At 44.6% G+C, this 67148-nt stretch overlaps 1 protein-coding gene across 3 annotated transcripts; it reads left to right on the forward strand.

Annotated features, from left to right (window-relative positions):
- The first annotated feature begins 12597 nt into the window (after positions 1-12597).
- On the forward strand, positions 12598-56980 carry GCM1 (glial cells missing transcription factor 1). 3 transcript variants are annotated; one of them, XM_079781513.1, is made up of 7 exons: positions 12598-12717; positions 12813-13129; positions 38712-38913; positions 49246-49498; positions 50678-50790; positions 51803-51931; positions 54132-56980. In XM_079781513.1, exons 3-7 carry the CDS (start codon positions 38839-38841, stop codon positions 54864-54866), a joined length of 1305 nt encoding a protein of 434 aa, XP_079637639.1. In that variant the 5' UTR covers positions 12598-12717; positions 12813-13129; positions 38712-38838; the 3' UTR covers positions 54867-56980. The 3 variants fall into 3 exon arrangements, with proteins under 3 accessions (XP_079637639.1, XP_079637638.1, XP_079637640.1); XM_079781512.1 differs by lacking the exons at positions 12598-12717; positions 12813-13129 and adding an exon at positions 36159-36242; XM_079781514.1 differs by lacking the exons at positions 12598-12717; positions 12813-13129 and adding an exon at positions 36749-36787.
- Positions 56981-67148: the final 10168 nt, after the last annotated feature.

The following is a 67148-nucleotide window of genomic DNA, read 5'->3' on the forward strand; positions in this document are numbered from 1 at the left end:
CTTTCCCTCCCTTTTCTTCCCTTTCCTTCATGTTTTTATTGATTTTCAGAGAGAGAGAAAAGGAGAGGGTTAGTGAGATAGGAACATGTATGAAAGAAACTCGCTTATCAGCTGCCTGATGCACACCCCCCACTGGGGATCGAGCCCACAACCCGGGCACGTGCCCTGACCAGAAATTGAACCAGTGACCTCTTGGTTCATGGGTCAGTGCTCAACCACTGAGCCAAGTCAGGCGGCCCATCTGACTTTTCTATCTCTTTTCCTCTTGTTACAACTCCCTACATCACCCTCTTCCCCTCCTCCCATTTTCCAATACTGACACTGGGCAGTCACCTCTAATTCAGTAATCCCCGCTTAGCCTATCAGATACGACTGCCATGTCTCTCATATCGCGGGATCCTACTCCCAGAGACCCTTCCCAGTAAAACTCAAGTGAGAATAGGATTGTAGATATTTGTGAGTGGAAGATTTATACCTTTCATTTTCTTCTTTTTCTATTTCCCCAACTTTTTCTGAATTGGTTACATTATTTTATAATTTAAATTAATTTTTTAAAGTTAAACTAAGTTATTACTGGGTCAGAGATGACATAGTTCTATGCTCAGTCATTTGCACATAGCCTTCCCAATTTTGCCATTATTGAGTACCACCTCTGCTGTTATTTACTTAATTGCCTTTATTAGATTTATTCACTTTTTAAAAAGTTAAATATTCTAAAAGAAAATTTCATGTGACAGCATAAAACGAAAATCACATTTGCCACAAATATAAAGTAACTGTAAAAATAAAAACAACAGCCATGCCCTGCCAACTTGGCTCGGTGGTTGAGTGCCGATCTATGAACCAGGGGGTCACAGTTTAATTCCCGGTCCAGGCAAGTGCCTGGGTTATGGGCTTGATCTCAGTGTGGGGCATGCGGGAGGCAGCCATTCAAAGATTCTCTCTCATCATTAATGTTTCTATCTCTCTCTCCCTCTCCCTTCCTCTCTGAAATAAATGAAAATATATTTTTAAAAATAAAAACAACAACAGCCCTGGCTAGTTTAATTCAGTGGATAGAGCATCGGCCTGCAGACAGAAAGGTCTCCAGTTCGATTCAGATCAAGGTCAGGCCCAATAGGGTGGGGGAGCCAGAGGCAATAAATTAGTGTTTCTCTCTGTGTCTCTTCCCCTCCCTTCCACTCTCTCTAAAAACCAATGGTAAAAAATATCCTCAGGTGATATAAAACAATATTCTCAAACCTAATCCAATACCATTATCTGATAAAAGCTGGGAACCTTTGTTAAAAGGATGATTAACAAGTGTTAGCGATCTTCTCCTGGACTTAATCAGAACCATTGGAGTAGCATTGAGTCATTGTTAATTAGGACAATTGGTCTCATATCTCTTTGATGGTCCATTTGCACTTTAATAAAGTAATCTCAGAGACAACACCTTGGCCAAAGGGAAAGAATTCTCTTTGAGTTGTATTTCAAGGGTATTTGATGGCTGGGAGAGCTATGTGTGTGCCCACCTTGTTGGTTAGGTTTGGGTGAGCAGGTGGCCTTTGAACATGGCCCCCACAGGCAGGATTCAGAGACTTCTGTCCAGGCCCAGGTCACTAGAGTCATCTACCAGGGCTCTATAGGTACAGATGCAGATATTCAGGGAGGGGAAAGCATGCTTTTTTCTCCTTTCCACTGGAAACCTCTATCACAGACAGGAAGGAGGAAGAAAAAAAATGCAGCCAAACCCAGAGCGAAGTACTAGAGAAGCAGACTTCCTGCAGAGGTGGCCTTGCAGCTTTCCCCTCTCCATCCACTGGTCCAGCTGCTGTCACTAACTGCAACCGAAACCCTGAGAGCACACGAAGCTATTGACATTATGAGGTTCCAGAAAGAGCCCTAGGGTTGGAGGCAGGAAACCTGAAATCTGATCCTCTTTCTGACCCTTTGCTGTTGGATTATAATGAACAATTTATCCCATAGCCTGCCATTTCTCACTTTCCATTAAATCTTCAATTCTCTCCCTGTTATTTGAATGGCTTAGCATCTGAGGACTTCAATGAACTCTTCTGTAAAATGAGCACAACGATATCTCACCCCCTTGTGGAAGGCCAAGGACTGGACTAGATAATCTCTTGTATCCACCAGTTTGAATTAGAGAAAACCAGCTGTTCACTGGTACCTCATTCCTGAGCATGAAGCAATTATGAGATACAGCAATGTTGGAGCAAGTGGCAGCCAACAGGACAAACAGTTATTCATAGACAGGCAACTATCACAAGAAGGATGACGAAGGCAAGTACATTTTATTGAGTATTTACGCCTCACAACAGCCCCATTAATTCGTTTCTATTACCATCCCAACTTTAAAAGTGTAGGAACCGAGGCATGGAGAACCCAAGTCATCTGTCCACGGCGCAGTCAGTAAGCAGTGGAGGTGGTTTGGAACAGAGGCAGCCTGACTCAGGAGCTGTGGTCTCAGCACTGACATCATACCACTTAGGGAAACAGGAATGAGAAGATACTTAAGCCACCGCCCTGCCCTCGAAACCTTGCACCCTAAAGGGAGTGGACTCAAACACAAAGCCAGGTAGAATGCAGTCAGAGCCAAATAACGCTGCTAGGAGAAAAGTTCCTCTGGGTGGTGATGTGTGGGTGGGAGCAAACAGCAGGGAGCCCAGGCCGGCACATTTGTAACAGTGACTCCCTGGGAGAGAGCGAGTGAGGCTCATGAGGGTCGATGAAGTAGAGTAGCATTAGAAAGCCTTTTTCAAAGATGGCTGGTGGTCTCTTACATGCCTGAGCTGCTTGGTATGTTCTGACATGATCAAGCATCACGAATAGGGGACAGCAGACGCGGGGCTCCTGGTGTGATGAAACATGAACCCCATTGTCCTACCTATAAAGGAGTCTTGCTCCTGTTACATTAATTAAACGAGGAGGCCATTAGACTGAGGTGGCTCTGATGCTGTGGCAGTCTTCATAAGCAAACCAAAATCTAAGCCTATCAATGCCTCAAGGTTATAAATCTAAGCCTATCAAACCAACCAATCACAAACAGCCAACTAGGCTTTAAGCTGTAGCCAATTAATAATTTCCTTGCCTCACTTCTACCCTTTCTGTATAAAAATCTCGCCCCACTCCTGTTGGTGAAGTGCTCCTAGCCACTTCCAGTTTGGCACTGCCCGATTTGGAATGGATTTTGGCTTAAATAAAGTCTTAAAATTTTTAATATTTCTGTTTACTTTTTAATACCTCAACAATCTAAGTATGTCCTCAGAGTTAACATGCATGAAATGCAGGATATAGAGAAAAAAGTTAAGGAAAACAGACCTGTTTTCTGTAGTCAATGATATGGAGGTCAAAGGAGAGGAGACTATTAGATAAAAACACTAAAGAGACAAAACAACCTCATGAAATGCAGATCTTAATTCAAAGAAACCAGCTGTAGCCCTAGCTTATTGGTTAGAGTATCGTCCGGCTATGGAAAGGTTGCAGGTTCGATCTGTAGTCAGGGCACATATAAGAATTAACCAATGAATGTATTCATTTGTTGTTCCAATAAATGTGGAACAACAAATCATGTTTCTCTCTCTAAAAATCAATCAATAAGATTAAAAAATAAACCAATTATAAAAATATTTTTTGAGATAATCAGGAAAGTCTGGATATGAGCGATGTAGTGGATAACACCACACACACAAAAAAAGTGATTTAGTTAGGATTGATAGTGGCATTGTGGTTGGATAAGAAAATATTGTGGTTTTTGAGAGTTGACATGATTTCAAGCATCATCTTTAAAATATTTTAGCAAAAAAGAAAAAATGGATAGATAAGGAAGACATGGCCCAATTTTGATATTGTAAATTTCAACAACAGGTGTGTATGGGGTCGCTCTGCACTTTTATGTATGCTTGCATATTTATAACAAACTAAGGAGTGTATGGAAACCTTTATTTCTAACAGCCTTATTCATAATCACCCCAAACTGGAAACAACCCAAATGTAACACATGGATGAATTATGAAAGTATTATGCTTGATGAAAGAAGCCAGGTTCAAAAGGTCATATACTCTATGGCTCCATTTATATGTCATGCTGAAAAAGACAGAAAATTGATCAGTGGTTGACAGGGCCTAGAATGGGAGGAGGGGATTGATTACAAAGAAGCAAGGGGAGCCCAGCCGGCATGGCTCAGTGGCTCAACCAGGAGGTCACAGTTCAATTTCCCGTCAGGGCATATGCCCAGATTGTGGGCTCAATCCCCAATGGGGAGTGTGCAGGAGACAGCCAATCAATGATTCTCTCTCATCATTGATGCTTCTTTCTTTCTCTCTCTCTCTCCCTCTCTCTCTCTCTCTCCCTCTCTCTCTTTCTCTCTTCCTCTCTGAAATCAATAAAAATACATATTAAAGCAAGGGGAATTTTGGAGGGGGGGTGATGGAAAAGTTCTCTATCTTTCTGGGAACATTCTATAGCTCATTAACTGTACACATTTGTCAAAATGCATAGACCTATACACCAAAAAAGGTGAATTTTACTCCATGTAAAGTATCCTATCTAATAAAAGAGTAATATGCAAATTGACCATCACTCCAACACACAAGATGGCTGCCCCCATGTGGTCAAAGATGGCTGCCCCCATGTGGACACAAGATGGCCACCACAAGATGGCCAGCAGGGGAGGGCAGTTGGGAGGCACCAGGCCTTCAAGGGAAGGCAGTTGGGGCGATCAAGCCTGCAGGAGAGGGTAGTTAGGAGTGACCAGGCCTGCAGGGGAGGGTAGTTAGGGGTGACGAGGGGTGCAGGGAAGGGCAGTTAGGGGCAAACAGGCTGGCTGGGGAGCAGTTAGGCATCAATCAGGCTGGAAGGAGAGTGGTTAGGGGGTGATCAGGCTGGCAGGCAGAAGTGGTTAGGGGCAATCAGGAAGGCAGGCAGGTGAGCAGTTGGGAGCCAGCAGTCCTGGATTGTGAGAGGGATGTCCGATTGCCCGTTTAGGCCCGATCCTACAGAGATCGGGCCTGAACGGGCGGTCGGACATCTCTTGAGGGGTCCCAGATTGGAGAGGGTGCAGGCTGGGCTGAGGGACACCCCCCTCCTTGTGCATGAATTTCATGCACCGGGCCTCTAGTACATTAATAAACCCGATTTAAAAAAACAAAAACAAAGCCCAGAATGAAACCAAGGGCTAAGAAAGAGGGGGTTGGGGGTGGAAGGAAAAGAGAGAGAAGGAGGGAGGGTGCTCTGCAGAGCAGGCTTGGAGCCTAGAGACCAAGAAAAACTTGCAAACACTGATTAGTGCAAGACCATAAGTAATCTTGAGAAATAAGGTCACAATCTTGGGAACCATGGCCTTCCTGAGTCTGATTCCACAGCCTCAGGGGAAAAAACAACAAAGAGATACATTCTGCTCCTCTTTTTCTTTCCTGTTTTCGCTGCTGTGCTTCTCAGAGCCAGCAGCTTTCTCTGCTGCAGCCCCTGCTCTTCTCCTCTCTCGTGTTCGCTTATGAAGGCAGTCTCATCTCTTCTTGTGGACTCAGTGCTGGCTGCCGGAAGCAGGGCTGAAACATTTGATATCACCTTGATTAAACTAGAACAGCCTGTTCTGGGGACAGAACAAGCAGTGACCCAGAGAATTTGTTAAAGAACCTGACTGTATTGATCCAAGTTAAATGAAAGAATAGACAAGTTACTTTTATTGCCAGCAGTCTGACTAAGAATTGATGGGGCAAAAAAACAAGATGGCGACATAGGTAAACACCTGAACTTGCTGCCTCGCACAACCACTTCAAAACTTCAACTAAAAGACAAAACGAATATCATCCAGAACCACAGGAAATCTGGCAGAGTGGAATTTATACAACTAGAAGGAAAGAGAAAAACACACTGAGACTCAGAAGAGGTGTGGAGGTGAGGAAGTGAAGTGTGGGGGTACGGAGGCACATGCGGAAAGGGGCTGGCATCTGAGTACACTTTTGTCTTTTTCAATTGGTAGGGAGACACAAGCTCCTGACTGCTCTGAACTCCAGTTCCAGGTGAGACTCTGGGGACCCAGACTCATACGGGGAGAAACTGGACTGTCTAGCATCAGGCTGGAACACAAGGGCGGCTTCCTCTCAGAGGTACTTGCAGTGATCATTGTTCCTGCACGGCGCCGCGGGACACAGAGACCCGGAACCTCTTTGGGGTAGGGCTGATGGTCAGCCATTGCTGTTTGCTCCACCCTGGTGATTCCCTGAGACCCCACCCCACCCAATTTACAACCTCACCCAAGCTGTGCGAGGAGGCTTTTGCATATGAATGGCCTGGCCCTTTGCAATCTGAAACCTAACATACTGCAGCTGGGTCAGAGAGCCCCAGAGCCTCAAAAAGAAGGTCCAAGGCTCAACAGCAGCTTGCATTGCTTCACAGCTGGGCCTCATCTGGGCACCTCCAAACCCCAAACAAAGAGAAGGAATCTGCATATTCTGTAGCTCCTGCTGGGTGGCCTCAGGCAGTGGCTGACTTTGCACCTCCTTGGAGATCCAAGAGCCAGTGTACCCAGTGGTCAGAGTGAGACCATCCAGATTACAGCTCTTCAGATCCATAAGAGACACATTCAGGGGGCTGACTCAGTGAGTGCCAAAGCCCCACTGAAGCAAGTCTTGCCCCATAAGGGTGTCTCCAGCACAGAAGTTCTCCCATCGTGACACACTGATCCTCACAGCCAGTTGGCCTGGAGATCAATTCCTCCCAGTGATAACAACAACAATCAAGCCTTAACTACAATAAGACTGTGCACACAGCCCTAGCCGCCTTGGCTCATTGGATAGAGCTTCAGCCTGCAGACTGAAGGGTCCCAGGTTCGATTCCTGCCAAGGACACATGCCTGGGTTATGGGCTCAATCCCCAGTAGGGGGCATGCAGGAGGAAGCTGATCAATAATTCTCTCTCATCATTGATGTTTCTATCTCTCTCTCCTTCTCCCTTCCTCTTTGAAATCAATAAAAGAATATATTTTTTAAAAAAAGACTGTGCACACAGCCCACAAAGGGGTGCACCAAGAGTGTCCACCACAGGTAATTAGGGAGGCTGAGCCACTGGGCCCTATAGGACACCTAGCACATAAAGCCACTCTATCAACACAGGGAAGCAGCCAAAATGTGGAGACAAAGAAACAGGTCACAAATTAAAGAAATGGAGGAAAGCAAACTACTGAATATAGAGTTCAAAAGCACGGTTATAAGGTTACTCAAGAATCTTCTAGAAACCTCCGAGAAATATAGTGAGACCCTCAAGGATATGAAAAAGGACCAATTAGAAATTAAGTATACACTGAATGAAATAAAGAATAATATACAGAGATCCAACAGCAGACTAGAGGATCCCAAGAATCAAGTCAAAGATTTGAAATACGAAGAAGCAAAAAAACACCCAACCTGAAAAGCAAAAAGAAAAAAGAATCCAAAAATATGAAGATAATGCAAGCCCTGACTGGTTTGGCTCAGTGGATAGAGCGTCGGCCTGTGGGGGAGGTCCCGGGTTTGATTCCAGTCAGGGACGTGTGCCTTGGTTTCGGGCATATCCCCAGTGGGAGGTGTGCAGAAGGTGGCTGATTGGTGTTTCTCTTTCATTGATGTTTCTGGCTCTCTCTCCCTCTCCCTTCCTCTCTGTGGAAAATCAATAAAAAATATTTTAAAAAAAGATAATGCAAGGAGCCTCTGGGACAACTTCAAGCGTACCAACATCAGAATTATGGGGGTGCCAGAAGAAGAGAGAGAACAAGATATTGAAAACCTATTTGAAGAAATAATGACGGAAAACTTCCCCCACCTGGTGAAAGAAATAGACTTACAAGTCCAGGAAGCACAGAGAACCCCAAACAAAAGGAATCCAAAGAGGACCACACCAAGACACATCATAATTAAAATGCCAAGGGTAAAAGACAAAGAGAGAATATTAAAAGTGTTGCAGAAGACCAAAGAAATACCAAGCATGCTTCCTAGAGAAAGGGAGGGACCCCGTTTATTAATACCAGTGGACTCCGGGAATAATTTCCCAATCAGAGTGAAGAAACACGCAGAGGGCTTCACTTTTTATAACCTTCTGAGGTCTTAGTCTTGCATATATGGTTCCACCCCCTTTTGTGGGCTTACAGGAAGGCCCCCAGGTGTTGGGGGTCCCCAGGCCATATCCGATGATCTGTCCTGGGGCCAGCAATAAGGACCCTTCCCCCCACCAGGGCAGTGCATTGTTCACAGTTTTTATGGCCTGACATGCCTTGCAAGACCAGTTTCCTCCTCAAATGGAATACTACTCAGCTATAAAAAAGAAGAAAATCTTATCTTTTATTATTAGGGGCAGGAATAGAATATTGGGGACTAGCTATAGTTGTAAGAAATATTAATCATGCTCTATTAACCGTGATTGGCTTGATATGATTAAAGAAAGGCCATTTTAACCTGGCTGGGAGTTGTGTGCACTCTCAGAGTCAACCTTGGACCTGGGAGTCAACCTTGGAATGTGGTCCATTATCAGAAAGATTAACAACCTTGTTGCCCAAACAATGGAGTCCTGCTGCATTACCGATAACCTGTAACCATTATACCCATTCTTATTCCTTTTGCCTACTTCCCCATGTAATCTTTGTCCTACCCAATATAAGCAGCTGGCTTATGGGGCAGTGCAGAGCAGATTTTCATGGATGACCTGCTACTTTCCCATACTGTTAGCATTATTGAAATAAACACTCATCCATGATTCAACCCCTTCTCTGCTTACTTGGCTCAGGTAGCGACAGGCAGCCTGGACCCATTGGTTGTCCAGTTTCATTATGAAAGCATGGATGGACCTGGAGAATAGTATGCTAAGTGAAATAAGCCTGTCAGAGAAACATAAGTACCCTAGGGTTTTATTTATATGTGGAATTTATTGAACAAAATAAACTATGAACAAAATGAAAACAGACTCATTAGATACAGAGAACAGACTGACGACTGTCAGGAGATTGGGGTCTGGGTGAAAAAGTTTAAGGGATTAAGCAAATAAAAACAACAACTCGTAGACACAGACAATAGAATGGTGATTATCATAGGGAAAGGGGGGGTAGGGAAGGTAGAAGAGGATAAAGGGGAGATAAAAGGTGAAGGGAGGAGACTCGAGTTGGGGTGGTGGACACACAACAATATACAGATGATGTATTCTAGAATTGTTAACACCTGAAACCTATATATTTTTTATTATTTTTGTTAATCCTCACCCGAGGATATTTTTCCATTAATTTTTAGGGAGAGTGGAAGATAGAGGGCAAGACAAAGTGAAACTTCTATATGAGAGACACACATTGATTGGTTGTCTCCTGCAAGAGCCCCGACCAGGGCCTGGACGGGGAGAAGCCTGCAACCTAGGTGCATGCCCTTAACCGGAATCAAACATGGGACCGTTTGGTCTGCAGGCTGACGCGCTATCCACTGAGGCAAACCAACTAGGGCTGAAACCTATATAATTTTATTAACCAATATTATCTAAATAAATTTAAAAAAATTTTTAAAGAATTAGGAGCAGATTGTCCTCCCACACCCCCACCCACACCCCCCCCTTTTTTTTTTTTTTTTTTTGTAAATCCTCAAAATCAATATTTTTCCATTGATTCTTCGAGAGCATGGAAGGAAGGGGGAGACACAAAGAGAGAAACATTGTTGTGAGAGCAACACATTGATTGGTTGACTCCCACATGTGTCCCGACTCAGGCAGGGGACTGAGCCTGCAGCTGAGGTATATGCCCTTGACTGGAATCAAACCCAGGACCCTTCAGTCTGAGGGCCAATGCTCTATCCACTGAGTCAAACCGGCTAGGGCACACTACCCCTTTTTAAAAAATCTAAATAGTGATATATCACACGTAGAAGTCTGCATCTTGCTTTTTTCATTTAACACATTGGAGATTGTTATGTCACTATTCCTAAAGAGCTTCCTTTCCTGTTTAAGGTGTTTTTTTTTTTTAATATGAAGCATGTTTCTTTAAAAAATATATATTTTTATTGATTTTTAGACAGGAAGGGAGAGTGATAGAAACATTGATGAGAGGAACATCATTGATAAGCTGCTTCCTGCACACCCCCTCCTGGGGATTGAGCCCACAACCACAGCATGTGCCCTGACCAGGAATCAAACCGGTGACCTCTTGGTTCCTGAGTAGACACTCAACCACTGAGCCACACCGGCTAGACCCTATTTTATTTTTTGAAATCTGAATAGTATTCTATAAGATGGAGAAGCCATAACTTATTTTACCAGCCTCTTTATGGGAAATTAGGTTTATTCTAATCATTTGCTCTTATTCATGTCTCCAATGAAGATAGTAAGACTTAACATAAATTGTTTCCTTTGAAAGTCATAAATGGAAGTTGAAATACATTAGTCAATTTTTCCTATTGTCCATCTCCTAGAAATATATAAAATATAACAGTGCAGAATGTTATAAAATTTTTTGAGGTATATGGTTTTTGGCCAATGTTGGCCATTTGGGCAATTATAGTAGTTAATGTGAAAATTAGTTAACATAAGTACAGAGCTTAGAGTCAATAAAGTTATTCCACCTACATTAGTCTCACCAATGAGGTCAGGATTATTATCATTTCCATTTTACAGATGATATGCAAAAAGGTTAACTGCCTTGTCCATGAATTATAGGTAGTAAATGGGGTGCCAGAATTTGAATTCTAGTTGAGTGTCTGACTTGATGTTTAGCATCAAGGCAGCTGAGCGGCTATGTTTCTTAGTGAACATATATAACCCATTAGTGCTCACTCCACCCTGCAAGCTCCAGGCTATCACCTTTTAGATTAATTGCTCAAAACTAAAGCTGGGCTTTCCAGTGGCAATGGCTTAATTTGCTAAATAGAATCATGACTCAGGAAAGTTATATTTTAGATCTAACTCTCTTCCTAACTTGAGTTAGATTAGCACACTTTGAATGAAATGTTTTACAAAAATATTCTACTCATCTACTGTGGATTGATGTAAAGATATTTGCTAAGGATCTGATTCAATTAATATCTTCCACATCAGGTATAGGGTGGCCAGAACCTAGTTCTTAGGTTACTACTTATTTATTTCACTAAATGAATACTTAATTATACTCAGTGCATATGTTACTTACTGTGTTCACTAGGTGCAGAAGTAGGAGCTGTGGCTCTAGCCTTTAGTAACTTACATTTTTAAAAAAACAGACCGGACACTCCAGGATCATAGTTCCTGGGGCTTTGGTGGCGCTACACCTTGGTTGAAGGAGTTGCACAGGCATCTATCTCTTCCACAGCTGACTCCTGGACAGGGAGGAATTTTGAGGTAGGCATTGTTAGTAAGAGTCCCAGGCTCATTTTTCTGGGTAGGGCAACTGGAGAATCAACCTGGGACCTACATTGGAAAGTGCTTCATTTCTTTTTCAGAATTTCTGTATTTAACAATTCCAAGGAGGCCTTTAAATGCAATTATCTTGGTCAGGAAGGGCAGTTCAGTCTAAATGGCCGTGGGCCCACACCCTCGTATCACATTGGGTTATGTGGCTATTCTTGTTCTGTTCAAAACAGCTGGGGAGGAATCTGCAGGCCCAAAAAATTTTTCTGTCTTTTCCATATTGCACTGTTAATGTTAATGCAATGACAGTGCTTACCTAGTTAACTGCAGCAAATGATTTATAAAATTTATAAAAATGCATAATACTAAAAAAAAAAGCAACCATGTTTGTTACATTTGTTGTTTGCTGTAAAAAAGAAAGGTGAAAAATACTAATATGGCAAGATTGGTGCTTCTTTTTTAAAAATTATTTTATTTATTTCAGAGAGAAAGGGAGAGGAAAAGAAAGAGAGAAACATCAATGATGAGAGAGAATCATTGACTGGCTGCCTTCTGGGGATGCCCTCCACTGGTGATTGAGCCAGCAGCCCAGGCCTATGCCCTTGGTCGGAATTGAACCCGGGACCCTTCAGTCCACAGGCCAACACTCTATCCATTGAGCCAAACCAACTAGGGCTATGCTTCTTCTTTTTTTTTTTTTTAAATCCCCACCCGAGGACATTTTTCCATTGATTTTTAGAGAGAGTGGAAAAGACAGGGAAAGACAGAGATAAATATTGATGTGACAGAAACACATCAACTGGCTGCCTCCTGTACGCGCCTAGACCGGAGGAGCCTGCAACTGAGGTACATGCCCTTGAACGTAATTGAACCCGGGACCCTTCAGTCTGCAGAGCCAATGCTCTCTTCACTGAGCACTACTAGCCATATTGATGCTTCTTGTGTTCAATGATTAACTTGTAGAAATTATGCAGTTTTAATATTGATTTTAAATGAGAATTAATGGTGACATAAAATTGTCCCTCTCCCCTTTCCCTACAAATCTTAGGGCCAACGCCAGCCATCACCACAATTGGAGGCATGCCATGCCTTTTACGCAGTTTGGTTTTCAATTTCCCAGGTTCCCAGGTGTCCCTTCTCCAAAGCTTCTGATGCAAATGAGAGGACGCCCAGCTGTGGAAGTGGGAGGAGCTTGAGTTTTGGATTGAAAAGCCCAGGAATGAGAGGCAGCACCTTTTTTCCCTCTGGTTTTGTCCTGGTTGTCTCCTGTAGGTTAAAGGTATCGGTTTGGAGATGGTGTTTGGTTCTCCTGAAGACAAAAGACGAAGAAAGGTTCTCTGATCATCAGCCTCTAGTGGCCTAAGGAATGTCATCTGTCTCAAAAATGCTCTTTCGGTAGCATTTTCTCTCTTATTTTTTTCCATTTTCCTTTTTTTTTTTTTCTCACGTGAGGATGTTTTTATTGATATTTATTTATTTATTTATTTTAGATGAAGAGAGAAACATTGATGTGGGAGAGAAACATTGATGTGAGAGAAACATTAATTGACTGCCTACTCCAGGCTCCCCAATAGGGAATCTATCTAACCCACCACCTGGGTACGTGCCCTAACCAGGAATCAAGCCCAAGACCTTTTGGTGTTCAGGATGACGCTCCAACCAACTGCGCCACTCAGCAGGGTTCCTCCACTCTTTTTTAGTTCTACATTGCTTTCGGGTCCCCAAAACCTCTAATCAGCTCTCACCAAGTTCATCGTGATTCTATTCAACCACAACTGCATCAAGGAAGTCATTAAACCTGATCAAAGTAAGTGCTTTGTTCCATGTTTACTTCACGTATTTTTAAAAGATTTCTACCCATTTAAATGCTTTTAAATTTGTTATGTTTTCTTAAAATATTTTTTAAAATATTTATTGTTCAAAATATTACATAGGTCCTCCTTTGAAATTTATGTTATTTTAGGAACAAATGGAAACTCTTAACTTTTCTTTGCTGTTATTTTGGGAAGTTCTGCTTTGATGTACAGAAATTTGCTTTACTGGTGGATGACAAAGGTGCGTCTTTGGCGCTAGTGGATTTGGCAGCACAGGAACACGGAGGCAGCCATGCAGAAGGCTGAAAAAACACTATTTCTGGGTTTAAAAAAAGACCAAGATCCTTAATTTCACTGTTCAACTTAACGTATGATTTGTGCAAGTTACTTAAATTTGCTAACAGTTGGTGTACTTATAGGTTTTTAAAAGATGAAATGACGGGAACTAAAAATATGAAGAATTTATTTGAGCAAAAATCAAATTGAATCAGGAATTGTAAGTCGTGAGGAGCTGCCTTATTTGGCTTACAGCTTAAAGCCTAATTAGGTGTTTGTGATTGGTTACCTTTAGATTTTAGTATCTTTTTAAAACACATATTTTTGTTGATTTCACAGAGGAAAGGGGTGGGAGAGATAGAAACATCAATGACCAGAGAGCATCATTGATCCGCTGCCCCCCTCCTCGGCTGCCCTAAGCCTGCAACCTGGGCATGTGCCCTGACCAGGAATCAAACCATGACCTCCTGATTCATAGGTCCACACTCAACCCTGAGCCGTGATGGCTGGGCTAGGTTTTGATTTCTTAACCTTAAGGCAGCAGTGCCGGGGTGCACTGGTGTACCGCGGCGGTGGCGGTGCACTGGTGTACCCGGGCGGTGGCGGTGCATTGGTGTACCGCGGCGGCGCACTGATATATCCGGCGCACTGATATATCCGGGCGCACTGGTGTACCGCGGCGGTGGCGGCGCACTGGTGTACCCAGGTGCACTGGTGTACCGCGGTGGTGGCGGCGCACTGGTGTACCCGGGCGCACTGGTGTACCCGGGCGCACTGGTTTTCCCCGGGCGGTGGCGGTGCATTGGTGTACCGCGGCGGCGCACTGGTATATCCGGGCGCACTGGTGTACCGCGGCGGTGGCGGCGCACTGGTGTACCCGGGTGCACTGGTGTACCCTGGCGGCGGTGGCGGGGGGCGCACTGGTGTACCACAGCAGCAGTGGTGGTGCACTGGTGTACCCTGGCAGCGGCGCACTGGTATATCCGGGTGCACTGGCGTACCGCGGCAGCAGTGGTGGTGCACTAGTGTACTCTGGCGGCGGCGGCGGCGCACTGGTGTACTCCAGCAGCAGCGGCGGCGGCGGCAGCGGCGCACTGGTGTACCCTGGCGGCGGTGGCGGGGGGCGCACTGGTGTACCACAGCAGCAGTGGTGGTGCACTGGTGTACCCTGGCAGCGGCGCACTGGTATATCCGGGTGCACTGGCGTACCGCGGCAGCAGTGGTGGTGCACTAGTGTACTCTGGCGGCGGCGGCGGCGCACTGGTGTACTCCAGCAGCAGCGGCGGCGGCGGCAGCGGCGCACTGGTGTACCCTGGCGGCGGCGGCGCACTGGTGTACCCTGGCGGCGGCGGCGCACTGGTGTACCCTGGCGGCGGCGGCGCACTGGTGTACCCTGGCGGCGGCGGCGCACTGGTGTACCCTGGCGGCATGCCGAAGCCAAAGCACCTTGGTGTGCCACAAAAATTTTAAAACATGTGATACCTGATATTAGTAAGCGGCACTGACCTCTTTTTCCTTAGATTGTCAAATAAAAAAATGACAACAGCCAACACAGCAATAGCTGTTCGGTGTGAATGAATCAAAAGTATACCTATATTTTTTTAAAATATATTTTATTGATTTTTTACAGAGAGGATGGGAGAGGGATAGAGAGTTAGAAACATCGATGAGAGAGAAACATCGATCAGCTGCCTCCTGCACACCTCCTACTGGGGATGTGCCCGCAACCAAGGTACATGCCCTTGACCGGAATCGAACCTGGGACCTTTCAGTCTGCAGGCCGATGCTCTATCCACTGAGCCAAACCCGTTAGGGCAAAAGTATACCTATTTTTTGTCAGATCGACAAGAAATATGTATTTTTCGCTGCGCCACAAAATTTAAGTAATTAATTTTTGTGTGCTGTGAGATGACAAAGGTTGAAAATAACTGCTTTAAGGCATTGCAGGCTTGGGTTTGGGTTTGCTCTTGTAGGCCACCAAAGCATTAAAGCTACTTCAGTCCACTGGCCTCCTTATTCAATTAACTTAACAAAGTAAAATGGAGATAACAGATGACTCTCAAGGTTATTGAAAACTAAGTTTTTAAAAAAAAGGCAAATTCATTAGCAAGTAGACATTTAATTTTTTCATTCAACTATTGAGCACTTTTTACTTTCAAACACTTGGAACTCAATAACCAAAGTGACAAATAATTGGCTTGTGGAGTCAACATAATGGTAAATAGCATAGTCGGTATGAGGTGTAAGAGGTTAACAGAGCAATGTCATACAGTAGAGCAGGACTGAGGGATCAGGAGGTTAAGGTTGGTCACAATGAAAGGTGACATCTCAGACCTGAAGGTGACAGAGGCTAACCATGAAGATGTCTGGGGAAAAAAGCCTTCCAGGTAGAGGGAACAGCCAGCGCAAAGGCCCTGGAGCAGGCCTGTCTTGTTTTGAAAGCACAGCAGTGAGCCGTGCCACGGGGATTAGGGGAGACGATAGGAGGTGGATTAAAAGGTGAGGGGTAGAGCCCTAACCGGTTTGGCTCAGTGGATAGAGTGTCAGCCTGCAGACTGAAGGATCCCAGGTTCGATTCCGGTCAAGAGCATGTACCTTGGTTGCGGGCACATCCCCAGTGGGGTGTGTGCAGGAGGCAGCTGATCGATGTTTCTCTCTCATCGGTGTTTCTAACTCTCTATCCTTCCTCTCTGTAAAAAATCAATAAAATACATTTAAAAAATAAGTAAAAGGTGAGGGGTAGGGAGGCAGCAAGCCAGATCAAGGAGAGCCTGGTAGGCGATTAAAGGACTTTGGGTTTTGCTCTGACTTCCTTTTAAAAGGATTTCTCTGGCTGCTGGGTGGAGAGACTAGAAGGCAAGGGAGGAATCAGGGAGAACTGCTGGGAGGGGGTTTCGGTAATCTGGTTGAGAGAAGATGAGGTGAAGTAAGGTCAGGTGAGTAATGCTTAGTTGCTGTGTAAATTGTGAACAGGGAGCCAATAGAGACTTTCCAGACAGACCAAGTGGAACATGAAAGAAAGAGAGTGGTCAAGAACGATCACAAAGATTTAGGACTGAAAAGGAAGGATCCCATTGCCAGTAATGGAGGGAGGGAAGGGAGGTTGGGTGTGGAGAGGAGCCTGGAGGTTAGCTCAGACTGGTGTTTGGACTGGAAGGTTGAGTTTGCAATGTCTATTAGGTGCTCACATGTGATGCCAGGTAGGCAGTTGGATAAAATGCAGCGGGGGTCTCAGGAGAGAGGTCTGAGCTGGGGTGTAAATGTGGGAGTCATGAGCTTGAGAGGTGGCTCTTCACGCTGCAGGACTGAAGGAGAGAGCAGGAGTAGGAGAGGAGGTCCTGGGGCCCTCTTGTGATAAGAGAAAAAGAGGAACCAGGAGCAAAGGCCTAGGAGGAAGCATCCAGTCCGTAGGAGACAAATCAAGGGGTGTGGTATCTCGGAAGCCAAGTGAAAACAGAGCTTTGAGACAGAGTGATCCACTGAGTCACATGCTGCCCATGGATCAGGTAAGATGAGAAGGAGCATTGGCTGACGAGTGTAGCTTCGCAGAGGCCATTGGTAGCTGATGCAAGCAGTCTGTGTAGAGTGATAGGGATGGTTAAGAGGAATTTGGGGAAGAATTGTGGCCCTCAAATGTATATTACTCTTGGGGGATTTTTGCTGCAAATGAGAGCAGTAACTGGTAGAGACAGAGGGGAGATAACAAGGAAAGAAGTGTTTGCTTGTTTGTTTAAGATTGGAGAAATAACAGCTTTTGGGCACACTCATAGGAGTAATTCAGTAGTAGATGGGGAAAAGCTGATGGTGCAGAATTGGGTAGAAAGTGGGATAATATTCTTGAGTAGGGGAGAAGGAATAGATTAAGTGACTTTGGACTAGAGCACAGATAGACGAAGGGTCAGCAAACTTTTCTGTAAAGGACCGATGGCAAATATGTTTTTGGCACAACTATTGTGCTGAGGCTCTGAAAGCACCATAGATAATACCTGAATGAAGGGGCAATGCAACTTCATTTAGGCTCACTAAAATTTTTATTTTATATAATTTTCGCAGTGGGATAGATTTGGACCACGGCCCTAATTTGCCGACCCCCCCAATTGAATATAAGTAATGAGAGGAGTCTGGAACTTCTCCTGAGTACTTAGATTTTCTCAGTGAAGTAGAACCCTGAGAGTTGGTATAGAAGATTTTAGGAGAGAAACAAAGGCATAAAATACAAAGCATGCATTGACTAGGAATATATATATATATATATATATATATATATATATATAGAGAGAGAGAGAGAGAGAGAGAGAGAGAGAGAGAGAGAGGAGGGGGGGAGAGAATGATTTTTCATGTAGCATTAAGACCCTTTTGGAGGTTTTCGGGCATGAACGTGAAGTGAGCTCTGTTCAGTGGGGTTGTGTTTTTCTCCAGCACAATCAGCTGCACATTGGACTTTTTAAAAATATGTTTTTATTGATTTCAGGGAGAAGGAGAGAGAGATAGAAACATCAATGATGAGAGAGAATCATTGATTGGCTGCTTCCTGCATGCCCCCTATATGGGGATTGAGCCACAACCCAGGCACGTGCTCTGACTGGGAATCAAACTGTGACCTCCCAACTGAGCTGGGCAAAAAGTTGGGCTTTAACACGCTGTGGTTTTGTCAGGAAGTTGCAAGTAGGAGGAGACCAAAGGAGTTGAGAGTTTATATTAGAGTGGTTAAAGACGCATTAAGATACCAAGAACTTATATGCATATGTGCATAACACATGGACACTGACAATAGTGCCATGAAGGCCTGGAAGGGGAGTAATGGGGTGGAAGGGGTCAATGGTGCCGGGGGTGGGAATAGAGACATTGATAATACTTTTAACAATAAAGATAAATTTAAAAAATATAGGAGGCCTAGTTAAATCTGAACTTAAGATAAACAACATCTGATTTTTTAGAATAAGAATATTCCATGATTAGGAGGAAGAGAAAACATAACACAGTTGAGGGAGCTTTTCAAATTGGGATCACCGATAGATCAGAGGTTTTTCGGGGGAAAGCGTGTTGGAGAGAGCTACCAGAAAGAGTGAGACAGAACTGGATCCTTGACATCGAGATTATGAGCATTTGCAGCCACCAAGATTGAGGGTTGAGGGTTCAATCACTGAGATAAATCAGTGGCATTGGGTGGAAGACAGTGGTCTTTCCAAAGTCATTAGAAGTAAGGAATTGACTGTTCAAGGGTATCACGCACATCAACAGCATATTTACATGCCATAAGATGACTGAAGTAACTGCATGCTTGCCCCGTGTCCATGCGCCCAGCACTGTGTAGGGACATAAAATAATGGTGAATCAGAGTGTTCCAGTGTAGAGTGATATGGAAAGTCCATCTAGAACTAGATCAAAGAGGCTTTGAATGTCACATTAAGATACTTATAAGATATTTAGGAACACTAATTTAATATCCCTCTCTTCCCCTGTGAAGTAAAGTAGCAAAATCAATGAAATCAGTTAACCTAGTCCTATTTGACACCTGAATATGAAAGCATTTTGAATACTTGAAACACATTATGCTATGATATCACATAAATTAGGGTTGGGTAAATTGCAGTTTCTCTTTTTGTTGTTGTCATTGTTATTTTAAGCTTTCCTAATCTTCTGGTTACTTTTTAAATGAAAGTAATTTAGAAAATACTTTCGGGTTGCCTGGAACAAGTGAGTAAAACCAAACTAAATAAAGAGGAAGGTTGAGCCCTTAAAATATGCATGGGATGGCTGTGGCTGGCACTGAGGTTGGAGGCTGACTCTAGGAGGACTTAGGGAGGGGCCAGCAAGAGCTGGGTGAGGTGGAGGTGAAGTTCAGACCCTTAAGAGGAAGGGAGGAGGGGAGCATACATTGTTTGCTAATGAATGTCTCTGCACTGTATGCTCACACTACTGCCCTCATCATGTATACACACACAGGTTGTAACTGGGATTTGGGAACAAACTGGAAGGCAAAGGAGACAGAAAGGGGGCTTTAGAGTTGTTTGGTTTTCAAATTACAGCCCACCCTGCAAGATGCTGGCTACCATATGGGGCCACTTAAGAAAGTAAGCTCTGCCTCGTTATCCAATCAGAACTGGAAAATGACTAGGTGATTTGCATAACTATGATGTAACAAGTTCTGGAAAACCCGCAGAGTCTACAGAGAAGCAACAAACTAGCACCCACAGAGATCCTTACTGGGGCCTGGAGAGCAAAGATTTAGTGAAAGGGGGTGGTAGGCGATGGTGACAAACCTTCTAACAGAACCCCAGGGACTAAGTTCACAGAGAGCAGAGCGGTGCGGGGGGGAAGGGGGGGTATTGTGCACAGCTGTGTGCTCATTCCTAGCAGAGCTCCACAGGTTGGAGAGAGCAATCGATGTTGAATGAACGAATGAGTATGGAACTGTTGTAGAAAACACTTGGAATCCCCTAGGGCCTAGGCTACCTTTGACCACTTATTGAGATATGCGACCTGGGGCAAGTGAATTAGCATCTCTGAGCCTCAGTTTCCTCATGGAATAATCAGACTAATTTTGGCCAACACCTCCACACCTTTTGCAGAGATGACCAGATAGTGTTTAACCTTGAAGAGTTTTACTGACAGGATAAGAGATAGGGGGCAATCACTGAGTGGTAGGAACAGATTTTTAGAAACAGAACCCAAATCTCAGCAATAGTTATTTCTAGATTTGGGGCAATAGTTAGACTTCTCAAGACAGTCCAATTCATTGTATATAGTGCAGATTATTCATAGGTTCTTTCCAAAAAATTGAAATTGTTCTCTATCAATCCCTCTTTGGCACTGGGTTAAATCCAGGCCTGAAGGACATGGAGCATGTCCTTATGATGATCATGGCATTACTGCTCCCCACAGCTGTCCACACAGTGGACACTCAGAAAAAATGCTTGTGGCATTGAGCCTAGCCTTGCCTTGTCTTTCAGTGATTGCCAACAGATGAAATAGCTCTCATTGCAATCTCTCCAAGTTCACCACTGCTGTTGTACTCCGTGAGACACTGGCTGCAAGCCCTGACCCGAACACCCTCGTGGGAAGATAGATTTAGGTTCTCATTAATTCATTCCGTCAAGAAGCATTTATTGAGTGACCACTCTGTGCCAGACAGTGTTGTAAATGCTGGGAACACACCACGGACCAAAATAGGCACCTCCCTTGTGGAGCTTATGGTCTCATGTGAGAAAATAGAGAATACATGATGAGTATGTTAATTTTATTTTTTTAAATGTATTTTTATTGATTTCAGAGAGGGAGGGAGAGAGAGAGAGAGAGAATCATGGATTGGCTGCCTCCTGCATGCCCGCAACCCAGGCTCTTGACCAGAATCGAACCTGGGACCCTTCAGTCTGAAGGCTGAAGCTCTAGTCACTGAGCCAAACTGACCAGGGCAATGATCTTTTAGAAGGTCATAAACTTACAGCAGGTAAAAGGAATTGGGAGTGTCAGGATGGGAAGTGTGCTGGTTTCAATTTAAATAGGATGGCCTTGTATCAGGATGATAACCTCAGGGTGGGGGGCGGGGGAGGGCAGAGGGAACAGGCCGTGCAAAGATCCTGAGGTGCAAGGCCTGCCCAGTGGCCTGGACCTGTGAGCAAGGCGGAGGGAGCAGGAGGCCAATCAGAGAGATGTGGGCTCGAGCTGCACAGTGCACCTCTAGCCACACATGATGTTGAGCTATTGACATGTGACTAGTCCACATGGAATGTACTGTATGACTAATGACACACATTTCGAAGACTTGGAATGAAAACAAGAATGTAAAATTTCTCAATTCTCATATGGATTCTCCATTGAAATGATAGTATTTTAGAGATACTATGTTAAATAAAATAAACAACCAAAATTTATTTTCCTTTATGGCTACCAGGAAATTTATAATGTCACAAGTGGCTCCTGCTATATTTCTTTTGGACAGTGAGGTTTAGAGTTGTCCTCATTCTAAGGACTTTGGCTTTTTTTTTTTTAATTGAAATGGGGCCCTCACAGAGTTTAGAGCTGGAATTACATGATCTGGCTTTTTGAAAAGGGATTACTCTGGCCTGGCTGGTGTGGCTCAGTGGTTGAGCATCAACCTATGAACCAGGAAGTCATGGTTCAATTCCTGGTCTGGGCACATGACCTAGTTGCCAGCTTCATCCCCACTAGAGGGTGTGCAGGAGGCAGCCAATCAATGATTCTCTCTCATCCTTGATGTTTCTATTTCTTTCCTTCTCCCTTCCTATCTTAAATCAACAAAATAATAAAATAAAATGGATTACTCTGGTTGCTGTGTTGAGATTAAATTGTGGGAGCTCACGATGGAAGCAGGAGACCTTCTGGGGGGAGATAATGGTGGCTTAACATAGGGTGGTAGTATGCAGATGGTGAGATGTGGTTGGACTCCAGCTATACTTTGAGTGTAGAGTCCACAAGATGTCCTGCAGAATTAGACATGGGATGTGAGAGAAAGGAAGGGATCAAATATGCCTGCAATGATTTTTGCCTCAGAAACTGGAGGAGCGGAATTGCCATCAGAAAGACTGTGGACAGAGCAGTGGAATATCAGGATATCGTTTGGGGTGTCCACTGGGTGGTGATGGCAGGTGGTGAGGACAGCACTTAGGGGAGAAGTCTGAGCTGAGGTATATGCTTGAGGATTGTAATATCTAAGTGGTATAAAGTCACGAGACTGGAGGAGCTCACCAAGGGAGGGAGATTATGTTTAGGAAAAAATTGAAGGACTGAGTTTAGGAATAAGAGATTGGGGAGAAAGGGTAGAGTCAGCAAAGAATGAAGGGAGGAGGTGAAGCCAGATTGTGGCTACCTGGGAGCTCACGAATGTGTTTCCAAGAGCAGCAATAACTCAACTAGTGTCTAGTGCTTTCTATAGATAAAGTTAAGATGAGGACAAAGAATTGACCCTTGGATGTAGGTGATGGTGGAGGCCAGGAGGAGTTTCATGGCCTGAGCAAAAGCCTGATAGCCGTGGGTTTAACCAAGAATCACAGGAAGGGCTGGAGACAGTATCAGCCAGAAAAGGGAGGAGAGAGATGAGGCCACAGATGATGGGTAATTGGGGCCAAAGAGGGATTATAAATAAGGATGGGATAGATAACAGCAAGTTTATGTGTTAATTAGAGTAACAGAGTAGAGAGAGGAGAATGAATGATGTGGGAGGAAAAGGTGGAAGATGGCTGGAGCCCTGTTCCCATGGCGATGAGCAGGGATTCACTGAGGGCACTGGCAGGGCTGCCCTTCGGAGCCAGGGAACTTCATTTCCAGTGACCATCAGCAATGCCAACTCAAGTGTAAGGGTGTGGATGTTGGCACTTCTCTTCCAGCTGCTTCTCAGCGAAGTGGGATGCAAGCCCATTAGCACAGTGAGGGGTTGGAGCTCTGCAGAGTGAGCTAAACATGTGAAAAGGTTATTGAGGAGGGGGAGTGAGAGTGAATGCCCTGGGAAAAATACAGGATGAATAAGGGCCCAGGCGTGATACTTATGCACACGGGTTTAAAGTGACAGCAGTCAGTATGGTGTTTGCTCTGGCCCTTTTGCTGCAAGGGGCCAGGAGTAGGGTAAGCTGAGAGGGGAATGACCCAGGGCTGTGGTACCTGCAAAGGTGCTGGTGTTTTCAAGGGAGTGATCTTAATGATTGGCCATAGAGTTGACTTGTTCAAACAAATATCTGCTGCCTGCTCACTGTAATCACAGCAGCAATGTAATAAAAATGCTTTTTGTGGCTCAGAGTTGTCAAGCCTCTGAGCTGGCCCTGCTTGCTCTACACTGCACACCCCAGGGCTCAGGCAGGAAGCAGGCACCAGATAAGACAAGCCTGCCACCTTCTGACCAGTGGCTGCTACTGCAAACATGCCAGGCCCATATCTGCAGCCAGTTTCTCACTGTCCCTCTGAGTTAGTGGTAGAAACAATGACCTGATCAAAGGCTGATTCTCTGGGGCCACCACCTCTGCCTTTCCCCACCCCTTAGTTTTCCATTCTCATTCTCAGTAGGAAGCAAAGTAAGAAACACTCCATGGAAAGGTTTTCTTCTTAGTAGGCAACTTCAAATATCAAAAAGCTCTCAAGAGCCAAGGAAATGAAAGTCACTGAATGTCAAACATCTGTGAAAAACCAATGCAGGAAATATTTTAAACGCGAGGGTCTGCACTGTGTCCCCCACTTCTTCCCTACCCCCATACTTCCACATAGATGGGGCACTATCCCCTGAGCTATCCTGAGCATGGGTTTTGTGCTTTGTCTCACAATTCATGTTAGATGTGTACTGAGACCCCATAATGCCCTAGGCCTCACATCATGTACTCATCACCCAGTGGTTGGTTTGAGAAACCTTGAATGTTCCCCATATTGCACACATATTCCCTGTCTTCATTAAAATGTTTACAAGCAGTCCTTTTAGTACAGGCGCGGGGAAATGTCCCTCCCATGGGCTGTATCCACAGAATCGTTTGGCCTGGCCCTGCCAAGGCAACCGCAGGTGGGACTCAAAATTCAATAAATCGAGGAGCTTTTTTCATAGCGACACAGATTTACATTAAGTGAATTATATTAGGTGAATGATGTTATAAATATCCAAATGACCCTTGGCAGAGAAAAGGTTCTCAACCCCTGTCTTAGTATAATAGTATTGAAACTCTTTTTAAATTGCTGATAGGATTAGACAATATACCTTAGGCTTTATTTTATTAATATATCAGATTAGTTATCTAGCAGCTGGGCCCAAAAAGGATAGAGCTGCAAGTGGGCAAATATTTTTCAGTTAATTTTAATTTTACCAAAGTAATAACTGAATGTAAATTCGAATAATAAAAAAGGCTAATAGCAAAACTGCAAATAGCTTATCTGTCTTTCCTTTCTCCTACCCCTATACCCAAGGGAAATTACCCTGGTCTTTTTTATTATTATTATATTTTTTATTGATTTCAGAGAGAGGAAGAGAGAGGGAGAGAATCATTGATCAGCTGCCTCTTGCGTGCTCCCCCATTGGAGAATGAGCATGCAAACAGGGTATGTGCCCTGACCTGATTCATGGGGTGACACTCAACCACTAAGCAACACCAGCCGGGTTACCCTGGTATTTTTGGAAGTTTCTCCCAACATTTATCTTTGTTTCTGAATGGTTTGTTTATATTGTATTTTTCATTTATCCATTTTAGATATTGCTAATTCATTCCCCTCTCCCCAGATAATTATATAAATATTTTGGTTAGTCATTGGTAGGCATTTGCATTACTTTGACAAATATTGCTGAGGTACAATCCTTTATTTTGCCTGGAGTTCATAATTGCCTCATGTTTTTCATTTGCCTGGTTTTCTATGTACCCATAATTAGTGTATTTTACTGAATCTGCCACACACTGGTCAATAGTACTTACCATACTTGCCAAAGCATTGCTTCTCCTTTTTTCCTGTAGACCTCTGTATTTGCTAGCATTCTCCTGAGAAACAGAACGAATGAGATGTGTATATATACACACAAAAAGAGAGGTTTTGTTTTAAGGAATTGGATCACATGATTGTGGAGACTGGCAAATCCAAAATTTGCAGGGTAGGCTGGCAGACTGGCGACCCAGAAGCTGGCTATTGCAGCTCAACTCTGAAGGCAGTCTGGATACAGAACTCCCTGCTCCTCAGGGGGCATGAGTAGATTTTCTCTGAAGGCCTTCACCCGATTGGATGAGGCCCACCTGTGTTATGGAGGATAGTCCACGTTCCTCAAATGTATTGTTTAAATGTTAATCTCACCTAAAAAAATAATGGCACAGCAACATCTAGACTGGAGTTTGCCCAAATATCTAGGGATCTTGGCCTAGCCAAGTTGATACACATGCACACACACAAATTAACCATCATGATCTTTCTCCCAGAATCCTCTGTTTATGAATATGGCCTTCTGCTTACCTGCCCTGCTGGAACTTCCTTACACCATCATCCCGGACTTTCCTTTATTGCCCCCTGGAGCCCTTTCTTCTCATCCGTTACCCTTATTTTGGTGAACATATCCTTCTGAGGCTTCCAGTTCACAGGAAGAAAAATTTTAAAGCCCTTGCATGTTTTTAAATATTTCTGTTCTTCTCTCACATTTGACTAATGTGGCTCACATAGAATTCTGGGTTGGAGATGCTTTTCTCTTGGAATTTTGGAAGCATTAGTCCATCTTCTGGTTTTCTGGAGTTGGGGCCTTGGAACAATCCAGCAAAATTCAGATTTCCTGTCTTTTGCATGTAACCAGCTATTGGTTTGTTTGTTTGTCCTTAAGCTTTCAATAATATGTCAAGGGCAGGTCTTTTTCGCTTATCATGTTGAGCTTTCAGTAGAACTCTCAGTCTATAGTCTCATGTCTTTCAATTTTGGGAAAATTTCTTGTATCACTTTGTTGTTTTTTCTCTCTTTTCCACTTCAAATATTTCTTCTTCTGGCACCTTTTAATTTTAATTGGGTGAATTTTCTAGTCTGATCCTCTAAGTTTATTTCCTGTGTTTGTTCTGTTTGACTTTTGGGTTAACTTTCTGGTTGGTAGGTTTCCCTGATTTCAATTTCCTACTTTTTATAAATTTCTCATTCTGACTGTTATAATTTCTCAGAGCCCTTTTTTTCTTCTGTAGCATCTTGGTTGTTCTACCCACAGGGATTTTAGTGGCATAGTTAGGGTATCTTCCTCTACCCTTCTTCCCCCAAGGCTTGGTTGGTTGATTTCAAAATCTCCCTTCCTTTCTTCTTTTCCTTCCTTCCTTCCTTCTTTCCTTCCTTCCTTCCTTCCTTCCTTCCTTCCTTCCTTCCTTCCTTCCTTCCTTCCTTAAAATTTCCAGGTGGTTAGAATTTTTTAAGAATATGTCTCTATAGAAAGATAAAAATATCAATGAAAGAGAAACATTGATTGACTACCTCCTACATGCCCCCTACTGGGGATTGAGCCCACAACCCTGGCATGTGCCCTGATTGGGAATCAAACCAGTGACTTCTTGGACAATGCTCAACCATTGAGCCACACCAGCCAGGCTAAAATCTCTCTTTCATCTTGGAGGCTTTCCCCAAATGTGTAGTCATCTTTGACTATTTTTTTCATGTTTAAAGTGTGAGATCACTTTTTTAAAAGCTGATTTGAGCCTAGCTGGTGTGGCTCATTTGGTTGAGCATCAGCCCAGGTACCAGGAGGTGACCAGTTGAATTCCTGGTCAGGGCACATGCCAGGGTTGCAGGCTCGATCCTCAGTAGGGGGCAACTGATAGATGTTTCTATTGCTTTCTCTCTCCCTCTCCCTTCCCCTCTCTAAAAATCAATAAAAACGTATTTAAAAAAATAAAAAGCTGATTTGAAGCTCTGTGTGTGTAGATTAAGCGTGTTGACTGGTGGGTTCTATTTAAGGGAATTGATAATTGAGCTGTACATTTTACTATGGAATCACAAACTATTTGCACTTCTTTTTTCTAAGGCTTTTCATTTCTTCAGAAAAGAAGGGTCACCCATTTCTTACAGTCAGAATGAAGTTAAAGAATAGGCCCATGGCTGATCTGCAGGCAGGGTGGGGAAAGGGCTGAGGTCTCCACAGTTAATTTGTAGAGTTTTGTTTAATCATGTTAATTGCAGCCTGGTGTTCATCCCAACCTTCCCTTGTTCTTTATGTCCCCAGATTTCAAATTTCTCCAAATTTGAAGCTTGGGTTATTCCATTTTCCAGAACAAATTTCAGCTGTCCCGTTGGTTGGGAGGGATTGTTGTCTGTTGAGTAGATGGGGAGAATGACCCAATAGCTCAGTCATTCACTAATGCTAGTGCTCACTCAAGTCTGGCAATTCCTGGTCCCTGGGGTCTCCAGCACTAAGCCTGTGAGCCAGCGGGCTCTTTTTTCTTCAATATCCACCTCCACATTCTCCCCTTCATGAGTTGGTTCCTCTGATGTTTACTTTGTTTTCCAAAAAATCATCAAAATCTATGTCCTCCTTGCTCTGTTTCTCTTAAAAAAATTCTTTTTTTCCCTAACAGCATTTTAAATACCTTTACAATTACTCTAATGGTTTTGGAAAAAAGGGGGAAATAAATGTCTATGGGCAATCTGCCTTTTTTAACCAGAAGTTTTAAATGGGCAAGTTTTGATGGAAAACGGAGGAAAAATAGGCAGAGAATGGGGCATTATCTGAAAAGGGGGCTTAGATGGCGCAGGGTAGGGCTGGACATACAGTACAGTTTGAGGGCCAAGCGAGCTGAGAAAGGTGCAAGCCGAGGGCACTCGGAGAGGACACCCAAACCGGCCGGAGCACTCATGGGCAGTTAATTTGACCATTTCATAGCTTTGCTCTAGGCCAACCATCATCCATTTAATCAACTTCATATCTACTTCTTCTAAACTAAGCATGAGGATCAAAGAGCAAGCTCTTCCTACCCAAACGGCACAACTCTACCTTCCCCAGACACATTACGCTGATTTTCTCTCACCATTATAGGATCTCTAATAGAACTTGGGATGATTTCACTGTTACCTAAATATATATGTGTATAGGCCTAATCTCATATAGACAGACAACATGTCTTCTGCCATTAGCTTTATTTTGCTTTTTCTTTGCCTCTGTAGTTCCTCTAATCTTTAAACAAAGGCTTGAACAGCTTAAATGCAGTGAAAACAACCCAGATGTTCATCAGCAGATAAACGAATAAACAAAACATGGTATAAACATATGATGAAATATTATTCAGCCTTAAAAAGAAAGGAAATTCTGACACTTGCTACAACAAGGGTGAACCTTGGGAATATTATGCTAAATGGAATAAGCCAGTCACAAAGGACAAATACCGTATGATTCCACTTATATGAGGTAGTGAGAGTAGTCAAATGCATAGACACACAACGTAGAATGGTGGTTGCCAGGGCCTGGAAGAAAAATGGAGTTATTTAATGGGTACAAAGTCTCAGTTTTACAAGATGAAAAGAGTTTTAGGGATGTATGATGGTGACGGTTGCACAACAACATGAATGTACTTAATGCCACTGAACTGTACACGTAAAGATGGCTAAAATGGTAAATTTTATGTTTTGTATATTTTACCACAATAAAAAACAATGGGAAAAATGAAGCAGCTTCAGTGCATCGTAAATGAGTAAATCCAGGTGCATACCCAGAAATAAAATCAGGTGTGCATGATTCTTTAGAGTCTTAGACACCTGCCGCACAACAGTGGACATCCTATACATTGTGGGGCTTGTTAAATTGCGTTGGATTTCTGCATATCGACTTTTCAAGTGATTTCTTTTTTTTTTAACATATTTTATTGATTTTTTACAGAGAGGAAGGGAGAGGGATAGAGAGTCAGAAACATCCATGAGAGAGAAACATTGACCAGCTGCCTCCTGCACGCCCCCCACTGGGGATGTGCCTGCAACCAAGGTACATGCCCTTGGCCGGAATCGAACCTAGGACCCTTCAGTCCGTAGGCCGACGCTCTATCCACTGAGCCACACCGGTTAGGGCTCAAGTGATTTCAATGAATTGTTCTCAAGGCTGAGTTTCCTGGACAAAGTTTGAAGGAGATCTAAGGAAGATGATGGAAATAGCTTTCAATAAATACTAAGTTCCAAATATTATGTTAGAGAAAAAGGGAGAATTATAGGAGCTATATTTTCAAAAGGCAAGTCCACTTCAGCTGAATTCTGTTCTCAGGCTTCTACATGACTGAGATTTCTTGTAAATGACAGTCTTTCCACTAGCAGGGAGCTTGGGCAATCATCTGGTCCAGCCCATACCTTCAGGCAGGTGAGATATCATTCCATTTTTGAGGCATTCCTGGTGCCCACGGAGGTAAGAAAATGGTCTCAGGTCACACGCTCAGTAGAGAAGGGGCTTCCAGGACTCGGGGCTTCTGCCTCCCAAGACCTGTGCTTATTTCTGCTACACCGTGCTCTGTTTTATGGAACTTCTCTGGGTCTCCATTTCCCTACCGAATTCTAGAGTCAAAATACTAACCATTGTAATTACTGTGTAAAAATTCTTTGAGTGACCCAGGCTGTTGCTTATCTGGGAAAAGGTAGGTGGTTCAAAAGCTTTTGCAGAGTTGATGTGGTAGTTATCTGGAATCCAGCCCTGGCTTCGGAGTCTGAAGGCAGGAATCTGCACATGTGATCTTCGATGCATTGGTTAACCTCTCTGAATGTCAGATTCCTCATCTGTTTGAAAACATGCCCGATTCACAGCGCTTTTGTGAGAGTCAAGTGAGATTTGTTTGTGACTGTGTCTTGTAGGAGGTAAAGAAAATGATTTTCAAAGTGTGGTCCAGAGAGAGGTGTGGGGAGTCCCCCAGACCTTTTCAGGAGGTTTATCAGATCAAAACAATTTTCATAATATGAAGATATTATTTGCCTTTCTTCACTGTGAATCTCTCACAGTGTGCAGTGGCGTTCACAGAGCTTATAGAATAAGCTCGAACATAACAGATTGAATGCAAAAGCATGAATAAGATTTCCTACCATCTTCTATTAGGTTAAATATTAAAGAGATTTGTGGATCCCGGGTCCAGGTGAGGCCGTGCGCCCCTGGGTCCGGGAGAGGCCACGCGCCCCGGGGTCCGGGTGAGGCCACGTGCCCCTGGGTCCGGGTGAAGCTGGATCCCGGGTCCGGGTGAGGCCGTGCGCCCCTGGATCTGGGTGAGGCTGGGTCCCGGGTCCGGGTGAGGCCACGTGCCCCTGGGTCCGGGTGTAGCTGGATCCCGGGTCCGGGTGAGGCCGTGCGCCCCTGGATCCGGGTGAGGCTGGGTCCCGGGTCCGGGTGAGGCCGCGTGCCCCCGGGTCCGGGCGAGGCCGTGCGCCCCTGGATCCGGGTGAGGCTGGGTCCCGGGTCCAGGTGAGGCTGGGTCCCGGGTCCAGGTGAAGCTGGATCCCGGGTCCGGGTGAGGCCGTGCACCCCTGGATCTGGGTGAGGCTGGGTCCCGGGTCCGGGTGAGGCCGCACCCCTGGGTCCGGGTGAGGCCACGCGCCCCTGGGTCCGGGTGAGGCCACGTGCCCCTCGGTCCGGGTGAGGCTGGATCCCAGGACCGGGTGAGGCTGCGCACACCTGAGTCCCGGTGAGGCCGCTCGCACCTGGGTCCGGGTGATGCTGGGTCCCAGGTCCGGGTGAGGCCGCGCGCCCCTGAGTCCAGGTGAAGCCGCGCCCCTGCATCCGGGCGAGACCAAACCAGAGGGAGTCGGACTTGCATTACCACCATTTATCTACCATCCAGAGCTGAAAAGTCAGTGCCGACATGTACACATAAGGAACTGGTGGACATTGAAATTGGGTCTCAAAAGAACTGTTGGTCCAGAAAGAAACTTACTACAGACTGATTCATTTGCCTATCAGCATAACTATTATTGCTCGTCTCACATTCGATTCTTATAAGTATATTTCTAGTAACACATGATCTCACTCATCTAGGGGAAATGATGAACAACATAGACTGATGAACAAGAACAGACCCAGAAACAAGGAGGCATCGCTCGGACTGTCGGGCCTCAGAGGGAGGGGAGGGGTGGGTGGGGGTAGGGGGGAGAGATCAACCAAAGGACTTGTGTGCATGCATACGAGCCTAACCAATGGTTAAGGACAACAGGGGGGTGGGGGCATCCGTGGGGAGGGGTGGGGGATGGGAATGGGGGGATGAGGACAAATATGTGACACCTTAATCAATAAAGAAATTAAAAAAAGAGAGAGATTTGCAAAAATGGTAAACAATTAGACTTTTCTCATTAATTTCTGTTTTGATACAGTTATTTTTCATAAACTATTATTTGAGTTAAAATGTAATGGTATTATTAATAATGCCATTATTAATAATACTATTATTTTAGGTTGATAGTTTAAAAATTTCAGTTCTAATTTTTAATATGGTAAATATTGACAAACCATGTAAACAAAAGCTCTTTGAGATTCTCATTATTTCCCAAGAGTGTAAAAACTCATCCTGAGACTCAGCAGTTTGAGAACTGCTGCTATAAAGTATGCACAAACAGTAGTTTTTACTTTATATCACTGACCTTTAAAAAAAAAAAAGCATCACATGATCAAAAAGATGCATGCTTCTTATGAGAAATTTAGGAAATTATAGATAAATATAAAGAAGGAAATAAACATTATCAATGATCCCATAATATAAAGAACAACTGTTTACTTACAATTTAAACTTTAATACTGACAATATTTTCAATTTTGTAAAAATATTTTAATTTTGGTTTTGCCCAGCTTCAGAGTTTAAATTGGGGTGGCTTGAGGCATTTTAGGCTGTTATTGGCTGGCCCTTGGACCCACCTTCAGGATCTCAGCCCAGGCCCAGTTATCAATGGTTGTGTCTTCTGCAGGGATGTCTCGTGTGTGCTCATCCCTGAGTCTTCTCGGTCCCCGCAGATGTCACTTCCTCCCCTGCCCTGCCCTCTTTGTTGACTGGCAGCTGCTAAGGTCTCCACAGCCTCCTGCAGAGGATGCCTCAGTTGCCCTGGTCACCCATTTCCAAATGGGCTCTGCTAGATGCTTCCACCTTTGCTGGGTGGCCTCCACTACCGCTGAGCCAGCTAGGGCAGTCAGGCTGCCAAAGTGGTGGGTGCTGGGCCAGCAGGAATCAGTCCTGGGTGCTGAAAAGCCTTGCTGTGGGCAGGGCCTCCCTCCTCAAACGGGTTCTTGTCCTATGGGCTTGGTGATGAGCAGTTTTACGGACAGGATCGCTCTCTTTCCTCCTCATCTTCCCCCCTTCGATTCCTGCCATCTTTCTAGTCCTGAGCCATGAGCCCCTGAAGCCGGAAAATGGGTAGCTTCCACGCCAAGAGCCAGATATCAGCAGGAACAGTCTCCCCATGACCACCCATGGCCAGCGCTTCAGACTTGGTGCTTATAAAAGTAATCATAAAATTTTGTGTTTTTTTTATGAAAAAAAAAATGTGGTTCCTCACTCGCTGGAAATGGTGGGGTCATATTCCTGCTTTCTTTGACCTGTAGTTCTTAAATTTTAAAAAGTTGGCGTTGATTTACTAATTTCCAACATTAAACAGAATTGTCTTCCCAATTCTGACTTTACTCACATAGTTATCAACCTGCAGAACATCCCATTTTTTGGCTTTCAGCACAAAAAGAATAGCAAAATTTTTGTAAGAAATGGGAAGCAATCCACCACTCTGAATGTGAGAGTCTGTTTTTTCCTCTTTTAGGAGATTGACATGTGGGTTTATGGTTGTGAGTTTGGTATTATAGATACATATGTTAGTCACAGTTTCCATTGCTAAGACAGATTTCAAGCCTCAGAGTTAAATATTTTTAAATCACACCCAGTATCTCTTAAAGAGCCCCACCATGTCCCAGGGCTTTCCCACCTGAACCACCAACCAACTAGAGACCTCAGTGCCACCCTGCCTGGGGCCCTCTCCAAACGTTTGGAAGTGGGGGTTTGAGGTTATGGCTGACTTTGTGACTCAGGTGTGTTGTTGGCATTTAGGTCCTGGGAACGCAGTGCTTGGGACAGTCCTACACCAAGAAGACATGTTCTTCCTAAAATGCCTAAAGCAGCACCACTGATGAAAGAAGCCAGAACGATCTCAGCAGGCAGGCCCCAGAGTGACAGGGAACGTAAGAGCAGAGATATTGAGAAATCCAAGCCTCCGTGGTTGAGGTCAGACACCAAGCAACAGGGCCTCTAGCCACCTGGCTGTGGGCAGGATTCCTGTCTTCAGGGAGGAGGCAGAGACTGGAAAAAGTGACATGGGGCTCGGAGTTCACAGGACCAGGGAAAAAGGCTCCAGATACGGAACAGCATCGGGCAGTTCCTGCAGGACCGAGGCCGACAGGCTCCCTCTGGGTCCTACCCCAGCTCTGCCGCTACATGCTGTGCAGTGTCATTTCTCTGAGCCTCGATGTCCTCCTCTTTAAGGGGCATCATTAACCTCATAGGGATGCTGTAAGGACCAGTGTTTATCAGGGCAGCTGTCACATTGTAAGTGTTCCGTTGAGGAAGGCTGCTGTGGTTATTGTCGTTATTAACAATCAGAGGGATCTAACTTGAAGAAAATGGGTAGGACGTTGGGACCGTAGCCTTAAGGAAGCAGCGGTGCTGTTATCAGTTGGAATATCTGCTCGGTCTTGTCACAGCGCAGTGTGCAGCCAGGGACCTCGGTTCCCTCCTGCGGCAGAGGAGGGCTAGTTCTTGGGACCAGGATGGGTCAGATGTGGCAGCTGGGACTCCAGCAGGTTCTTCTGTGAGGAGAAGGAACGTGGAGGATAACAAACATTGCCAGGAGGACCAGCAGCTTAGCTGGGGAGCCAGGCCTAACACTTACTAGCATGACCACTTAAAAGCAGTAGCATATACAGTCTTATTACAGTTATGCAAAGTAATACCTATGCTTGGTGGTATATTAGGGGAGAACAAAAATCTGAAAGGACATAACCAAAATGTTAATGTGGAAATCTCTGGGAGATGAGGCCATGACTTTTTTTTTTTTTTAATTAGAAAAAAAAAGTTCTGACTGATATAAGGCAGCATCTATTTCAGAGTGAAGAGCGCTGGAACCACACAGAAGTGAGACATCCTGTTATAGAATCGCGAGGGCAGGTCTCAGGAGGAGCTGGCACTGGGGGAGTTCCTGAAGGATGGGTAGGGCCTAGAATCAGTGGTCCTCAACCTTCCTGATGCTGCGACCCTTTAATACAGTTCCTCATGTTGTGGTGACCCCCAACCATAAAATTATTTTCGTTGCTACTTCATAACTGTAATTTTGCTACTTGTTAATGAATCGTAATGTAAATATCTGTGTTTTCCGATGGTCTTAGGCGACCTCTGTGAAAGGGTCGTTCAACCCCCAAAGGGGTGGCAACCCACAGGTTGAGAACCGCAGCCTAGATACATGGAGGGAAGAAGACATTCCAAGGAGAAACCCCAAACACGTGGGCAATCATGACACGTGTCCCAGTGGCTCTCACACGCACTCTTTGCCCTGCTTTGTGATTCTGGATCTGGACACAGTCAACATTCCTCCTGTGCCAGCTGGCACAACTTTAGGTCTTGTCCTGCTCAGATATGTTCGGGGGATGGAGAAAGAACCTCTTGGTCAAGGAAGGGACTGCAAAGAGCAGACCCAGATTAGCCAGCGAAAGCCTAGGCAAATCAGGCGGGGTCTTAGGCTCCAGTGAAACATGCTTCACTGCGTATTCTACGAACAAGCACATCTCATCTGCAAAATGGCTCGTTTTTCCTCAGTAGAACACTTTGAACTCACTTCTCCCTTAATTGGTAAATCTCCTTTACCCAATGATACTTAGAAACCAGAGCAGAACGTCTCATAGGGGAAGAAATGCAGTTTGCACAAACATGTTTGACGAACTATTGTTTACATACTACCCTTTAATCAAAGTAAAGTGAGACAGAATTTTCTTGTGGGGGACAGGAAAGAGTGAGACGGCTCAAGGTAAAGTTCATTTATGGACTGAACGATGGGTGGGAAAGCTTCTCGGCATGGCCAAAGGTCGCTCAGGGACTGCCCGACACAACCTGCAAAGCCTCCCAAGTATTTTGCCTTCTGGCCTGCTCATTCCTTCCTTCTCGGCCTGTCTCTGACGGCGTGCCCCTTCCTGGCAGGTACTGACTTCTCGTGATGCTGTGCACGCCACACTCTTCATACCTCTCCACCTTTTCCCACGACATTACCACAACCTGGAGCAGCCTTTTCCATTTCTCAATGCCTCGACAAAGATCTATTTGTCTTTTAAAGGGCTGATCAGGCATCATTTTTGTAAAACAAGTTTCCCCCGATTCTCTTCTCTCCAGATGAATAATTTCTCCTTCTACACCTCTCCTAGGCTGCCTCTATTCTGTGCATCAAGTTACCTAGGGCTCATTTCGTGTCTTTTTTCATCTTTCCCCTAGACTGAACTTTTTTATAAAAAATTTTTTTCAATTATAGTTTACATTCAATATTATATTATTATTTCAGGTGTACAGCACAGTGGTTAGACAGTCATACTTTACAAAGTGTTCCCCTGACACTTCCAGCACCCACCTGGTAGACTGAGCTTCTTAACAGCTGTAACTCTCCCTGTGTCTCCAGCGCCTAGCAGACTGCCTGGAACATAGCAGATGAACTCAACTGATTTTGGGCTGTTGCCCAGACTGCTGAGGACATGTCTAGAAGGGAGAATTTTGTTATTTTGGGAGATTGGGACACTCAGAATTATTGGGGCATCATTGTTAGTGGTTCAGTTAGCATTTTGGTGTTTCGCATTTAGGAGCTGTTGGCTACCCAAATCTATTCCAATAAATTCCCTCAGTGCAATGTCTGCTTTCTCTCTCTCTCTCTCTCTCTCTCTCTCTCTCTCTCTCTCTCACACACACACACACACACACATGCACACACGCACACATGAACATGCACACACACAGATAGGGGTCAATGGTGGGAGAATTAGAATTTACTGTCAATTCTGCCTGGGGCCCAACCTATGACATTACTAGAGGAAACCATCTGTGCTTCCTCTAGGGGTTCTCATATCCATTTTTGTTACAGGGCCCTCTTACTATAAAGGAGGGGAAAGTTCAGAGGCACATCATAAAATATTCATCACATTGCTGGCATTCTGCAGAGAATTGAGCTGGTTAAGTGGCTCCCTGCTCGCTCTTACCTACCCTGAGCTGGGAGCATCTAGATTTTGATTGGACTATTGCCAGAGCTCATTAGCATAGTGTACCTTGACCTGGGTTAGGGAACAGCGGCTTCTGCCTAGAAAATGACCAGAGCCTGCTGGGACCTGAACCAGGGATGAGATTTTTATAATACAGTATTGTCTGCATCTCCATACGAAGTCAAAAGGTAAGGAAGCCAGAAATCCCAAGAAAATGCAAATGTAAGGGATGCGGTAATGGCCACCCCATTATTACAGGGTTCCATTTTTCTAGTTGGTTTTTGGTAGAAATGATGAAAATTGAATACACTTTGGCCCGAGTTGCTTTAAAAAGAGAAAGTCTTGACAAATTTAGACTTTTTAATCCTGGAGAAAAGCTCAGTTTGTTTATGTCTTAAGGGCTGCAAACAGTCTTTTCTTCTTTTCTATAATTTGCTCTTATCCTTCAGTGAAATATTAAATTAATGTTCATTTATTTGGCAAAAATTTATATCAGAAAAAAATTAAAAAAACAATCTATTTATTCTGTAGCAAGATATTTGATTCCCCTCTCCTTAATTTAAAAACAAAATAATTATGCCTATAATAACTAGGCTTATAACAATGTTTTTCATTTTGGGAAATGTGAATCTTGTTATTCATTTGTTTTGTTTTTTAGAAAAAAAAAAATCTATCCCAATTAGCAATAACAAATTTTAGACCGTTTGAATCACTGTTGTTAACATTCAAAGAGGTAAGTACATAAATCTGTCACTATCACATTTTCTTGATATTTGTGTCTAATATACTTGTTACTAAAGTCTTCTAAATTAAAGCCAATCTGTGGCATCATTTCTTAATTAACTCAATGTTTATTTTCCAAACATAGAATTTGATTTGAAACCCACAGGGATTTCATTTTGCATGCCAGTGTTTGAAATGGGAAGTGGGGACTTCACGCTCTTTGAGTCTGTGAACACTAAGGGATTGGCAAGTGTGGGTAGACAGGATCGGGAGGTCTCTTCGGTTCCGTTTAGCTTGTTATCTAATGTCCAGACTTCATTTATACGTTCAGGTCCACAGTCTTCTATATCCATACACTTGGATACTTGTCAGTGATTGACAAGTGTTAGGGTTATATAAAGTCACATAATTAAGGAACAAAGCTCATGGGACCACTAATCAGCTTGTGGTTTGAGTTTGCGATTGAAGAGTTCTACATAACACCATCATGTCCCTTGTTTTTACAAGAACACCAGCAAATGATAACGATACGGATCTATGTTTGGGGCTTTGTGCACGCAGAGGGCTGATTTAAGTTGTACTCAGATTTTCGACTACATGCAGTGTTGGCACCCCTAACCTCCACGTTGTTCAATCGTCAACTGTCATGCAAACATGTTTCACTTCTTATTCGATTAACAAGCACATTTCACCTGCCAAGTGATTCGTTTTTCCTCAGTAGAACACTTCGAACTAACTTTATTTTCTTAATTTGTAAATCTCCTTTAACGGATTATAATTAGAAACCAGAGCAGTATTCTTCATGGGGAAGAAACGCTGTTTGCACAAAAATTTTTGAATATCAGTTGCTTACATAGAACAATCACAGTAAGGTGAGACAGAATTTTCTTGTGGGCGGCAGGAAAGAGTGAGATGGCTGAAGATGAAGTCACAAAGTCCTGAAGACTGCTTCAAGTGAAATGATAAGAAACATGATGTTAGAGCAGTTCTCATACAATCCCCCCAGGGGACGTTAGGCAATGTCTCTAGACATTTTTTTGTTGTCACAACAAAGAAGGGTGGTTTGCTACTAGCACCTAATGGGCAGAGACCAAGGATGCTGCCAAACAGCCTACAGTGCACAAGATAAGCCTGCACAACAAAGAATCATCAGGTCTAAAATGTCAGCAACACCAAGGTTTTACAGGAATCTCATAAGAGTATGTCATTTGATCATATTTGAAGATATAAAGTGCACACTGGATTTATCGAGGAGACCAACATTAACCTCTGTAGCAATTTAGCTTTAAAAAATACGATAGAGACACGACTGGTTGTGATGTTCCCCTCCTGGAATTTCATCCACTCATGAACTAATTTATGAAGGCATTTCCGTGGAAACAACTCCACGCCAGTCCTCCCCCTCAAACACAGCCATACATTTAGAGGAAAAGACCCTAAACCATTGGCTACAGGTGACAGCCATACCTGCTACAGCCTTTGCAAGCCGGGACTAGCAAGGACCCAGGGGTTAGTGCATGATCACCACACTTCTTATTCCTATAGGCCAAGCTTTATTTCAGCTTAAGAAATAAAGATCTCTTTTTTAAAAAAAATATATTTTATTGATTTTTTACAGAGAGGAAGGGAGAGGGATAGAGAGTTAGAAACATCAATCAGCTGCCTCCTGCACACCCCCTACTGGGGATGTGCCTGCAACCCAGGTACATGCCCTTGACCGGAATCGAACCTGGGACCTTTCAGTCCACAGGCCGATGCTCTATCCACTGAGCCAAACCGGTCAGGGCAGAAATAAAGATCTCTTAACGGCTTCTACATTTTATTTCTATCTGTACATTGGTGATTGCAAAAATGTCAATAAAACAGGTTTTTCAGTTAGACAAGCACTGATTTGTATCTCTTTAATGGTCAGTATTAATATTTTTTTTTTTTAGCATCAGAAAATAGTCTCTTGGTCTAAGCTGCTTGAGTGGACTGATCCAACCATATTCCGAGCAAAATCCTGAAGCATTGCTGAGGAGAGTTAAATTCACAGAAATTGGTGGCTGACCTGACTTTACCATGGAACCTGAGGATTTTGAGTCTGAGGACAAAGAGATATTAAGCTGGGATATCAATGATGTAAAACTGCCACAGGTATGTACTGGCTGTAAGAACCTGCCTTCAATACAGGGTGGGGTGGGGCAAAAGTAGGATTACAGTTACTTGTATGGAAAATTATGCAGTAATTAATAAGTAGTAATACAAGAATAAAGTCTGTGTTTCATGTACGCACAATTGTAAACCTACTTTTGCCCCGCCCTGTATTTGGCTATGAGGCCTTGACTATTAGCTTGCTAAGACTTGGAAGGAAACTGGTGGAGATTCCAACTGGGTCAACTCCTCTCCTCCAGAGCTTCAGCTAGACATCTGAATCAGGACTTTTAAAAGGAGATGCCGAAACCTATGATTTGAATGGGTCTTTACTTACCAATCCCCCAACCCACCATCTCCCCCCCCCACCCCCAGCTCCTTATAGACTGAGGCAAAGAAAATGCTACTTCCCTTCTCATTCAATAGTGGCTCAGGTTGCACCCACCCTGGCTAGCTCGAGGAATAAAATCCATGACAATGTATTTGCCCATAGGTAGACTCTTCATAATGCACACGCCCCCACACAGCCTCATTTGCTATAGTGATGGTTTTAAACAGAATCTGTAACTGGAATGTCCAAATGGGAGTGCCCGTGTTAGGTACAGCATGCTCTTCTAGGACTTTTGTAAATAAGACACACACGGGGGCCGCTTTCCAGCCGTAGAATGACTTTGATTGTGTGTTTCCTTGGCCTTCATTTTAACTCTTAATTTGGTGGAAAGCATCGATTAAAACGGGCCCCCCGACCTCCCTCTCTGCTAGTTGAAGGGTGCTTCAGTGCGAGTCGTTTGGAAAGGTGACTAGGAAAGCTAGGACAGAGACCAGCACTGCCAAGTACTGAAAAGGTCGAGCTGGTCTACCTGATTCTGGGGAACAAGAAATTTGAATTATCCAAGCAGCAGAGAGGGAAGGGAGATTCCACAGTCCTGATTTATAACCAGTACCGATTTTCACTCTAGTGAAGACTTCCAGACCTTTCCAAATTTTACACTAATTTTCTTTTGTTTCTCTTTATGTTTAAATATATTTTTTTTAAATTTCTTTTGTTTCTCTTTAAATTCCTCCCTACATTCTCTCTTGGTAGGTCTTAGAAAAGTGGAGGATACTAACTGTGCCCTACTTTTCATTCATTTAAGAATGATTAAATAAACCACAGCTAAGTCATAATATCTATTTTAGGGATTTGTCTTTGTAGTAGTCGTCATTGGTTTACGATTACTACAGCTGTGTTAGGGGAAACTCTAAGATACATTTTAATTACTCCTGGCTCAAGGATCTGTATTTCTGCCTATTCCTAATTTCCTGATTGCAACTCCCAAATAAAAGCCAGGCATCCTCAAAATCAAGAGCTGAAGTATGCAGGACCATAGATGATTCTGCAATGTCACATCCCAGAGCAGGAGTTTTCACGGGGTCTGAGTCCCTGAAATGACAGGCCGTACTGTATACTGACATCCATTGTTTTCTGGAAGAGGATCCATATCACCCATCAGATCTGTAGACAAAAGAAAGAACTACCTCCCGGGAGGGAGTCTTAGTGCTCATTAAAGTACATGTCCCAACACGAATTCTCAACATAAAAGCATTCTCAGCTACCCAAGACATTGAACTGAAAAATTTACCACAAAAATACACATTCAGTTTTGGAAATGTGCCATTTACAGTTAATAGAAAAAAATTTGATTTCTCATGGAAATAACTATTCAGTTTGTTAAATATGCCACAGAAAGCATTAAGAGTATAAAGGTCCCTTAACGTTTTCTAAGCAGAGACAACGGCATCCTCCGCTGGGTTTTTGCTGGCTCTGGAACTGTTATCAAGAACCAATTGAGATGAAAATAAGAGGTCTTGGAAGGATTTCCCAGCATACCGGGTTTTATGTTTTGTGAGCAAATCTGGAGGCTGAATGGTGAACTGTGAGAAGCAGGAGACAGAGCCCCGGTGTTGGATTCCAGTTCTGCTCTTTTTATTTGTAGAGCCTCGGGGAGTTGTTTACCTTTTCCCAGACTCCCTTTCTTCTGCAAATGAGGTGGTTGCACTAACTGGTCTCTAATGTACCCTTTTAGTTATAATAGTCTAGATGGCATGACCTGAGATTTGGGAGGTGGCCTGCATTCTAGACCTGCCGGCCCAGGCCTACCACGATGCCTGGTACATATTAAACAACAAATGACAAACATGGAATTTATTAATGGACGACTTCATTGTTTATGATCTGTGTGACTCTAAACAAGCCGATTTCCTGAAGTCTTAGTTACCTCCTGGGTAAAATGAAAACAGCAATTCCTATATACCCTGCCCCTAAAGCTCTAAGCTGTTCAGAGCAGTGTTTCCCAAAATGTGTTCAGAAGAGTATAAATTACAAGTGATTTATTGTTGTTGTTAATCCCCACCCTAGGATATTTTTCCATTGATTTTTAGAGAGTAGAAAGGAGGTGGGGGGGTGGGGGGAGAAAGAGAGAGAAAGAAACATCAGTGTGAGAGAGAGACATCCATTAGTTGCCTTCTCGCACTTCTGACCGAGGCACACGCCCTTGACCGGAATCGAACCTGGGACCTTTCAGTCCACAGACCAACACTCTATCCACTGATCCAAACCAGCCAGGACAAGTTGCAAGGAATTTTAATGGGTGTTGTGAAGAAAGAAAAAGAGAAACTCTAGGTTCAGCGAAGTTAAAGCTTCCTTTACTAACCGCCCTGTGCTTGGGTGGCTCTCCCAGGAGGAAGCCCTGTTAGGCAGTGTTGCCCTCACCTATTTTGTTTTAAATATATTTTTATTGATGATTTCAGAGAGGGAGGGAGAGGGAGAGAGAGATAGAAACATCAATGATGAGAGGGAATCATTGGCTGCCTTTTGCACGCCCCCTTCTGGGGATAGGGCCCACAACCCAAGCATGTGCTCTTGACCGGAATCAAACCCGGGACCCTTCAGTCCACAGGCTGATGCTCTATCCACTGAGCCAAACTGGCTAGGGCTATTTTTGACCATGGAGCCCCTTTTTCATGGAGTTTCTCAGGTGGTTACTCTTCCTCAGACCACCTGTTTGGAAGTTTTTTAAAAAAAATTTATTTAAAGGAACAAATGTAATGGTTTATTATTATTATAAATTTCCCCACTTTCATTCTCTATACAACCCATACATAGAATTTCTACTTTATTTTTCATGATTTTATATTCTTACCAGAGTTAGTACTTCTGCTACCCATGGGCAAATTCCTGTAACTTGTAAAACAAATTCCTTTCCTGTTAATCCACTCACGTGCTTCAACTTTCACGGTGGTCACCTGAGTGAATCCTGACTGTATCAGGTCCTGGAAACTCAGTGTCCCTTTACGTATCTCAGATATATCGAGATTTATGGGTTCACTTTTGACCAGTTACCAGGACATCAGACATTTTTGAGTGACTAGACTGTGCCAGACACTATAGCAGGCTCAGGGCCACAGGGGTCACTGAGCTGTGATCTGAACTAAGGGAACAAGGTTAGTGCCCAAATAGAGAACCAAAGCCATGTCGAAAAGTGCTTGAGGTGCTTGGAAGAGAAAGTGTGTAATTCAGAGGGACTTGGGCATGGAAAGCAAGGCAGGGCACCTGGCAAAGGGCTTTCCCCAGGGAAGGGCATTGTAAGACGTGGGTGGATTAGGGTAAGTGAAGAAAGCAATCAAGACAAGAAAGGCATGGATGCATAGAAGAGACTGACAAATCTCAGAGGGGAAGGGGTGATAGGGACAGGAAGAGACTAACCCCTCTGCATTTGAGGGAGCTTATGCATGGTGCCCAGCAAGGAGATTTGGGGGGGTGGGGACTGGAAAGGTGGTTTGGAGCAGGCTATCGAAGAGGACTGGGTTATTTTATAGGCAGTGGGGAGCATCGCCATCAGATTTGGACTTAGAAAAACTACTTGCCCGCAATACATCATCCCTCCCCAGTTTGTTTCTTCCTTCTTTCAGCTGCATATGTATCTTTTTTAAAAAAAAAAAATTATTTATTTCTTTACAGAGAGGAAGGGATAGGGATAGAAAGTTAGAAACATCAACCAGCTGCTTCCTGCACACTCCCTACTGGGGATGTGCCCGCAACCAAGGTACCTGCCCTTGGCCGGAATCGAACCTGGGACCCTTGAGTCCACAGGCTGATGCTCTATCCACTGAGCCAAACCAGTTAGGGCTGTATATGTGTCTTAACAAACCTTCATTTCACTTGTGTCTGGTCACTCCTCTAACTTGTGATTATTTTGATACCATCTCTCTTTAACCTAGTCCACAGGGAGCCAGCCCAGAAGGGCAGGCACTTAAACTACTCAAAACCATCATTGGTAAAGTCTGTTTTTCCAGGCCAATCTAATACACCCACCAATTTTGCATTTTAAAGGTTCAAAAAAGAATTGCTGTAGGCTTTTCTTGGTGCAAGCAGCAAATGTTCGGTGTTGGTTTAGTTTTACTTCGTTAAAAATGTTCATCACATGGTCCCTGGGAGTATCACACGCTCATTAGTACTGATTGTAATACTTGAGAGCCTTGAATCCCTAAGAAATCCCCCCCCTTTTTTTGGGGGGGGTTGAAAATTGACAAGAGAATCAGTTCCTTTTTCTCCTAAATAGTATCCACTTCATTAGGAAGATGAGAGTAGCCACTCCGTTTTTAACACCAGCCAGTTTCTCTAAGCAAAAGTACAGGGTGTTCTAGCAATACCACAGCAGACAAATACCTGGAATCATTTTGTTCCTAGGCATGAGCAGTTTTCAGATTAAACCCATGGCCAAAGCCACACTGAGTCATTAACTCACAAAATCCCAAGACCAAAGTACATATTTTATAGACAGAAAACAATGAAGACATACGTAGGTTAAGTAGAAATGCAGACCAACCTAAAACCTGGTGAGCCAACAACAAAGAGGCCGCATCTCCGATTAGTTAATTCCTGGGTCATGATTTTAGCCAGCAAAGTTTCCTTGGCCTTTGTAGGGGATGAGTGAAAACTTATTAGCAAAGGTGAATGTCGGAGCTCTTTCTGTGAGTTCATGTGACTAAATGTGATCAGAAGGAGCCAGCTGTAGCAATCTTTGTTTGTGTCTTGGTGCTGGGGAGGTAGCAGGTCCCAGATTCTGGGTTTCTGGTCAATTATTATCTGGCTGCATGATCAGGTCACATTGACGCAGATACCCATGACTTTGTCCTCTTTGTCCAGTTTTCTTGGTATCCGTAAACTTCCTGGGGCAGCGCAACCGATATGGGGTTTCATGGTCATTGGGTCCCCTGGGATTGGTGCCAGAATTCTGCTCCCCTGTGTTTCTGGTGGGATGGGCTTGGGCCCGTTACTGCCCCAGTGATAGCAGAGCTCTCTCTGAGCGCCTGTGGGGGGATCCCTTGCTTAGTGCGGTGGAGTGGGGAAGGGAAGGGAGAAGAGAGAGGCAGGTGACAGTTTGAAAGCTGGGCCACGCTGGATCACCTTAGTGTAGTCTGAGTAAGTTGGGTGCTTTTTGTCTGAGTCTTGACCCCTTAACAAAGGAAGGAAATGGCAGGTTTAGCCTAAGCAGGAATTCTCGACGCAAATGCATTTTGTTGAATAGAATTTATCTTTTTTATAACCCTTGGAGTTTGTTTTCATTTGGCTCAGAAGAGATAAATTCTTGAAAAGTTGTGTGTGAATCAAAATGCTGGTGGAATTGTTTTTCCATAAGTAACATCTAATTTCCCCCTCTATCTCATTTGCTTTAAGATGTATCTGTTTGCTATCCCTGTTTTACGTGGAAACATTTATTTATAAAGAATTAATAAGCTGTTATACTGAAAGAAAACCTGGTAGATAATTGCTTTATCTGAGACTAGACTACATTCCAAATGAAAATCAGTTTAAATATAATAATCTAATAAGGTAGATATTTTTGATGCCTCATTTCAGAATGTTGATTTTAATTTGTTGTTTTATATAATAGCATATTCTTAATTCTTAAGGTACTCTGGTAAAACTTCGGTAGTTAAATAAATTAGAATGAGGAGATGATGAAGGGTGATCTATGATTATAGAGAGTTTCAAAGATTTTGAGAGTTAGGGGATTAAGTTTTTTAGTGGAAAATTGCACAGAGAAGTCATAAAAACATTCATGAAGCCCCCAATATATTACCAATGAGATTATAAAATATAAGTTAGTTATATTTACATGTTGAAAACCTTAAGAATATCCTCCTTAAATTATAAACTTCTTAACCAAGAGGAAAAACAAAGAGTTACTCATGAAAAGTTAGAAATTAAAATAAACAAAAGATCTAAAAAAAAAAAAAGAAGAAGAAAATATTTTGCAGGAATTTGCTATACACAATTAAAAAATGATTATTCTTTCTTTTTACTTTTTATCTCTCCTGTGCCTTAAATTTAAAAGGTTTTCAAAAATCGCTATCATTTGACACCTGGGTTCCTTTGCATTATTGTGACCTGGGTTTTCCTTAATTTCATTGCCAAAAGAGATCAAAGATTCCACAAAGCACCCAGGTAAAAAAACTGGGCATAAATAAATAGCCAAGAGAATAGCTTGAGTCCTTTTACTCCTAGTTATTTCCTCAAGTCCATACATTGTCAAAATTGTTGCATTATTAGTGGTACTGGAAACCTAGGGTGCCAGTGGAGGGGCTGTGGGGGAGAAAAGCTGAAAAGACAGTAGAATGTAGATCATATCGTGATCCCTAACACAAATCTCAAGAACATCTATATATATAAAAGCCTAAGCAACCATTACAACAGAACGATTAGAACGACCCGTCGCTATGACACGTACCAACTACCAGGGGGCAGACGCTTAATGCAGGAGCTGTCCCCTGGTGGTCAGTGCACTCCCACAGAGGGAGCGCCGCTCAGCCAGAAGCCAGGCTCACAGCTGGCGAGGGCATCTGTGGTGGCGGGAGCCTCTCCCAACTCCACGGCAGCACTACCGAGCAGTGGCAGCAGGCGCAGCGGGCAGGGGTGAGCATGAGCAGCATGGCGCCCGGCCCAGTTTGGGCTCCTCCCTGGCCACCTGGTGCTTAATGCACTGCTACATCCCTCGGGGGATGTCCGACTGCTGGATTAGGCCCGATCCCCACAGGCCAGGCTGTCAGACATCCCCCAAGGGGTCCTGGATTATGAGAGGGTGCAGGCCAGGCTGAGGGACACCCTCCCCCCCCCCCCCCCCCAGTGCACGAATTTTGTGCACTGGGACTCTAGTTAAAATAATAAAAAACACAGAGTGTATTCTCCAATTACAATAGAATCAAACTAGAAAATAGCAAAAGACAGCAGGAAAATCTTTCAACACATGGGAACTAAACTATATATTTCTAAATAACCCATGGGACAAAGAGGAAGCCTCGGGGGAGATCAAAATATACACTAAACTGAGAGAAAATGGGAAAGAGAGAGAGACAGACAGGGTGGAGATCATTTTCTTTCCTCTGAGAACAGGGAGTTTTCTTTAACCAGAACATTTGAGCCGCTCTCATAAATACCTTCCCCTCCTCCTGGCTCATGGGATTTATGCCAGTGACCAGCCTAAAGGGCCACTTACCTTTAAAACATGAAAATCTCATCTTCTCTAAGTCCCCCTCTCCCTGTCTCTGCTACCCTGACAACTGTGCTTTGTATTTGAGTAATTGGGATCCGCCAGTAGATTTGTACAGTCCCAATTATTAGACAAAGGTACCCATTTTAACCTGCATTTTGATTATTGTATAAGGTAAAACGTTACGCTTTCTGTAGCACTCTGTGACGGGAAACGAGGAAGCCTTATCTGGAGCTTAGGCCAGAAGGGAGAGGAGAGGGGTGGGTGGGGAAAGCAGGCGATGACGAGGCTACCTGAGCTCTTTCTCTCACTCTGGGACACTGAATTTCATCCCGTTCAGAAGTACCCTTCACCCTTCTCTTCAGGGGCAACCTCCCCTTCCCAAACCACAGGAGTTCCTCGAAGGGCCCACTGTGGTCATTGCCCTGAGAAGGAAGGTGGTGGAACCAGAGTTGGGACAATTTTTTTTTAAAGCTTTAATTTTTTATGCCTTTTAAAAATATATTTTTTTAACTTTTATTGATTTCAGAGAAGAAGGGAGAGGGAGAGAGAGATAGAAGCATCAATGATGAGAGAGAATCATTGATTGGCTGCCTCCTGCACGCCCCCTACTGAGGATCTAGCCCATAACCCAGGCATGTGCCCTTGACCGGAATCAAACGCAGGACCTTTCAGTCTGCAGGCCGACGCTCTATCCACTGAGCCAAACCGGCTGATCAGAGTTGCAACAATTAAGCTTTGTTGTATAGGCGCTTGGACTTGCATTAGGCTTGGCAAGGTTTAAGGCATGAAGTGGTCTCTCCGTGGGCCCTTTCCCCCCATGAAAGCTGGGGGCTCCTACAGTCACATTGGCTGGCCGGTGTGGCCCCAGGTCTAGCAGGTAACAGCCAACGCCGATGTGGAACTTGCTGTGGCCAGTTATAAACGTTTGCGTATGTCAGAGGATTCGATCCTCAGAACATCCCGGTGAGGTAGGTGCTCTTGTTACAGAGCAGGAGACAGGCACTGAGAGGGGGAGGAGCTCGTTAAGACTCACATGCAGGTCATCTGCCCCCATTGGCCGTGCTCTTAGCCAGGAATTGGCTGACTTCCTGTAAAGGGCCACATAGTATACATTTAGGCTTTTCGGCCATCCAGTCTCTGCCAGAACTGTTTAACTTTGCCATGGTGGCATGAAAGTATTCATGGACAACAGTCAAGTGCATGGAACATGGTTGTGTTCCAATAAAACTTTATATACAAAAGCAGAGAGTGGGTTGGATTTGGCCCATGCATCCAAGTTTGCAGGCCCAAGCTCTTAACCACTAACCTCTCAAGTACATAAAACCTCTCGTATTTCCTCAGACCTACCCCACCTCCCGTGACATTCCATTTAAACAACTCTCATTATATAAAGCTTACAGATCTGCTCGTTACAGTGCTGTTTGAAGTGTGCTTTGATCAATGTTCCCATTTCAGAGAAGAGCAAAGTGAGGCTTCGGAGACAAAAACCACTTGCTCAGAGTCTCATGTTACACAGTTCTTGGTTGTGTTCTAAACTTGAAATCTAACTCAGTGGAACACCAGTACCCTGATCACGCCTTCTGGATCTTTTCGAATCTTCTAGTCTGATCTTCCAGACTCTTCTTATACCATGGCAGGTCTCTGGGAGCTGTGTGGATGGACACAGCCCGAGTTTGACTCCTGAGACTGTTTAACAATTCTCACGCTAAGAACTAGCTGGGACTATCCGGTGGAGCATCTGTGGACTGAAGCGGGGCCTGAGGAATGTGGCTAACATGTATTAAGTGTTCCATGCTATGCTGAGTATTTTTATATATTATCGTATTTAATTCTCAGAACTACTTTTGAGGTAGACACGTCTTGTTATCCCTGTTACACAGACGAGGAAACAAATACACAGAAAGCCAGATAACTTATGCCATAACGATGGAGTGTCTTTGTTTAGTTAGAGCAGGCGTCCTCAAACTACGGCCCGCGGGCCACATGCGGGTGTTTTTGCCGTTTTGTTTTTTTACTTCAAAATAAGATATGTGCAGTGTGCATAGGAATTTGTTCATAGTTTTTTTTTTAAAACTATAGTCTGGCCCTCCAACGGTCTGAGGGACAGTGAACTGGCCCCCTGTTTAAAAAGTTTGAGGACCCCTGCGTTAGAGGTTCAGCACAGGGAATAGTGCCAATCCTGAGCAAGAAGATAGAAGCGTCCAGTCAAAGCAATCTCTTCCTTACTCCCCCCACCCCCCCCCCACCCCTGTTTGAGGCACATGAATATGGGAGTAGAGAAAAAAGAAGGAGACCTCCACAGGGGCGGACACGGCTCTCAGAATCCTCCTGCGCCCGGGCTCTCCAGTCCTCCCCCCGCCGATGACCTTGCATTAGCCTTACCATGCTTAATCTGGTAACTGCACGGTGGTGTGAGGTATGACCTCACTATCCTGCCACAAGGGTTCTTCCGCATTAATTGTGTCAACACAATAATGTTACTTCATCCTCAAAAATTCTTAGCGAGAAGTGGTCATAACTCTTATCACCAAGGGCCGGAGAAGCCGCCATCGGGTAGAACTCAGAGGGCTGAGTCACAGCTCCTTTGGTCCAGGGAGTAAAGGTTCGGGAGACACAGCTGCCGCTGCTGCACGGCGTTCTCAGAAATCACCGCCACAGAGGGAGCCGGGTTGGTCTCTGCCAAGGGTCTCTGGCCTAGCTCTTGAGTGCCAGAACAACCTTCCTGTCTATGGGCTCCACGGTGACGGACAGCCGTGCCTTCTGGCTTAAAATATAACGGTATTCTTTGTGTTTCTGTAAGGATGTGAAAAAGATAGACTGGTTCCAAGAATGGCCGGATTCCTACGAGAAGTACATCTACAGCTCGGAGGACAGGAGCGCGCAGAGGCACCTGAGCAGCTGGGCCATGCGCAACACCAACAACCACAACTCGCGCATCCTCAAGAAGTCCTGCCTGGGCGTGGTGGTGTGCAGCCGCGACTGCTCTGCCAAGGAGGGCCGCAAGATCTACCTGCGGCCTGCCATCTGCGACAAAGCCCGGCAGAAGCAGCAGAGTGAGTGGGGCTCGCCGGCGCTGGAGAGGAAGCCCGTGTCCATTCAAACGCTCCCGCTCAGCTGGGCCACCACATCCCAGCACATCGCAAGGGCTCATCCTTCACACTGGAGGAGACCAAGGCTGTTCCTATGCAGAACATAATAATAAGGAGATCCCACCCACTCCCCTCTGCCCCCACGGGGGACTGCTTCTAGGGTCTGCCGTGACCAGAGCATCCACCATTAAAACTGCTCCCTTGAGTAAAGGCACCTAACTCAAGGCCTATTAAAAGGCAGATGCCAATTATACCTCAAGGAAGCTGAAATTTTAAAAAATGTAAAGAAATGTTTTGTAAAAATGTCTAATATGTACTGATGTTTTGTGTAAAAAAAAAAAAAAAAAAAGAGGAGATGCCTCACTTATGGGACTAACATTAATTCATCAGGGAGCCCATATACAGTTTAGGAGAAAGTTGTCTATTAGATTTGCCTCCTGACTTCATGGGGAAAAGATCCCTATAGGATCTCAAGGAGTGCTTTGATCTGGAGTGGGAGCACTGGGCTAAATTTGCAACTGGACTCAATTCCGTGACATTTGGGTTCATGCCGTAATCCCATGCGGAAATATGTGCTCCTTTTGGTTTTTATCATATTCATCGGATTGTGAAATACATTCAGCATTCCCTGTGCCTGGTCCATTTCAGACCTCAAGTAACCTCCTGTTGTTTCCTCGTGACTTGTCTTCAAGACTTGCTCTCAAGGCAGGATCTAATATCAGTCATTTACACTTGAGCAAAAATTTAGCAGCTGCGTTCTCTCTCCCATGTGGCTTTGCTCCTTGACCCTTAGTTCTAATCACGAAGTAAAAGAATTTTTTCTTCTATTCTACAAAGAATTTTAACTTATCAGTAAATACTTAGGGAGAGATACTCTGCTCAGGAGAGCTCTCCCCTAACCTGTGAAATACCCCGTTCTATAGGCCGCTTCCTCTAGCCACGTGTGAGACTGATCTGGGCCGAGTGGTGGCCAGGCTTCCTAGGGCCAGGGGTTAAGCCCAGTTGGTGGAAGTGCATAAAACTGGCCCAGGCGTATTCTCTGCCATCCCGGCTTCCTGGCTAACACCGCCAGGGCTGCCCGGGCTCAGGGGTCAGCTGGCATGGCTCGGTGGCACGTGGTCACCTTCTGCTGCTCTTTTGCAGGGAAATGCTGTCCCAACTGCGATGGGCCCCTGAAGCTCATTCCTTGCCGAGGCCACGGGGGCTTCCCGGTCACCAACTTCTGGAGGCATGAAGGACGCTTCATATTTTTCCAGGTTGGACTTGGGTTATAGTGATGAGATGCCGTTTCTCTTTAATTCAGTAACTGTTTACAGAGTATGAGGAGGGGGTTCACACAGGAGATGTGCAGGTGAATGAGAGCCGACACCAACCCCGAGGCACACTCTGGGCGAGCAAGTGCCTGCACCCCACCCCTCCACAGCGGTGCCTGGCTGCCTCTGCCTCGGGCTCCGTAGGGGTTAGTGATGTGATCGCACTCGGGCCAGCAGCCCTGCCTTGTGCACAGCCTCCAACTCCAGACTGAAGACCAGCTCTGGCTTCTGAGTTGCTCTGTAAACCTAAACACTGTCCTCCCCAAGCCCCAGTGTTCTGTAAAACCTGGATATTGGGAAGTAAAAGCGGGAGCGGTGGTATACACAGTGGTGAGGAGTGGCCTCTGCCAGTGTCTGCCTGGGTTCGCGTGGTGGCATGCTGGTAATCCTGCCCCCCCCCCCCCCCCCCCCCCCCCCGCCCAAAGGAAAGTGTTCTGATTTGCAGGGTTTGCCCATTCCTGTGCTGTAAATCTTCCCATCCTGGCTGATTTAAAGCCATCGGCTGTTTCTAACAACCAGCTCATAGAATTCCCGAATCTTTAACAATGAGCTCCCAGCTCACCCACCTACCAGGGATGTGACCCAGGCACCGCAATCTCCCCATGCCTCAACTTCCCATTCCGCTAACTGGGAATGATAATGATAGCATGTGCCTCACAGGGTTGTGCTGGAGGTTAAATGAGATCGTGTGCAATAGGCATTACTTGCTATCCCGATGAATAGGACTTTGCCATGTGGGTGAGAGACACCACGAAAAGCGGGAGCATCGTAAACAAAAACAGGCAGGCAAGGCAGTACACGGCGGACCTGGGAGGTACTTAAAGGGTGTAGCCAATCTTGTTACAATGCTCGACTGTAGCAACACACAGTCATATAATGACAGGGCTCAGGGTAAAATTTTACACACCAGGAAGTACCATCTGGTCATTTATTTTACATCCTTGTCTCCTTTAAGTCAAAGGGAGAACACGATCATCCAAAGCCAGAAACCAAATTGGAAGCCGAGGCAAGAAGAACAATAAAGAAGGTGCACGTGGCATCTTCCTCCGTCTCCTTAAAGCTGAACAGGGGCCCAGAGGCAAAGGTAACCTTTCCCCATTGTGTTCAGAACCATACGGCAACTCGCCACCCCTATGGTGGGGCAGTAGATTTCTCCAGCCCCTTACCTACAAGTGAAAGCAGAAGTCATATCCCGCCAGGCTCACCTGTAAGCCAGCATCCGCCACACAAACTGAGCCTGAGGGATTCCTCTTAATTTCTACCATCTTTGTCGCATGCTCTCAACATAAATTCTATATAATTTTAGAATCATCTTCCCTACCACAATGAAAAAGAGACTGGAATTAGTACTTAACTTATATTTTGGCACTCTATAATTTGGTTCTCAGAGAACCAGAATTAACTGAAATGATCTCCACAAATATTATCCTCATGCTTTCCGCCCACATTGTCATTCTTCCCTAAAACAGATTACAGTTAACCCTTCAATAATGCAAGGGTTAGGGGCACTGACCCCCCCCCCCCGAGTAGTAATAAATCTGTATATAATTTTTGACTGCCCCCAAACTGAAGTTGTACCTCAGGATCCACAGGGGATTGGTTCCAGGACACCCTATGGATACCAAAGCCACAGATGCTCAAATCCCCTACAGAGAATGGTGGCAATCAATGCAGACAGATAGCCCTCTGCATCCACAGACTCCCAACTTTGGATCCAAATAGTATAGGTATTTATTGAAAAAGATCCGCATAAAAGTGGACCAGTGTGGTTCAAACCCATGTTGTTCAAGGGTCAACTGTATTCCCTTAGCACACTTGACCAAGATGAAATAACCAACAATGGTCATCATGGTGGGGTTGGCGGGAGGTGATGTGAAGTCCATGCCTTTATGGGGGTTATGTCTGCTTAATAGTGATAGTAAGTCCTATACTTTTTTTTTTTTTTTTTTTTTTTTTTTTTTTTTTTTTTTACTGTTCAGTGCTCCACATTTCTTAAGTGTTGTTTCTTATTAATCCTCACCTGAGGATATTTTTTTCCATTGATTTTTAGAGAGAGTGGAGGGGTGGTAGGGAGGGGGAGAGAGAAAGAGAGAGAGAAACATTGGTGTGTCATAGATTGGTTGCCTTCCACACATATCCCAACCAGGGCTTGGGATTGAAACCCCCAACCCAGGTACGTGCCCTTGACTGGGAATTGAATCCACTTCCCTTTGGTGTTCGGGCCAATGCTCCAACTGCTAAGCAACACTGGTCAGGGATGCTTCAAGTTTTTTTCAGGAGGACAGAAATGGAGTCAGTCCATCCCTGGAAGCTCTACATATACCTTCTCCCAGCCATGGGACAAGTTGAAGGGCATTTCTTCCCACTCACTCTTACCTGGTGACAGTCTCTCCACCCCATCCTCTTATTAGTCAATAGTTTTGCACAGACAAGAGGATTATTTAATCCTCAACCAGATTATTTTCCTAGGATTCACTGGAGAAAAATATACTTTCTCTTTACAAAAATAAATTTACCGCACAGCCAAATGTTGCTCAGTGGTTGAGTGTTGACCTATGAACCACGAAGTCACGGTTTGATTACTGGTCAGGGCACATGCCTGGGTTGTGGGCTTAATCCCCATCTTGGGCATGCAAGAGGTAGCTGATCAATGCTTCTCTCTCCTCATTGGTGTTTCTATCTCTCCCTCTCCCTTCCTCTCCGAAATCAATAAAAATACATTAAATAATAATAGTAAATTTACCACTTCAAAGTCTAGAAGTCCTATTTATGATTCAACAAAATAAGTTCAGAGAAAAATCTCTTGAGGAAAAAAATACAACAACCCTAGTCTCTCGGACGGCACACAGCACTGAAAAATAGAAAAGTCAAGGAGGGAAGCAAGAGAGAGAGAGAGAGACCCCCTGAGAGCTGTACTGAGTATAAGACCAATCTGTGATGCTGTGATTTGACTTTTCTTAAGGAGCCCTTATAAATTTCTCACAAAGGCATTTAGGATATCAGATTGGCATCTGAGGGGAAATGTCTGAACACTCAGGTCAGAGTGAAGGGAAATTTGGCGCTTGCTGGTTAATAAGATCTAAAATGGAGATGGAATCAGCGTCTCCTCTTTCAGATCTTGAGAGGCTGCGGTGATGCTGCTCCGTGCGTCTGCGCTCCGAGCATGCAAGGAATGAGGAAACGTGGTCAGAGCGCCTATTTGTACCGAGTAACTCATGGGTGCCGGGGGTGGTTGTGTCCATCTGCCTCACTTATTTACACGAGCTCTTCGCTTTCCTTTGCAGTCTGTTCCAGGTGAAGCGCAAAGTTGGGGGAATTTACCTTTAAACTGGTCTTTCCAGGAGAGCATCCACCTGCCTGGTGGGGACGGTGGACATTTGGCGGCTGGCATCCCCCAGCAGAAGTCACCGAACGATTGCTTATTTAAGAGCTACGGTTTGGGGGGAGCCGCGGACCTGGCAGACCCCACTTCTACCATGAGCCCCACTGAGCTCTATGAGAAATGCAAAGTGTCCAGCGCTCGGCTCTATGGTGGCGGGGACCTGCTTCCGCCTCCGGTCTCCGGAGTCCTCTCCGATTACAGTGATCTGCAAACATGGAATAAAAACGCTGCTTTGGGGAGAAGCCCTCTTAGCGACAACGGGTGTCCCAGTTACCCCTTTCCTCAGGCCGGCTGGCCTTATGACTTCTCCCCTTCCCCGAACGCTTTAGATCCCCTTTCTCAGCAGATTCCAGTGGAACCACCATCGGCCAAAACTGGCTGTCTCCCGTTATGGCCAAACCCAGGGGCAGATCTTTACGAAGAGAAGGTGCACGTGGATTTTAACAGCTACTACCCTCCCGCCACGTGCCATTCGCCTCAGGAAGACCCCTTTCTCTTTACCTATACCTCTTATCCTCACCATCAGTACTCACTGCCAGGCAAGAGCAGCAAATGGAATTTTGATGAAGAAGTGAGGTACATGGGTTTGGATCACTACAACAGTGAAATGCTTCTCAACCTCTGTCCTTTAAGATGAACCCAGTCTGAACCCTTGTGCACGGTTGGTAGGTATGTAACTTGGTGCCGTCGCTATGGAGAAACAGTACGGAAGTTCCTAATAAAATTAAAACTACCACATGGTCCAGCAATCCACTTCTGGATATACGTATATCCAAAGGAAACGGAATCACTGTCTTGAAGGGACATCAGCACCCCATGTTCATCGCACCATTCTTGACAACAGGCAACACGTGGAAACTACTTAACATCCACTGGTGGCTGAATGGATAAAGAAGTTGTGGTACACATATAAATAATGGAACACTATTAAGCCATAAAATAGAAGGGAATCCTTCCATTTGCTACAATATAGATGGACTGTCAGGGCATTATGCTACATGAAATTAGTCAGACAGAGAAAGACATACTATATAATTTTACTCTAGGTGGAAACTTAAAAAAGAAAAACCAAATTCTAGAAACAGAGGTCAGATTTGTGGTTTCCAGAGGCAGAAGGTAAGGGGAGGGATTGGATAATTGGGTAAATGTAAATTTATCTTCTGGATAAAAAAAGTCTATAATCAGATCATGTTTTGAAAAGCTTGTTTCCCAGTTATGGTGTCCTATTTAATCCATGGCCACAAAGATTTTCTCTTTTGTTTTCTTCTAGCAGCTTTGTATTTTCAGCTCTTATATTTAGGTGAGAGTTCCATGTCTAATTGATTTTTGTGTATGGTATAAGGTAACCAGGGTTGAATTTCATTTTAGTTTTGCATGTGGAAATGAAATTATCTCAGCACCATTTGTTGAAGCACAAGTTTTTATCACAATCTCTGGTTAAATGACTATCCAGAATTGTTCTTTTTATGACTGCTCACAGGTAGGCTATTTGGTATACTATAATTCCATTTTCTTTTTTAGACAACAGTTTCTTTCTCCCGGAGTTGATAATTATCTCATCTCATTGCTTAATTTCCTTTATAACTAACAATAGTTTATCCTCAAAAACTGTCCAACCATAAGAGTCCTTTTCTTTATAGTAATTCATATTTTCCTTAAAGAAAGTCCTTCTGGAACTTTCCATTTCTCCTCAAATGTGGACAGATTGCTCTCTAATCCTGCTGCTCTGCTGTCATGCTGTTTCTCTTCACCATCATCGCTAGACCTTCTTTCCTCTCCTTTCTGTGGGATTCCATATCTTTTTTCCTTCTTGGTACATTCTATAGTTTTGTTTTTTAAATATGTTTTTATTGATTTTAGAGAGAGAAGAGGGGAGAGGGAGAGAAACACTGATGAGAGAGAGAAACATTGATCAGCTGCCTCCTGCAGATCCGGGAATCGAACCGGCAACCTTATGATGCTCAACCAACTGAGCCACACTGGGCAGGGCTACATTCCCTAGTTTGGTAGAGCACATGCCACACTAGTTCCCTAAGGAAAGATGGATGGAAGATTCAATTTTGGGACCCATGCATATTTGAAAATGTCTTAATTCTATTCTCATAGTTAAATGATAGTTTAGCTGAGAATAGAAATCTAAATTGAAAATAATTTTCATTCAAAAATTTGAAGTTACAGCTTCATTGTCTTCTAGCCTCCAGCATAACTAGCGAGAAGCTGGAGGCCATTTTGATTTCTGGTCCTATGAGCATGACCTACTCTTTCTCTTTTGGAGATTTTAGGATATTTTTGTTACATTTGGTTAACTGAAATTTCATGATAATGAGTTTTGGTCTCTTTATTTTATATTTGTTGCACAAGGTTCTTCTTGACACTTTTAACCTGATCATTCAGATTTTTCAGTTCTGAGATATGCTTTTGTATTTTTAAAAAATAATTGCTGCTGTGAACATGGCCAGGGCCCTGGAGCCTAAGGGGGTGCTCTGGGGTCACTGTGCACTGGCCCCAACCTACTCTCCTTGCATAAGTTCACAGAGAAACATAAATGGGTAACAACAGAAAATGGTATTGGACCAGTGGGATCATCAATTTTGCACAGGAAGCTTTGGGAGATGTTGTAGTCTCCTGAAATTGGGACAAAATTGAACAAATAAGGTGAGTTTGGTACTTTGGGAAGTGTGAAAGCTGCTATTCTCCTCTATCAGGAGAAGTAATTGGACTTAATGAAGCTCATGCAGAAAATCCAGGACTTGTCAACAAATCTTGTTATGAAGATGGTTGGCGATCAAGATGACATTGAGTAACCTTTCAGAACTAGGTGAACCAATGAGTGAAGACGTATATGAGAAATACATAAAATCTACTGAGGAGTGAAAATGGAAACCCCTAAGTACAGTAGTAGTATGAAACAACTTGATGTAGCATAGTTGTCTTAAATTAGTGGTGGACAAAAGATTTAAAAGAGCAACTTTTAGTCATACCAATGAAAAAAGAAACTACTTACAACAATGCTACAAATGATTGCAGATGAACAATATGCATCTTTTTACAACACCCTCTAATTTTTAGGCTAGGCTACAGTTATTCGGAATTCCTAAAATTATCTGTGGTAACAAGTACTAATAAAAGTTATGTAATTCAAAGATAACATTGTCATAAAACTAATATAATGTAACTTGCTTACATCCATCTCTAGATTTGGCTCAAAATACTCAATGATCTTTCCATTGGAAATAACTGGCAGTGAAGACAAGTTTTTATTAGTTGTACAGTGTTGGATAATGAACAGTACTACCTTAATTTTGCAATATGCTGCTTTTGCTGGTGCTATTTTTATACAGTGGAGCAATTGTCTTGCAGGAAAATAAGCAACAGTCTAATAATAAAACATTCAACTTCATTTAAAAAAATGATAATAATTGCCTTTTCTTTCTTTTTCTGGTTCTTTTTGGAAATTCTTCTAGTTTGGTATTATACTCGACCAATTTTCCTTGAGCACCTGCTAATGCACTCACCCTGACCACTGCTCAAGTATCAACTATGCTTACTGAGCAGCCACTGATTCTAAGAACCACATTTGGGCACAGAGAAAGTTATAATACACAATACCTGACTGAAGGGATCCAGATCTACTTAGGTCAAGATAAAATACAAATATAAAAAGCAACCCCAGCCAGTGTTGCTCAGTGGTTGAGCATTGACCCATGAACCAGGAGGTCAGGGTTCAACTCTTGGTCGGGGCACATGCCCAGGTTGCTGGCTCAATCCCCAGTGGGGAGGGGGGGCGGTGAGAGGCAGCCAACTGATTCTCTCTCATCATTGATGTTTCTATGTCTCCCCCCTCCTTTCCTCTCTGAAATCAATAAAAAGACAAAAATAAATAGAAGGCAACTAAAATGGGACCATGGTTATTATTAATTACTATAGTATGGAAGTTTATTATTTCTGATACGGTCATGATCCATATGAGTCATCCACATATATCCTATTTAGCACTTGGCTCAATGCAAGGCTCCTGGAAATGCTCAGTGTGTATAATTAGCACAGAATGGGTCCAATGTAAAGGCATATCAAAGGTTAATCAAAATCAACAATGGCGACGATCATTTTGGCTGATGAACATGTAGTAAGAATAACATGTCCAAAGTAGGAACAGAATTAGTTCTACTGCCTTTGTTTTGTATAAAAACATTAAAGTCATTTATCATTTAGTTCAAGGTGGCAGACCGTACTGACACTTGTCACCTCTTCTGAGAGCTTATTAAGTACAGGAATGTAGTTAACTCATGAGCCAAGAGAACATAAGGGGGGTAAGTGCACCAGAAATGTCAGCAAATTTCTGGGCAATGGGATGTGGATGGAGCGCATATTGACCTATACTGAGGCTCAGAGGTGAGATGGAGGAGGCAGAACTCTGGAGAGGCTGTGAGCTTGATGTCACTGAGCTGAAGGGTAGGGATGAGGCCAGGAGGGACTGAAAACAGTGCCAACACTGGAAGGTCCTTCCACAGATCAGCTGCTCCCAGCCAGGCCCTCTCCCAGCAGGCATCCACCCAAACACGTACCCTAGGGAATAAAAAAACTAAAAAACATAAAGCCCAAGAATTATCTCAAAAGACATGCAATTAACTCTTGTAGGAGGAATGACTGCTACTAGGGTGCTTGTTCCCCAGAATAAAGCCCTTCTCATGCTTGCCTTCAGGGGACCAAGCTCTAAAGCAAAGACTAGTTGGCATCTGATCTTGATGCTAGAAATGCAAACCCACAGATGAGGAAAAATAAACAGAACATAACAGCCATGAAGGTGTAATAAGAGTGAAAGTTGAACTGGACCTGGACACCAGGGCGTGGTTGGAAGGCGGACAATAGTGCTGTGTGTGTGTGTGTGTATGTGTGTCCCAGTACCTTTTTTTTTCCCAATATTAGTGAAAATTTGTGCTTGAAGTGGAAATCGAAGAGGCATTTAGTGCAAGCACTTGTGTTCAGGGCTAGCTCAGAATAAACCTGTGAATCACAGACGTTTATCTTTGGTTTCTTCCATATTCTATTTCAGGGTCCCCTTCTTTTTTAGGAAGTTCACCCTTACTCAAGATAAAAGAAATGAGCCGAAGCCGGTTTGGCTCAGTGGATAGAGCGTCGGCCTGCGGACTCAAGGGTCCCAGGTTCGATTCCGGTCAGGGGCATGTACCTTGGTTGCGGGCACATCCCCGGTGGGGGGTGTGCGGGAGGCAGCTGATCGATGTTTCTCTCTCATCGATGTTTCTAACTCTCTATCCCTCTCTCTTCCTCTCTGTAAAAAATCAATAAAATATATTTTTAAAAAAAAGATAAAAGAAATGCAAGGTAAAACCACACAAAGGCACATTTGCAGCTACCGGATTAGCAACAATCCAAAATTCTGACTCCATAAGCCAGGCACTCTGACACAGTGCTGGTGGGAACATGCATTGGGATACTCGCGGGGAGGGAAATGTGGTAATATCTAAGAAGATTCAAAATGAATCTACCTTTTTTTTCTAACAATTCCACTTATGAAGCTTATTCTACAAATATACTGGTATGTGTGTGAAATGATGAGTATAAAGTGTATTCGGGGCAGCACTCTGAATAGCAAAAGATGAAAAACAACCCAAATATCCATAGTGACTGGCTAAGTAAATTATGATATATCCATTTGATGAAATAGTATGCAGCTTGGGAAAGAATGAACACTCTTACCACACTCTTATAGAAAGATCTTCAAAGCATATTATTAAGGAAAATAAGCAAGGCGAAAAATAGTACATACTATATGCAGTTATGTGTACAAAATGACCAAGAATTTACATTACATTCTCATTTGCTTGACGAGGCATGAATGCATAAAGTGACTGGATGGATATGTATGGAACTAGGAAACTAGGTGCTGTGTGTGTGTGTGTGTGTGTGTGTGTGTGTGTGTGTGTGTGTGAAAGAGAAATGGAGACTTTTGGGGAGAATTGGGCAGATGAGGTACCTTTATACCTCTTGTTTCTGGTTGTTTTTTGTTTTGTTTTAAAACGTTAATGTATTTCCCCTCAAAATTCTTGTTTTTTAAATGTCTTTATTGATTAAGGTATTACATATGTGTCCTTATCCCTCCATGGCCTCCCCCACACACACTCATGCCCTCACCCCCCTGTTGTCTGTGTCAAAATTCTTTTCAAGGTCCCTTTCCATGAGCACCAAACTTTCATCCCATCCCTTGGATCCAAACTGGGTATGTCTTCTCTCTAATATTCAGGAACCTTCTCACAAGGTGTCGACTTATGCAAAAACTACCCTCTCTGTCCAGTTTTCTGCTACAAGATCTGAATAAGTTACCCTCACTTGATTGAATGTCTGCACTCTAGCAGGGACCCTGATGAGACAATAATTTGGCCCCGGAGTGACTTGAGTGGTTAGAAATCTACTTTGGCAGGATGGTGGGGAACTATTCTAGGACTGGTGTGTGCTTTATGGGTACTCCTCAAATTGTATTACATCAGGTTGGTCCTGCTTGTTTTGTAGTGAGTAGTTCACATTTATTGAGCACCTACTATGTGCTAGGTTCTACTTTAAGGGCCATGTGTTCACTTACCCATTGAAGACTCACACCAACACGGTGAGGTCGATACTATTATCATCTCTCTCATTTTACAAATGACAAAACTGTGGTTGGAGAAAGGTAGCTTTCCCAGGGGCATTTAGCTTATTACTTGGCAGAGTCAGGGTTTGAACCCAGGTGGTTCTGCTCCTGAGCCTGTTCTCTCAGCCACAATAGCATTCCCCATGGTGTCTCACAGCTCGATGAGGCCCAAACCTTGGCACGCAGGGGGAACTGCTAACAGATCAAAGGAAAGGGGTCACTCCCAACAAGTTACACTAAAAGGGCTGGAGGTGAAGGCTGAAAAGGACGGGGGAGAGGGGATCACATCCATTGGTAAAAAAAATCATAAAAGGAAAAGTCAAAACATACAACAATCTGCCCTAACCAGTTTGGCTCAGTGGATAGAGTGTTGGCCTGTGGACTCAAGGGTCCCAGGTTCGATTCTAGTCAAGGGCATGTACTTTGTTTTCAGGCACATCCCCAGTAGGGGGTGTGCAGGAGGCAGCTGATCGATGTTTCTCTCTCATCGATGTTTCTAACTCTCTCTCCCTTTCCCTTCCTCTCTGTAAAAAATCAATAAAATATATATATATATAAAAAGAAAACATACAACAATCCCTATATAACTCATTTGAAATAGAAAACAATAAGCCACCTCATTGTAACCCCAAAAATGTTTTCCATATTTAAATATCAGAAAAGACTATGCCATATGATTCCTGTAGTAATGAGCTAAAATTCACTACAATAAAGACTATTTAAATGCAATTTTTCTGAGAAAAGAGAGGCCTGTGGATAATATTCCTAAGCTTCCGAATATTTCTGAATTGGAAAGTTCAGGCCCGGGGGCCAAGGGGCTTTGCTGAAGGCCCCTGAGGGAGTCAGTCATGAGACTCAGAACAAAGCAATGTCAGCATTCCCACTTATCTGAATCCCTCATGTAACCTCAGCGCATGCCCTTCTCTGGCCTGTGAGTATAAATGTTACCATGTTCATAGAAGCATGAACTGTCAAACCTCAGAGGGAAGGCCGGGGAGGGTGGGTGGGAAGAGATCAACCAAAGAACTTGTATGCATATATGCATAACCCACCGGCACAGACAATAGGGTGGTGAGGGTTGGGGGGTGGGGGAGAACGGGAGTGGGCTGGAAGAGGTTAATGGGGGAAAGAGAGGACCTATGTAATACTTTCAACAATAAAGATTTAAAAAATTAAAAAGAAATAAAAACTTACCAATTAAAAAAATAAATGTTTACCATGTTTATATGACAGTCATCTCAATTCTACAAAAAAGTGTGTGTTTACCGTTTTCTTATATTTCTGAAATAAGATTGCATCTCCTAATTTACATATTATTTAATGTAGTAATGTTTCTCCTTTTTAAATCGCCCTAAAAACTGTCATTAAATCGATTTTGCAAGGATACCACTTAGGTATTAAGAATCCTAGTGCTCTCAATTGTCAACAGCCCAAACGGGTTCCCGCAGGAAGTGCGATCCTGGGGGGCATTCCTTTCCCCGCGAATTCCTTCCCGAGAGTCCCCAAGCACTGTGACAGGCGGGCGCGGATGCCTCAGGCACACCTGTGAGGGTGTCACTTTAGCAGTCCGTCCTGAAGTGTGCTCCACCTGCTTTGTGGCCGTGTTCCCATTTATCTGACTCCCTAGTGGGTGGGAGGGGCAGCCCACAGACCATCACTGTTGGAGCTCCTGGCACTTCCTCAGCTGCTGCTCTGCTCTCTGCTCTCCTGCTCACTCACGGTCACCTGCTTCTCCCAGTCTGTTCCAGGCTCTCTGTCCTCATCTCTGCCATCCTTCCCGGGCCTGTGAGTGCCCACAGCAGCACGGGATGGAGCCTGCATTCTGCCTCTGACCGGTTAGGGTGTGGCAGGAGCACCCGTGGGTCTTGGTGCCCCCACACCACCTGCTCCAGCCTCCCTGTCCCCCACCCCAGCCCGCTTCTCACGCACACTGTTCCCAGGGGCATCCCATCGCGGAGATGCCCTCGGGGCTGGAAGTGCGGGTCGATGGCAGGGTGCTGGGCGTGCTGCCCTCCACAACAGTTTCTTCCAGGAGCCGGGTCTGGGTGCTGAGCTCAGCAGTCACGTGAACTGTCCACGAGGATCCTCACCGTGATCCCAGCGCCTCACTTGCGACAAGCTCCCCACCCTCCTCTGGTCTCTCAGCCACGTCTGACCGTGCCTGGATCCCAGCCGTGGAAGTGTCCACGTTTTCCAAGTTCACTTTCACAGGGCTCCCAGCACACCTTCAGGGATCCCCGGCTAAAGAAACAGAAGGAAGAGGGACTGACCCACAGCAGACGTCGGGACAAACTACCAAAGTGAGCAGCCACGTCAGACACCCGAACAGGTGAGCCTAAGGCACACCCGGGCTACTGCACCTGTCACGGGGCTGAGGGACTCGGGGGCTGTGGCCAGATGCTCATGACATCCTGTGACGTATTTCAGGCTTCCACCATTAGGACCTGGCAAAGCCCCCTCCGCAGAATCCCATGGTGACTCCGAAGCTCTAACACACACACACACACACACACACACACACACACACACACACACACGTGGCACGCAGTGTGTTTGCGTATCAGTTGTCATTTGTCTCTATCTGCCTGCTTTATCAGAGTAGTTGTGGTTTCTCCTGCTGGATTTTATTGGTTCTGTGATAACAAAGCCGCCAGAGCTCAATCATAAGGTAGAGACATGACATTCTGGGCTGAGGGGAAGAATTCGGGGCCTGGATGTCAGACTTGTTTTGGAAGAGCAGCAGTCACAAGGCTGACTTTAAACGATAACGTCCCTGAGAAATGTTTGGCATTTCTCAGAAACCATCCACGCCTGGCATTGTTTGCATGACTAGGTAATTGTACTGTAAGCAAAACCTCTTTGAAGCTCGTGTCTCTCTTTGGGGTCTGGTTTCCTTTGGTTGGCCACATCATTGCGACATAGATGACGTGCGCCACGCAGCCTGCTTTGGGCTACCGGAGGCTGATGCTGAGGAACCCCCAAAACGCTGGCCATCAAAATCGGGGAAGTCTCCAGCCCGGCCTCACAAAATAAAGCACGTTTTAGGGAAGCAGCAGGGTGGTGACGAGGTCAGGTTTGGGTAAAAGGAGCAGATAGGGATTGCGGACTGAGCCACCGACCTGGGAAGAAATCTCCCTCACGCTGACTTGGGAGTGGGGCGTCCCTCAGGGACCGGCAGAGAGGGCTCTGGACTCAGTGTCAGAAGATTGAGTAGGAGAGGGAGACGTTTTCCTCTGTGCGCTCAGGTTCTGTGACTGACACCCTGGAATTCAGCTGCCAAAGCAGATGAACAGGATAAAAAGGCTTATTCCATAGGCCTAGGGAGGGTCTCCCAGAAATGAACTGAAGCCCGCACAGAGATGGCCAGACCCACCGGCTTACACAAAAGAGTTACACGTATAGGGAAGTGACCAGGTGCAGGGAAAGGGTTCTGAGGTTCTGGGGGTGCTAAATTGTGGGGGAACTTGGGGACAATAGGGTCGTTGCCATAAGGTTTGCTCTACAGCCTCCTCTCGGAGCCACCTCCGGACTGATGAGTCCAGAGCCCTCTCCAGTAATGAAGAACCACCCTGCCCTTCCGGTGCAGGAGAGCGGAGGGGCGCCTTCACAAAGGGGGTTGGTGCCTGGCTTTTAGGCAGACGGGAGGAGGCAGAGAGCTCTCCCTGCAGCCTGCTGCTCCTCAAGGGCCTTCAGCTGAAAGCCATCCTCACACCAAAGTGGCCCCTTTTGGGGTGGCCCCTTTTGGGAGGGAAAAATCTCCCTCTCCGACACAATCTTCTGACACTGAGTCCGGAGCCCTCTCTGCCTGTCCCTGAGGGATGCCCGACTCCCAAATCAGCGTGAGTGAGATTTCCCAGGTCGGTGGCTCAGTCCTCAATTCCTATCTGCTCCTTCACTCACTGCCATTCACTCACTGGGCAAGTTACTAGACATCTCTGTGCCTCAGTTTCCTCACCTGCGAGAAAGGACGGGTAGCACCTACTCCATAGGTCATTGTGAGGACCCGGTGAGTTAATAGGTGTGTTTGCTCATTCTGTTTCCCTTAGATTTCACATAATTATCGACTGTCTCTTTCTTGCCAGGCTGGAAGCAATTTGAGGGCAAGGACCGTGTCTGTCCCGCTCACCATTGTATCTCCAGAGCCTAGAACAGTGCCTGGTGCGTTGATCTGACTGCAGATGCACGGATGAGTGATGTGGAGCTGCTTTGAGCCTCCGTTTTCTTGTCTATGAAATGAAGATAATGATCTTAGCGTCGGTAGATCTCTCCTTACATTGACTGACTCTGCAGCAGAAGTTCCCAGGGTGAGCATGAGAATGAAACAGTATAACTATAATCTCTTGTTTCGGAAAATAACAAAAGTGTAAAAATATTTTTAACTTAAAATGGTGGCTCTTCCTCATTTGAACGTTCCCAGATCATAACTCCTGGCAGCAAATTACCTGTGAGAGTTTTCTCACTTTGTCCGCTCCTGTGACAAATCTTTGGCTAGGAGTTCGGAATGTGTGGATGCACGGCGCGCATCTACCCTCTGCAAAAAAGAAACTGCCTGATGGCGGGATGGCTGGAGGAGCAGGAAATATTAGCCTCCAAATGCTACGTTCAAGACCTATCAGACGCCCGTTTTCGCACAGCTTCAAGAGTGGAGTTTCTGAAAAATGTGGCCCTGTGCTAACTCACCTGTGTTCTTATCAGAACATTTCAAACGAAAGTGGAAAACCTATGGCTTAGTGGGAAAAATGTTTTCAAAGTTACAGTGACATGTCCTGGATCCTACAGGGCACCCCCGGCCTGGTCCTTGGGCAAGCCACACTTCTCTGGGCCTCAGCTTCCTCCTTTGCTCTTACTGTCTCTGAGGCCCCTCTGGGATCTCACACTTTAAGATGGTAGTAATATCAGTGCTAGTTCACCACATCCCGGAGCCGCTCTCTCGGTGCAGCTCTTCCTGTATCCCAGGTGATACTGGCATCTCGTCACCCATCAGCAGGGCTAGCACCTGGATCCACTCCTCACCGAGAACAGGGGGGAGGGGGCTTTGTTCATTGGGCTCCCCTGGACTGGGGCCCCCAGTGACCAAGGATGCAATGGTAAGAGTGGAGCCCTCTGGAGGGGCTGCAGAGAGAGAGGGGAGTTTTGCTCTGCTTGTAGCAAACACAAGGATTCCGTTTAAACCCGTGAGTCAACAGCCATGGACTTTTGAGTCTGAGTTTAGCCTGGCTGGGATCAACGCAGCTAAGTCCCATAGATCCAAGCTTTGGAGAAGACTTGATATTCATTGAGCACCCACCAGGCAGACCCTGGGGCTTAGGGAGGTAGCGGGGAGGGAGGCACTGGGGACTCTGCACACGAGTTGCTTATAACTTAGGAAGCCTTCTGATGCGTGTGCACGGCAGGAGACGGTAGAAAATACAACAGGGCGAAATCACAGGTGTGTCTTTTTCCTGTAAAAACCTTTGAGCGTGCACTAGAGGCCCAGGGGAAGTAGATTGTATGTAATTATTTAATTATTCATTGGCTGGGGGTAAATCAGGGAAGGCTTCCAGGAGAGGAAAATAGCTTCTGGGAGCAGGAGGAGCTGGGAGGAAGGCACCCGGAGCCAGGGCGCATGGGGGAACGCCTCTTGGCCAGCCGAGGCCCGAGCAGGAGGAAGACCGGGCACTGAGAAAGGTAGGTCACTGTGGAATCATTCCGGGCCTGGCATGCAAAGCTCTGATTTTGACTTAGTTCTGAGTTTGACACCAAAGGTCAAACACTGGCCATCCCATTCATCCTGCACATGGCTGTTTTTTGACCTGTAGAATGCGTGTGTGTGTGTTTCTTTTTAACTTGAGACAACTTCAAAAAATATGGACATTTTCACATACAACCCAAACATCCAGCTTCTCTTTAAACGGGGGAAGATCTAGCCCCAAGAGACAATGGGCCGGAGTTACCAGGAAAGTGTCCAATTTCCTTTCAGATGAGCCTCACAGGGTCCGGGTAGCCACGTCTGCACGTTTGGCTTCCCTGCAGACCCTGCCGTAGAAAGCGAGGTGTCCAGGTCCTGACGCAGGCAGTGGCAACGAGTGAGAAGCCTGATCCTGAAGGAATGGGTGTCGCCTAGAGGTGCCTGTGAGGGCCAACAAGGCCCCTCTCCCAGGTTCATTCTCCACAAGCATGAAGCCCACATCCCTTATCTCCTCTGATCCTCACCACATCCTGTGACTATGGTATTACCACTGTCACCCATTCTGTGGATGAGGAAATGGAAGCTCAGAGATGGTTCATTATTTG

The sequence above is a fragment of the Cnephaeus nilssonii genome, assembly GCF_951640355.1.
Source record: "Cnephaeus nilssonii genome assembly, chromosome: 9".
Taxonomy (NCBI): Eukaryota; Metazoa; Chordata; class Mammalia; order Chiroptera; family Vespertilionidae; genus Cnephaeus; species Cnephaeus nilssonii.

Coding starts and splice junctions, on each gene's coding strand:
- GCM1 (XM_079781513.1), top strand. CDS start 38,839: ATGGAACCTGAGGATTTTGAGTCTGAGGACAAAGAGATATTAAGCTGG. Junction 49,499..50,677: donor AGCCCGGCAGAAGCAGCAGA/GTGAGTGGGGCT, acceptor GCTCTTTTGCAG/GGAAATGCTGTCCCAACTGC. Junction 51,932..54,131: donor ACAGGGGCCCAGAGGCAAAG/GTAACCTTTCCC, acceptor TTTCCTTTGCAG/TCTGTTCCAGGTGAAGCGCA.